General features: G+C 41.1%; 1 protein-coding gene and 2 long non-coding RNA genes across 6 annotated transcripts; 2 read left to right on the plus strand and 1 right to left on the minus strand.

Moving 5' to 3' along the window:
* The first annotated feature begins 16,676 nt into the window (after window positions 1–16,676).
* LOC109195448 (polymeric immunoglobulin receptor) lies at window positions 16,677–27,595 on the plus strand. Of its 3 annotated transcripts, XM_025908297.1 has the most exons (13): window positions 16,677–17,881; window positions 18,074–18,384; window positions 18,609–18,725; window positions 21,153–21,217; window positions 21,436–21,762; window positions 22,169–22,489; window positions 22,575–22,895; window positions 23,018–23,317; window positions 23,710–23,827; window positions 23,861–23,928; window positions 24,241–24,342; window positions 24,435–24,511; window positions 26,363–27,595. In XM_025908297.1, exons 4-13 carry the CDS (start codon window positions 21,181–21,183, stop codon window positions 26,528–26,530), a joined length of 1,839 nt encoding a protein of 612 aa, XP_025764082.1. In that variant the 5' UTR covers window positions 16,677–17,881; window positions 18,074–18,384; window positions 18,609–18,725; window positions 21,153–21,180; the 3' UTR covers window positions 26,531–27,595. The 3 variants fall into 3 exon arrangements, with proteins under 3 accessions (XP_025764082.1, XP_025764081.1, XP_019203047.1); XM_025908296.1 differs by having other exon boundaries at window positions 16,679–17,881; window positions 23,710–23,928; XM_019347502.2 differs by lacking the exons at window positions 16,677–17,881; window positions 18,074–18,384; window positions 18,609–18,725 and adding an exon at window positions 19,971–20,106 and having other exon boundaries at window positions 23,710–23,928.
* A 1,666-nt stretch (window positions 27,596–29,261) lies between these two features.
* On the plus strand, window positions 29,262–46,605 carry LOC102078205 (uncharacterized). 2 transcript variants are annotated; one of them, XR_003220637.1, is made up of 3 exons: window positions 29,262–29,412; window positions 44,537–44,648; window positions 46,155–46,605. It is a non-coding gene; the product is annotated as an uncharacterized LOC102078205 (long non-coding RNA). The 2 variants fall into 2 exon arrangements; XR_268714.3 differs by lacking the exon at window positions 29,262–29,412 and adding an exon at window positions 40,518–40,541.
* Window positions 33,927–38,918, minus strand: LOC100695671 (uncharacterized). Its single transcript, XR_003220636.1, has 13 exons — window positions 38,577–38,918; window positions 38,267–38,385; window positions 37,879–38,185; window positions 37,721–37,812; window positions 37,413–37,465; window positions 36,431–36,470; window positions 36,255–36,322; window positions 36,035–36,121; window positions 35,642–35,954; window positions 35,227–35,405; window positions 34,901–35,073; window positions 34,517–34,731; window positions 33,927–34,388 (listed from the first exon to the last, which is right to left on the minus strand). It is a non-coding gene; the product is annotated as an uncharacterized LOC100695671 (long non-coding RNA).
* Window positions 46,606–70,949: the final 24,344 nt, after the last annotated feature.

A 70,949-nucleotide genomic window follows, 5' to 3' on the forward strand; every position in this document is an offset into this window, starting at 1 on the left:
AGGCGACTTTTGTTGTGATTTGGCGCTATATAAATAAAATTGAATTGAATTGAATTGAATATCTATATATATAGATATATATATATATGTATACACTACACTTCTCCAGTCCGAACGACATTCCAGTGTCATTGCTGCATAGCCTGGTAGTGTGGATCCACCGCCGATGCTTTTGCCTTGCCCCGGAGATCCTGCTTTGCTCTTCAACATGTGAATGCCTATGTTCAACAATTATTTGCTTGTGATCAATGCAACAGGGAATGCTTGGCCTGAAGCACGAAGAAGAGCTACTTTACTGCTTAGGAACAGAGGGACAAAGGATTTTCTACTCACTGCCAAATAAGGGCGATACTTTCGCCTCTGCTGTTACTGCCCTGGAACAACACTTTTCACCCAAAGTAAATGTTGTTGTGGAAAGACATGCTTTCAGAAAGCGAACACAAGCTTCACATGAGACTGTTATCCAGTATGTCGCCAGCTTGCGTGACCTTGCTTCTAAATGTGAGTTTGATGAAAGGACAGAAGAAATGATCCGTGATCAGCTAGTTGAACATGTGTCTAGCCCAAGCATAAGAGAAAGCCTCTTGCTTGAACCTGATTTGATACTAGATAAAGCTGTTACACTGGCAACACAAATGGATTCTGCAGTTCAACAAGCTAAATCCATAGCTGCAGACAGCAGTACACCAGTCCAAGCTGTGCAGTCTCACTCACACTCCATGCAGAGGAAACACAAATACAATGCTCACCCTGCAAAGCCATCTTATGCAACGAAACCATCTAAGAACTGTTTTAGATGTGGTTAAAACAGTCATTTAGCCAACTTTCACCAGTGTCCGGCTGCCAAAGCTACTTGTAAACTGTGTCATAAAATTCGATATTTTGCTCGTGTCTGCTGCTCATCCATGACAAGATGTCCGGGAAGTCCATTTACCAAAACTCACAGTCCTTTACTTAGCTGTGTTCTTTGTTGTAAAAAAAAAAAAAAGGAACTCCTCTTCTTGGAAGAGATCTGATGGAAGCACTACCTCCATGTACTGATTCTACTGCTTCTGTGATGTCTACAAACTCATCACCTTCTTGCATTCCTGCTGCCCCAGATATTGGCTGTGTGCGTGCTTTTGTGCATAAAGTGAAAGTTGACCCAACAGTCAAACCTGTCCGTCAGAAGCTGCGACGTCTCCAATTTGCTGTGAGGGCTTCAGTTTCAGTAGAATTGAATCGCTTACTCAAAGCTTGTGTCATTGAATGGATTACATCACCATGGGTATCCCCAATTGTTGTGACAGGATGGAAAACTGGTGGAATACGGCTGTGTGCAGACCTCCGTGAACCAAACAAAGCTGTGATCACTGATTGCAGACATTTGACAGCATTCATTACACATAATGGACTCTTCAGATTCTGCAGAGTGCCTTATGGACTAGCCTCTGCCCCCTCAGCTTTTCAGAAAATGATGGCTGAAATCCTTAAAGACCTCCCAGGTGTCCAAAACTACCTGGATGACCTTATTGTCTACAGTAAAAGTGCAGCTGAGCATGACCAAAACCTTAGCACTGTCCTGCAGAAGCTGGACAAAGATGCTGGACTTGTGCTTAACGAAAACAAATGCCATTTTAGGAAGACATCACTACGCTTCCTAGGTCATGTTGTCACTGCTGATGGCATTCTTCCTGATGAGGAGCATATAGGGCTTTGGAGTTGACGTCACGCCGCAGTGCATTGTGGGATCGCGGCGCCATGACAGAATCAGAATCGTGTTTATTGGCCAAGTATATGTGCAGACAAATACAAGGAATTTGGTTCCAGTAGATGGTGGCTCTCAAGCACAGCAATGTAAAACACACACACACACACACACACACACACACACCTGTCTATATATACATTACACATGCATACACATACATACACAAAGCTGTGTAAACCAACTATAAATAACTAATCTAAACTTATATACATAAAAATAGAAGACGGCCACAAATCAAAACAAACACACTGTGTCGGAAGCAGGACTGTCAGAACCATGCTTAAAATCAGCGCAAAAGACAAAGGGCTGTATCGCGACCGATTGCGCCCAGACGCCAAGAGATGGTACTTGGAAAAAATAGCGTGCATTGGTAATGTGGACCCGTATGAAATAAGGCAGTGGAGCGGAAACCCAGACAGCCTACCGCCGTTGTCCTATCCCGATATTTTCGCGTACCTTGTCTGTGGAGTCAGTGCATACACGGCGAATCATTTTCGGAATTATAAATTCCTGGAGGCGCACATCTAATTCACAAACGGTTGGGTACAAGATTTGGCCGTTTTTAAGCCTCCACGTTGTGAGTACGTTGACCATATGACCAAGATATAGCCAGAGGTTGCACATAACATTGACTTCTCCTCAGCAGCTGCCCCCAAAGTTGCTCTAGATGAACGATTCACGATTGATGCCAGCTGTGCGTTGCCATGTAAATAGTTTGCATTTCATGTGTACCTGCACATGTACTTGCTAAGTACATGTGAACAGATCTTGAATAAAAAAAAATAAACATACTTTTGATTTCTGTTTTATTGAAACCACTTTACAGAAAGTACAATTATTTACAATGAACTGTACATGCAACACAGCAGTTTTATGAATATTCAACAAGAGCAAGTTTCATTTGGCCCTGGTTTGACAACCACACTGGGGCACATATTCACCAAAACACAGCACACCTTAACATTCTTATCAAGCAGTGTTGTGCCTTCACCCTCACATGATATGAGTAACTCCTGTCCACAGTCTTCATGACATGGTGATTTTGTTGTTGGTCTTCTGTCAGATCTTCATCTATTACTTCTGCACGGGGCACACCTTCATACTCTGCAGCTGCATAATGAAAGCATGTAAGATAAAATTAGTGCATACATATAACGTAAATGTACACCAGTATTCCAGGTGCGTGATTCATCTGAAAGTTATGTGCAGATTAGCGTACAATGAGCACAATTTTGTATGTTTTTGGGGCGGGGGTTACCTCCGATGGGTGCTCTTTTTCGCTTTCGTTGCACTCGCCTTGCGTGCCAGTCCGAGTCTGACCGCTGCAATCCAAGTCTGACGTCTTCGTTTAATAATATCGGATACATGAGATCCCTCCCGTTGCCTCCAGGAGGGGAAACGATGAAAAGAGAACCCATTTTCCAGCTTCTTTCCTTCCCTATCGTGTGATCTAACGTTGCAACCAACAACACAGTACGTACAAACCATAGCTGACGCTTCCGTGTGCTTTGTTTGGCCTACTGTCATGGCGGGAAGAGGCGTGGTCCCCCTCCCGTGACATCACGTTCCCAAGCCCTATTGGGGCAGTTTTGAGAGCCCCTCCCCCATCTGAGGCTGTTGCTTTGAGATCCTTCCTGGGCTTGGTGTCATGGTACTCCAAGTTCTTGCCAAACTTTGCAACTGTTGCAACCCCTATGCGGGCCTGTGCTAACGACAAGAACACCTTCACATGGACTTCAGATCCACAAGAGAGCTTTGAAGAAGTAAAAAAACTCCTGGTGAATAGTCCTGCACTGGCACTGTTTGACCCTGCCTTGCGTGTTGTGATCTCTACTGATGCAAGTGACTATGGGCTTGGTGCTGTATTTGCTCAAGTGCAACCTGATGGCAGTGAAAAACCTGTGACGTTTGCTTCCCGCACACTGTCTGCAACAGAACAAAAGTACTCAACTGTTGAAAAAGAAGCTTATGCTTGTGTGTGGCCTGCAGAGAAATGGAGAACGTATTTGTGGGGCCGACGTTTTACTTTCCAGACAGACCACCAAATTCTGACAACACTACTGAGCACCAAAGGGATTAATAGGGCTGGCATGCGCATCGGCCGCTGGTCTGCCCGCCTCCTCTGTTTTGACTAGAGATGGCACGATACCACTTTTTTATGTCTGATACCGATATCATAAATTTGGATATCTGCCGATACCAATATGAATCCGATATAGTGTGTTTTTTAATCAATAAAACTGTTTTTTAATATCTTGCTGCTTTTTGTATAAGTTCATACTCAAGTTAAAAAAAAACAAAACACTAAAGCTATTCTGTTACACCTGTATGCAAAAAATACACTGCACCCAAAATATTTCATAGTTCAGCAATACTGATCAATCTAATAAACTTAAACCTACTCTATCCTCCCTATTCTGGTATTTTAAAGAGTAAGCAACCTAACTAATAGGGTTCTAAAACTCCCAGCAAAATAAAAAAAAAAAGGGACCACCCCCCACCCTCCACCTCATGATGCTTAATCGACGCAATCAACTTTAATTTGATGCAGTGTGAAAAAAAATGCACAGAAATCAATTATTTTTCAAGAATAATTAAATAGATTCAACATCTTTCTTCAACAGAATTGCAGACTGCACAGATCGTACCTTCCCAAAGGAAAAAGTACTATAGCTTACTAGGGTATATTAGACTTAATAGTTACTATATACAGAAATGGACTTCTATACATTTTACATCAGATTAAAACTTTGGGTGTAAGATTCGGATAATTATTTATTAAAAGCTAGACATTTTAAATGAGAATAAGAAAGAAAAGTATGTCTTTGTGCCCCCCTTTTCCCTGTTAATGCCCTACCTGCCCCCCTGGCTAAACTTTGCTAGATCCGCCCCTGCACAGTTACCAGCCGTCAGCTACGTAGAAAAGGATCCTGGTGTAGAAAGTAATATTAAATAAATTCCAACAACAGCTTATCAAGCTTAAACGTGCTGCTGTTGTTCAGCCGCTGGTTTCCTCTTTCTGGCGCGAAGTGGGCAACAAAAAAGAGAGACGGACTCGCGACAGAAAAGCCGATCAGCTGATCATTAAGCAGTTTCATGATTGAAGTAGCGGCAGGAGAGGGAGAGAGAGAGAGAGAGAGAAGAGGCAGTCGCTCCATATATCGGTTGTTAAGCTTAACGCGGGAATGCTTTACAAACATTCAGAGATGAACTTACACACTTGCTTTACTTCTCTCTGGGATAACTTCCTCAGAGATGAAATGCCGGTTTGGTAGCGAGGCTACAAATACACACAGCGGCTCTATCACGTGAGGCACACTGCTCCGACGTGCTACGGTTATGAGCCGAGTTACGCCATGTCGCAAGTTTTGTGAGGTGCTTTTTTGATATTTAATGGATCGGATTACATTTTTTATTTCTCTCCGATATCCGATCCAGTAATTTACGTCAGTATCGGACCGATACGGATACGTAATATCGGATCAGTCCATCTCTAGTTTTGACTATGATGTTATTTACCGCCCAGGTTCTCAGAACTATACAGCTGACTGTCTCTCTCGCCTGCCCCTGCCTGTTTCTTCCCATCCCACATCGGATGCAGATCATGAAATGGTAGCCCAAGTTTCTGCTGCCATGTCCTCACTTCCAGTTGCTGACTTTGACTCTGACTGTTCAACTTGCCCTGAACTGGTTACTTTGCGTTCACAAATACAAAGTGGCTGGCCTGCCTCAATCAAAGCACTTGATGTCACACTTGCACCTTACTACACAATCCGTGATGAACTCTCAACCCTAAGTGATTATGTTCTCAGAGGCTCAAGGCTCATTGCACCACTTTCAATGAGACCTAAACTGATTGCACTAGCACATGAAAGTCACCAAGAGATTGTGCGCACAAAACAAAGATTAAGAGATCTCTACTGATGGCCAAGAATGGACTCACAAGTTCAGTCTGCCATAACCTCGTGCCTCCTTTGCCATTCCAATGACAAAATTGCATATACTACTCCTGCTCCTCTCCAACCCATCCCACTGCCTGATGGTTCATGGAAAAAACTTGGTCTCGACATTGTTGGGCCTTTTGATACTGCAATACCTCCTTGTAGATACGTCATAACATTGACTGACTACTACTCCAAATGGCCTGAGCTTGCCTTTTCACTTTTTGCTACTACTGAAGATGTCATTCAGTTCATCTCATCGATCTTTAGTTGTCATGGCAACCAGGAGAGAGAGTGAGGATAAGGAAACCACACCACGTTGCCAAGGGAGATCCCAGATTTACTCCTCCTGTAACAGTAACAAAAGCCAAAGGCTGAAATGCCTTCTTGCTGAGTGATGGAAAGATTTGGAATGCCACTCATCTAGCACGCTGTCACCCAGTGACTGAAAAGAACGCTGACACTGCTAGGTTGCACCACACTCAGACTGGTTCACCTACTGCCAGAAGACTGCCACGTGTCAAGTACAAGCCTCGCTGGCACAAAGACTATATTGTACCATAATAGGTTGCTTGATAAAAGGACATTAGAGAAATGTTATTACTTGTTCTATTTTGGGTTTAAAAGAACTGATTCACTGCCACCAATGCACTAAGAAAAAAACTGTAATGGAAATAACTGGTATAATAATTTCTTTCCATTTTACATAGGAGTGCAATATAATTTCAGGCTTATTTAGCCTTTTTAGTTGTAGTATTCTGATGTTATAACTATTACGGCATTTAAGTTCACAAGTGTATGCTTGATTTGCTAAACAGTGAATTACTTCATTTCGGTACTGTGCTATTTGTTTCCTAGGGTGAACTCTTTTCATAAAGTGAGGAGATGTTGTGTTCTGTAATGACTATATCATATTGCACCACTAGAGGGTGGTGTCATGAAATAAGAGAAAAGTGCAGTCGGGGAAATGTAGAGCTAGAGTGTAGTTAAGATGGCTTATTGTAAGCTTGATGTTTCATCCTATTACACCTACGATGTGAAGTTTTGTGCTGCATTCATTAAAGAGCACTGTTCCTTGATGAGGACTGGTTTATTACTGGCTGCTGCTACAGCCTCCGTGCTGTCTTTCAGTCTGGCTTTGTCCAGCCACTGGTAGGATTTTTGGATGTCACACCTCTGCTACCTGCTGGTGGTACATACCGTGCAGGGGCCTGTCCTTCCATGATGGTGCCTTTATATATATTTAGCTAAGATACTGCGCAGGACCCTCAAGCTCCCAGGTCTCTGGTAGAGGACCCGAGCTTGAATATATATATATATATACACACACACACACACACACACACACACATATATATATATATATATATGTATATATGAGGAAACAGCGACCAAGACTGAAGAAGCTGAAGAGACTTTTAATGGAAAATCCTTACGAAGGACCTGCGTTAGGAGGGCAGCAGGAGAATACAGAGAACAGGTACACAATGCAGGATCTCCTGGAGAGAATTCAGGCCAGTGAAGAGGAGATAAGGACACACTTAGAGAGTGTATATATATATATATATATATATATATATATATATATATACGTGTATATATATATTTATATATATATATACACGTATATATACATGTATTCCAATGTCATTGCTGTATATCCTGGTAGTGTGGATCAGTGAATCGAGGTCTCGTTCACTCTTGGCATACAGCTTGATGTCATCCATGTACAGGAGGTGGCTGACAACTGCTTCTTTCCGTAGTCGGTATCCGTAGCCAGTCTTGTTAATGATCTCACTGAGGGGGTTCAGGCCTATGTAGAACAGCAGTGGGGACAGAGCATCTCCTTGGTAGATCCCGCACTTGATGGTGACTTGTGCTATGGGCTTGGAGTTGGGCTGTAGTGTTGTACGCCACATCCCCATTGAGTTCCTGATGAAGGCTCTTAGGGTCCTGTTGATCTTGTACAGTTCTAGGCATTCCAGTAGCCAGCTGTGGGGCATTGAGTCATAGGCCTTCTTGTAATCAATCCAGGCAGTGCACAGGTTGGTCAGTCTGGTCTTGCAGTCTCAGCTGACTGTTCTGTCTACCAGTAGCTGGTGTTTTGCGCCTCTGGTATTCTTGCCAATCCCTTTCTGTGCCCCACTCATGTATTGACCCATGTGCCTGTTCATCTTAGCCGATATGATGCCTGACAGGAGCTTCCATGTAGTACTAAGGCAGGCAATTGGTCGGTAGTTGGATGGGACCGGTCCCTTCTTGGGGTCCTTGGGGATCAGGACCATCTGACCTTCAGTTAGCCATTCCGGATGTCTCTCATCAACTAGCAGCTGGTTCATTTGTGCTGCCAGACACTCGTGTAGTGCAGTCAGCTTCTTCAGCCAGTAGGCGTGAACCATGTCGGGCCCTGGTGCTGTCCAACTCTTCATACTGGAGACCCTTTCTTGGATATCTGCCACTGTGATGGTTACTGGACCCTGTTCAGGGAGGTCGCTATGGTCTGCCCTCAGATCCACTAGCCACTGAGCATTGCCGTTATGGGTTGCGTCCTTCTCCCATATGCTCTTCCAGTATTGCTCCGTCTCCAGCCTTGGTGGTGCTGTTCTCTTATTGTTCCCTTGCCACTGAGAGTACACCTTTGCTGGTTCTGTGGAGAACAGCTGGTTTATTCTCCTGCCTTCTATCTCTCTGGTGTACCTCCTCAAGCGGCTGGCCAAGGCTGGGAGTCTTTGCTTGGCAGTTTCCAAGGCCTCAGGTATGGACAGCTTGCTGTATTTCTTATGCACCTTCTTTGTCGCACCTTTCTGCAACTCCGTTAGTTGGCTAACCTCCCTCCGTGCTACTTTGATCTTGCCCTCTAGCCTCCTTCTCCATGGAGGGTACTGCCCCTTGTGGCTGTTCAACTTGTAGCCAAGCATCTCACTGATCACTGCTGCCGTATTGTAGATCAGCTTGTTAGTGTCGGTAATCGTGGTTGTAGGTATCATCCGTAGTGCTGCGTTAACATCATGTAGCAGACCTTCTGAGGGTACTTCACGTAATCTTGGTAACCGGCTATGGGGGATCCAGGTTTCAAGCTTGGCCATGATCCTATTTTTCAGGTCAGTTCCTCTCGCACTCAACGATCCTTCTCCTATCGCACTTGGGGCTGTGTACCCAATCTCGGGTGGGGGTGATGATATCTCCCCCCTGACCTGGCGTCCTGACTCCTCCTTGCCGTAGCATTTATGTTATATATATATATATATATACATATACATATACATAAAGAGAGAGAGAGAGAAGGTTGCCCCAATCGACCACATGCTCAGCAAATACCTCAGGCAAAAAAGGAGGAAGAGGAGGAACCATCATGGAAAGACAGGCCCTTGCATGGTATGTACCACCAGCAGATAGAGGACGTGGTTGCCATCCAGAAATCCCACCAGTGGCTGGACAAAGCTGTACTGAAAGACAGCACAGAGGCACGAATCATGGCAGCAGAGGAACAAGCTCTGAGCACAAGATCCATAGAGTTTCAATTCAATTCAATTTTATTTATATAGCGGCAAATCACAACAAAAGTCGCCTCAAAGCGCTTCCCTGTCATGAGGTGGCTGTGTGCAGGCAGGAGAAGGACCCAAACGCAAAACTCACCACGCAGGAATTAAACTCAAAAAGCTGCTTTATTGCAGAATGGCACAAAAGGTCATACACAACTATACTGGGAGAAACTAAAGCCGAGGCACTGGGAAGACACGAGGGAATGCACACAACCTAGAGGGACGACGCAACATGGAACAAAGGGATACTCTGACATAAATACACAGAAGGTAATGAGGGAAGTGGAAACACACGGGGAACACAGCTGAGGACAATTACTTATGACAGAGCGGGGAGGACACGAAACTGAAAATACTGACACTAAGATGTGGACCTTAAACACAACACAGAGTACACAGAGATGAGCACAGAGAGAGGCAGAGAGAGAGGCAGAGAACAAGAATGAATACGCGAGAGGATGAGGAGAACACAGAACACAAGGGATGGGAACACGGTACCAGAACAAACACCACAATATAAGCATGGACACAGGGGGAATCCAAATACCAAACCAAACAATCCTACGAACATAAAGAACAAAATACAAAACCACAGGAAAACTAAGAACACTGGGTTAAAATGACCCAGGACCATGACATTCCCAGTTGGGGTGAGAGAAGGAAAACAGGATGAAAGACATGCTCTGGAAGAGAGACAGAGGTTAATAACAGATATGATTCGATGCAGAGAGGTCTATTAACACATACTGAGTGAGAAAGGTGACTGGAAAGGAAGAACTCAATGCATCATGGGAATCCCCGGCAGCCTACGTCTATTGCAGCATAACTAAGGGAGGATTCAGGGTCACCTGGTCCAGCCCTAACTATATGCTTTAGCAAAAAGGAAAGTTTTAAGCCTAATCTTGAAAGTAGAGATAGTGTCTGTCTCCCGAATCCAAGCTGGAAGCTGGTTCCACAGAAGAGGGGCCTGAAAACTGAAATAGGGGGACATGAATGTCAGTGATGTGATGCAAACGACTATAGACAACTTGTAAATGCCTTTGCAGTTTCTCACCTTTCACAGCATTAAAATATGATTAAAGCAGCAACACATTTAAAACTATACTAGCACCATATCTGTATTCTGTGATCTGACATTTGATAAATGATAACGAAACTGCCTAGGATTCACATTTACCACATAAGACATACCCAAAATAAGAGTGATGAGAGAAAAATGTGTTGCTGCTAAAAGCAACACATTTTGCTGCTAAATGCAACACATTTGCTGCCAACTGCAACACATTATGCATTTATGCTTGACCTAAATAGCTTCCTCTAGAAACCTGCCATATCATAATCACTCTTTTTAATGACACATTTTGTAGCTTTTTTATATTGTATTTTGTCTATTTGTTAAGTTCATCTTGTAATCGGAAGGTTGCTGGTTCGAGCCCCGGCTCCGACAGCCTCGGTCGTTGTGTCCTTGGGCAAGACACTTCAACCATTGCCTACTGGTGATGGTGAGAGGGCCCGGTGGTGGGGGCTTTTTTTTTTTCAGTTGCAGTTGCCCACAACCAAGATTGCAGACCTTGCTGACCGTACATACAATACACAAACATCACATCTGGAAGACAGGTAAGGCTAGGTAGCAAAAGGAAAAACAGTGAAATGTGTAACACAAAAGGCTAATTCAGGAGAAAAAGAATGCACAGATATCAACACATCATAACACATTAAACCACAGACAAGCAACATGGGAGAATATTCCAGTGTGTACAGCTGGATCTGGGACCGCTGCAGTCTTCGATCACGCCTCCAGCTGATCCGTTGTCCACATCGGATGGGAGGTAAGCATGAGAGGAGGCGTTTGATTCAGGGAAGGAAGGGTGATGGTGAGGGAGTATCAGTATCAGTGTACATGTGTGCGTACATGCATGCATGTGTGTGTCCAGTGTTCAGCTGAGAGAAAGTTTCACCAGGCTCGGTTAAGTGAAGGTCAACAGTCTCCAGGAGGCTGTGAAGGAGGGACAAAGAGTTCTGACAACAGGTAAAGGCATCCAGCTCATTTGGAGTAAGACAGAGTCATTTCCAGCCAGCCAAGATATAATGTCTCCAGTGAATCTTGAGCGTGCTCTGGGGCCTCCATCCTGTAGGACAAGCCCAAAGCACTTTGCCTAGAAGGTGTCCTGGAGGCATCCTAACCAGATGCCCCAACTACCTCATCTAATAAGACATGGAGGAGCAGTGGCTCTTCTCCAAATCCCTCTCAAATGATCAAACTCCTCACCCTATCTCTAAAGGAAAGACCAACCACCCTTTAGACTTAGAGACTTAGAGCGTTTTATTGTCATTGTGCAGTTTCTTGCACAGCGAAATTGGGTAGCTGGACCACAAAGGTGCAAAAGTAAGAAGAAGAGAAACCCATATACAACGAAGGGGGGGAAAAAAGAAATAAATAAAATAAAAAGCAGTGTATATGTATACATATATGTGAGTGAAACTATATATATGGTGATGGTGTATGTGTAAGAAACACTGAAACAGACTGGGACCAAAATATTGCACAGGACTGAAAAATATTGCACATACCAAGGATATTGCACATGAGCCAAAAATATTGCACAGAACATGGAAAGACTGAGATATTGCACATAGATAATCAACAGCAGTGTCAGTGGATGTGTTGGGGAAGTCTTTACACACTCTTAGTTTGCATTAAGAGTTCTGACAGCCCACGGGAAGAAGCTGTTCTTTAGTCTGTTGGTTTTGCACCTGATGGATCTGAGCCTTTTTCCAGAGGGCAGGATGTTGAAGAGGTGGTGGTTAGGATGGAGGTGGTCCTTTATAATTGCCCTGGCTCTGGAGAGACATCTTGAGCTGGCAATTAAGTCCAGGGAGGGGAGTGGACAGCCGATCACCTTCTCTGCAGTTCTGATGACCCTCTGTAGTCTCTTCTTGTCAGCTGTTGTGCAACCAGCGTACCACACAGGGATGGCGTGCACCAGCACACTCTCGATAGTGGCACGGTAGAAGGACACTAGGAGTTCAGTCTGCAGCCTGTTCCATCTCAAAACCCTCAAGAAATGGAGGCGCTGCTGGGCTTTCTTTACTAGGGCTGATGTGTTTGTGGACCAAGATAGGTCCTCAGATATGTGGGTGCTGAGGAAGTGTTTTGCAGAAGTCCATGACCACTTCCTTTGTTTTCTTGGTGTTTAGGGTGAGGTTATTGTAGTTACACCATTCTGACAGTCGCTGGACCTCATCCCTGTAGGCAGTGTCATCAATGTTGGTGATGAGCCCCATCAGAGTGGTGTCGTCTGCAAATTTGATGATGATGTTGCAGGGGTGCGTAGGGGTGCAGTCACTGGTGTAGATGGTGTATAATAGTGGACTCAGAACACATCCCTGTGGTGAGCCAGGGCTGAGTGACAGGGTGGATGATCTCTGGTTGCCAACCTTGACTGATTGTGAACGGTCTGTGAGGAAGTTTTTGATCCATGCACATGTGGAGGGGGGGGGGAAGTCCAAGTTTACCAGCTTGTCTATAAGAATGTCTGGGATGATGGTATTGAAGGCCGAGCTGAAATCAATGAAGAGCATCATTACTGATGTCCCAGAATTCTCCAGGTGATGCAGAGCGGAGTGGAGAGCGGTGGAAATTGCATCCTCTGTGGACCTATTTGCCTTATAGGCAAACTGGTGGGGGTCGAAGCTGGGTGGGAGGCAGTCCTTTATGTGTTTTAGGACCAGCTTCTCAAAGCACTTTGCAACCACTGGAGTCAGTGCGATGGGTCTGTAGTCACTGAGGCTACTGATGGTGGTGGACTTGGGGACTGGGACTATTGTTGATGATTTCAGGCAGTGAGGGACAGTGGCATGTGTCAGGGAGAGGTTGAATAGTCTGGTGAACACAGGAGCCAGCTGGTCGGCACAGGCTTTGAGCACTCTACCAGATATTCCATTGGGGCAAGCAGCTTTCCACTGATTTACTGCTCTGAACACATTGCGGACCTGATGTTGTTGGAGGCTAAATGTGTGGGGGCTGTGCTCAGAGGACACTCTGGGCAGGGTGGTGTGCATGGTGGGGGTGACTGCAGTTTTCTCAAAGTGGGCAAAAAAGTGGTTAAGTTCCTCTGCTAACGAGATGTCCATATTATCTATATTTGTCCCATTGGCTTTGTAATTGGTGATGTGTTTCAGGCCCTCCCATACCTTCCTGGAGTTGTTATCAGAGAGGTGATCTGATAGCTTGTTTGAATAGTCCAGTTTTGCTGCTCTGATGCCTTTTTTAAGATGTCCTGGTCCCCAGATTTGTATGCACAGTTGCATGCCTTTAACAGTGCCTGAACCTTGCTTGTCATCCAGGGTTTACGGTTGGGGTAGACCCGGACCCGCTTTTCCATGGTGACAGTGTCCATGCAGTGTTTGATGTAACCCAGCACTGCGGTTCTGTGAGTCTCTAGGTCATCCTGTTCAAAGACACTCCACTCTGTGAGAGCAAAACAGTCCTGCAATTGAGCGAGAGCTTCCTCAGAAATGGTGTTTGTCGTGCAGGTATGCAAGGGCTGAGCTAGCATTAGCGTCTGGTGGTATGTAGACTGCTGTTATTAGCACTGCAGGCAGTTCTCTGGGTAAGTAGAAAGGTCTGCACATGACAGACATTGCCTCTATGTCGGGGGAGCAGACTGTGGTGATGATCTTAGTGTTTGTGCACCAGTTGTTATGTGTGTAAATACACAAACCTCCTCCTCTGCTTTTCCCCGCTGTAGACTTTCTGTCGCTGCGGTGCATTGTGCGGCCTGCTAGCCACACGGATGCGTCGGGAATTCCCTCTTGTAGCCATGTCTCCGTGACGACCAGGACACAGCAGTCACGGACGATTGGCTGTGCGGCGAGAAGTAGGTTCAGTTCATCTATTTTTTTGACGACCGACCGTGCGTTGGTCAGGAAGATGCTCGGGAGCGGTGGTTTGAGTTTGATTTAAAGAAATCTAATCTCGATTGCCTGTGTCCAAAACATAATTCTTTTGGTTGCTACCCAGAACTCATGACCATAGGCAAGGATACAAAAGTAGATTGAACATAAATTGAACATAAATTGGCAACTTTGCTTTTACATTCAACTTAATGTTCACCACAACAGATCTGTACAATGTCCGCCTTCCTCTTTCAAACTCACGCTCCAACTCCACTTGGGGCAGTAACTCATCCCTGACTCGAAATGAGCACTCCACCTTTTTCCAGCAAAAATCCATAATGTCTGTCTTAGAGGTGCTGATTCTCATTCCTGCATTACGCTGCTCAAGGAGGTCATAACCTGATGAATCCAACAGAACCACATCATCTACAGAAAGCAAAGATGAAACCCTGAGGCCACCTCTGTGAATCACCACCTTATAACACCGTAGGAGATTGTGTTTTCTAGTGATTACAAGAAATGTGTTTTCTGGAGCAATTTGGCCAAGTTAGGCTCTCCCAAGGCAAACTGGACAAAAAAATAAATAAAAGAAATCAAAGGTCCAGATCATCCTGCCTGGAATAGGGTCACCAGGATCCCACCCTGATGCCAGGCTGGGTCCACAAGGTCAAGGGCAAGTGTCTGGTGGCTGAGCTTTAGCCCATCGAGCCTGGCCAAGCTTAGCCCAAGGAAGCTCCATGGATCTATCCTCTGCCCATAGGATGGGCCTTAGGAGTTCAGTGCAGTGTAGATTGGGTGGTAGTCCAGGGCAGAGCACTCTCAAACCAGGCGAACACTCTTGAACAAGGCATCCCTAAAGAGTAGCAACCCTTGATTTCCACATTCTGGTTGGTAGCTACACAGGTACACAGGCCAGATTCAGCCACTCTAAGAACATGTTTTTCTTTCATTACTGCTTTCTAATCAGAGGTTCCTTATAAGCAGTGATGGGAATAATGGTGTTACAAGTAACGGCGTTACTAACGGCGTTACTTTTTGAACGAGTAACCTAACTAATTACTATTTCTATCGTTACAACGCCGTTACAGTTACTAACTGTAAAGAAAATGCGGTGCATCCAAAAAAAAAAAAAGGCACAGGATATAAAAAAATACATGAATGATTGCGGGTAAGGGTCTCTATATGTTAGTATTTACGAAGGGTATGTTGTGACTTATCTTCACAATTACAGTGGTCCCTCGCTCCTCCATGCCATGCCGGAGGAGATCGACACAGCAGAATCGCTACATCAATCACTAGCAGTGTGACACTGAAGTGCTGCTCTGTGTTTTTGTAAGTTTTCTCCCCAACAAACACAACAATGTCGATGAAACGTTTTGCACCGTCAAAGGTACCCAAAAGGCAGAGGAAGATGCTATTGCACAAAAAGATGGACTTCTGGACATGCTAAAGGAAGGTAGAAGTTACCGTATTTTTTTTTTTTTTAATCTATACCGCGCACCGGATTATTAGGTGCATTAAGCTTAAATTAAGCAATTAAGCTTAAAGTTAAATTCATTAGTTCTAAAATCTGTCATTATTATTTATAGAAAAACAAATATACTGTGTGTTTATTTGTCAAATAAATGTTTGGGACTGAAAACAGGTTTTGATCTTTGGTTTCATTCTATAATGGAAGGTTTGAACTTTGAGAGTGTTTAAACAAGAGAGAAAAGTGCGAAACTGTTCATGCCTGTCTGAGAAAAGTGTATAAAGTGTGTAGTGCAGCCTTAAAACATCTAAAATAATTGTAAATAATAAAGCTAGTTACTTCGCAAATTTCACCTATCGCTGGTTATTTTTATAACATAACACCCGCGATAAACGAGGGAACTCTATATCGAAATAACAAAGGTGGAAAGTAACGAATTACATTTACTTGCGTTACTGTAATTGAGTAGTTTTTTAGTACTTTCTTACTTAACCCACATATGTTCACACTGCATGCAAAAGAATAACAGAGCGCTCACTTGCCTTAGATTAGTCAAAGACTGCTGACTTCTGTTACTTGTTAATTAGCACTTGCAACCTCCCGTTAACTACACAGCAAAATCTCCAGTGTTAAATTAACACTACAGAATGTCTATATGTGTCCACACTGTTGAGTGTTAAATATAACACTGTTGAGTGTTAAATGAACACTTTTGACAGTGTTGTATTTTTAAAAGTAACCTAGTCAGTTTTCAAGATTTACAATGACTAACACAGAGCAGTGCTGATTTTCTGAACACTGGAAAATAACTCAAAATGTTAGAAATATTCCAGTGTTAGAAAATCAGCACTGCTCTGTGTTAGTCATTGTAAATCTTGAAAACTGACTAGGTTACTTTTAAAAATACAACACTGTCAAAAGTGTTCATTTAACACTCAACAGTGTTACATTTAACACTCAACAGTGTGGACACATATAGACATTCTGTAGTGTTAATTTAACACTGGAGATTTTGCTGTGTAGCCTGTTACTGTCCAATAAAAACAAAACAAAACACAAGGCTATCACAGGCATCACCAGACCAGAGGTCTGTGCCCTGGTAAAATGGTATAATTTACCAGCAGTAGCTATGTAATGCATTGATGCCTTATTAGGGACGTATGGGGGAAAATATTTTATGTAAAATTTGGTGTGTTTAATGAAAACAAAATTGATTTACATGCTGATTTAAAAACTTTTGTTAACAGAGAAAACATCCATCCAAGCTGAACGCCTTCAGTGACTTTATAGCAACGCGAAAGCGAGCCCTGGAGCAACCAGAACCTCCAAGAAAGCAAGCAAAAATCAGTGATGTGATGGCAGTGGGTGCAAACAGACGAGTATCAAAGGCAAAGGTTGACAAGCTCATGATTAATTTCATTTGTGAAGGTCTTTATCCATTTTCTGTGGTTGAACAACCGTCTTTTAAAGAACTTTTGTTGACACTGAATCCTCAGTGCAAAGTGATTTCCAGACCCACTCTCAGGAGCTGAATAGAGGGAGCTGCTAATCAGATGAAAAAAACTTTGATGTTGCACCTCAGTAAAGTCAGCCATGTTGCCACCACTACAGATTGTTGGACAGCACACCAGCAAAGTTTCATAGGAGTCACAGCTCATTGGATAGATGAGGAAACCTTGGAGAGGAGATGTGCTGCCCTTGCTTGCCAGAGGTTGAAAGGGTCCCACACCTTTGCTGTCCTAGCTGGTGCCCTTGATGACATTCATTGTCAATACAGAATAAGAGGGAAAGTAGTAAGAACGACAACAGACTTTATTAAAGCATTCAGTGTGTTTGGTGAACAAAGTCAGCCTGAGGAAGCGGAGTTGGAGTCAGATCAAGACTTTTCTGGAGAGACCAAAGCAGACTACCTGGACACATTCACCATCCTGGAGCAAGATAGCAGTCTTGAGTACCAGCTACCACCACATGAAAGGTGTGCATGCCACCTATTAAATTTAGTCGCCATAACAGATGCTGCCAAGGCAGAAGAGATGAATGGTGCATACAAACGGCTATCACGAGCAGCCTTTGGGAAATGCCAAGCAATCTGGAATAAGTCAGGTCAGTCCTACATGGCAGCAGAAATTGTGGAAAGTGAATGCAAGTTCCCGCTCATCCGGCCAACTCAAACTCGGTGGAACTCAAGATACACAGCTCTGGAGAGAATCATACGGATCATACAAGAGAAGGGGGAGGATGCTACCAGGAATGTATGTGAAAAACTCAAAGTGAAAATGTGAGTTTTATTTCTTATTTCTAAAGTATGACATAAATGACACAGGTGGAAAACAATGCTGGAGCTACCTCACGTATTTGTTTTTCAAACCTTTTTTTGAATTTTTAAAATACATGTCCATACTTGGCTCTACATTCCACATCTATGCCTGAAGGTAATTTACTAAAAAGTGCTTTGCTTTATGTCATACAGGCTGAGTCCAGCTGAAATTGCTTTCCTGACTGATTACTGCACTATGATGAAGCCTGTGGTGAAGGCTTTAAACATCCTTCAGTCTGAGACCAATACACACATGGGGTGGCTTCTTCCAGTGATCTTCCAGCTAAAAGCTAAACTCAGCAGACTGGAGACCTCCACCAAAATGTGTCTCCCACTCATCAGAGCCATTCAGGATGGTGTCCAAAAGCGCTTTGGTGGGATGATGGAAGACCCTGAACTGATTGCTGCTGCAATCCTTCTTCCGAAGTCCACCTGGACTGAGAGGCCTGATATCATAGAAGCAGGTCTGATATCATGATTTAATATCATGCCGTAATCAGTTGTTTCTTATGAATTTCAATAATTAATTAACTAAATTAACGATTAATTAAATAGTACAATAACATGCACCTTTCTACACAAACTGTAGTTTTTGTAATTCATACACTATAATAAACTCTTGTTGCCTCATTTATCCAAAATTAAATGTCAGAAATATTTAATGTGTTGTGTATTTGTCATTCAACAGGTCTGATCTATGTGAGACAAGACCTTGACCAGATGGCAGAGGCTGGGGTGGAGCAAGTCAAGCAACATTCATCAGATGAAGAAGACTTCTTTTCAATAAAGTCCAAAAGGCCACAAGGTATAGGGGAGCTGGATGGGTACCTTGCCTGTGTCTCGGACAAGATGGATCTGCTGAATTCATTTCCACACATCAAAAAACTTTCTCTCAAACTTAACACTGGCCTGCCTGCCTCAGCTGCCTGCGAGCGTCTCTTTAGCTGTGCTGGACTACTGTTCACTGCAAAGCGAACAATGATGAACTCTACTAACTTTGAAAATCAACTGCTCCTCAAAATTAACAGAGCAGGGCCAAGTTTAAAAAATTAAAACACATTTTTATAGCAGCTGCCGTACAGCTCAATTCAGTACTTGTTCTTTTATTTGACAGTTTAGAACACATTCTCATTTAAAAGAATTATATGGTTTTGACAGTTTGGTTGGTTGGTTTGGTGACCATTATCCATTTTTTTTGACACTTTTTATTTAGGAACATTTTTATGCAACAAGATAAAATTTAAAAAAAAAAGGAAAAATAAAAATAAAAAACAGAAACATTATGAGGTCATGGGAAGATAACATATACCCGTACATACATCTGCACATCCACACATACATATGTCAACAAGTCTGCATTACTCTATACATTAAAGGGTGCTGCCACAAGCTGTAAAGTGACCATTATCCATTTAATTATTAGTCCTTTATTTATTCAGGTAAAAATCTCATTGAGATTTAAAATCTCATTTCCAAGAGAGACCTGGCATCATTTTGATGTATAGACTTGCAGTTTAACTGCCACTGCACTTTAATTTGTAAAGTTTTTCTTTTAATTAAAAAACAACTACTTTGAGATTTATCCCGTTGTCTTTTTTGCACTACTCAGAAGAGGCTGTCCTCCTGCTGACAAAAAAGTAACTATGTAACTTTTACTCTGAGTACATTTTAAATTAGCTACTTTTTACTTTTACTTGAGTAAATTTTTAGACAGATAATTTTACTTGTACTTGAGTAAAATTTCAGCAAAGTAATACTACTTGAGTAAAATATTTTAGTACTCTTTCCACCTCTGCCAAATACTGAGAAATTACAATCCTTTCTCTCTTTTGCTCTGAGGCGAGGGGAAAATATGAACAAGTCGATGAACATCATCTACAGATATATTCGGTAAATGCCCAAGACATCGCCGCTTGAGTCATCCATTTGGTTGACTTTTTTGGGGGGGGGGGAAGCCGACCGTAAACAAGACGCGAATATCACACCGGAAACGAAGCGCCCTACGGGCGTTTCCCCATCGGAAGTAGCATATGCTAAGTCTATCTGGGCGCTACAGCTTTAAGCAGCTCCGCGCGCTCCCGTGGGCGGCAATCACGGTCACTTCTTTGGCACAACACCTGGAGCTAAGGGGGCAAAACAATCGCATGAGTGCTGCTGTTTGACTGAGGAAGAATAAAGTAGTCGTGGTAAGCCAATCACACGACCACTTAAAGACAAAGCAACAAGGTGATATATACCAGTTTTTAAATTGTGTTGATAGGCCACGTAAAACCAGAGTCATGATAAACAATATATACGGCGTGTTTTTTTCCTGAATAGTTTCGTCACGTTTACTGTCTAAGGACAAAGCTAGCAAGATCTCTCTGCTTATGACCCCCCCCCCCCCCAAAAAAACCAGGGGAAGTTTTAGGAGAGAGAGAAAGAAAGCAGAAAAAGAGAGAGTTTTGAGATGTGAGAGATCTGTGACGTTTAACGTGTTTAGAGTGTGTAGTTAAAGTTATGAAATATGATTCATTAAACATGTTTGTGGTTTTTACAGTAAAAAATATAACTTTTTCTACTCGTATTTTATGTTTTTTGTCTGATTTTAGATCAGTTGTGTTAATACAGTATGTCAAAATGAAAACATAACTGTAAATTCAGACACCTTAGGTTGTGCTGAAAAGGATGATACCAAACAAAGCAAAGTAAAACGTTTTTAAAGGTAAAATGTAGACGGAAAATCAAAAGTAGCTAAAAATGGCCAAATATACCCTGGACCCCAGAGGGTTTTTCTTAAAGTAACGCAATAGTTACTTTTCAAGTAACTAGCAAAAAAAGTTTGGAAACCACTGCTTTATAGCATGTTGGACCCCAGAAAACAGTTTTTCTGGCCTTTCTTACAGGCCTACCCTTCTGCTGTCTTGTTGCTTGTGTTGCTTGGTTATTCTTTGTGGTTTATGGTGTCTTGTGCCGCCTTGTGTGTGTGTGTGTGTGTGTGTGTGTGTGTGTGTTTCTTACAGGCCTACCCTTCTGCTGTCTTGTTGCTTGTGTTGCTTGGTTATTGTTTGTGGTGTGGTTTATGGTGTCTTGTGCCGCCTTGTGTGTGTGTGTGTGTGTGTGTGTGTGTGTGTGTGTGTGTGTGATCTTAATGCAGAAGTAGAAGGCTTTAACATTGCCTAGATGTTTTCATCTAAATGTTTTAGGTGTATTCAAACTACAGGCGTCACATTTTAACTTTATTTCCTGTCAGGGTTCTTCTTCTAAGAAGCAAAGCAAAGATGTGGAGCCTTCAGAATCTCCTGTTTACCATCTGCAGTAAGTTATTTAAATAAGTACATTAGTAAAAAGATGACGATTAAAGGTAAATCTAGAGTAAATGTGTAAATATTTTTTGCAGTGCAGAGCAGAATGCCACGCCTTCTGTTGATTTTGGTATTTTAATTATATAGCAATAGCATTGCTAATATGAATGCTGAGATGACAAAATAAATAAATATTAAATAAATATTTGTTATCCTGTCTTTTCTTTACAGTTGCTCTGATATGTGTGACCAGTGCAGTGGGGGTGATCCATGTGACTGGATATCTGGGGAGTAAGGTTGAAATTTCCTGCTCTTACGGTCCAGGTTATCAATCTTATGAAAAGTATCTGTGTAGGAACGACTGTGATGACAGTGATGTTCTTATTACAACATCGGAATTAACAAAAAACAAATACAAGACCCATGATGACAAAACGGCACGAATCTTCACAGCAATCATCTCTGATCTTCATTCTACGGATGCTGGGAAATACTGGTGTGGAGTGAGCAAAAATTGGAACGATATCTACACTGAAGTTAAGCTGGAATTGGTACCAGGTAAATAAACACATGGACAATTTGAATTGAAAAAGAAAGTTAAATCTACTGCTTTTACCTGCTATTTCTGCTATAGAATCAACATACTATTAAAGGCAAATGAAAACTTACCAAAAATTAATTATATGTTGAATTCAAGGGAAATTTGTGTATATAAATCATTTGTTACTGTAGAGGTTACAAGGTAACAACAGATAAAAACATGACTGATAAAACATTACTTGCGTTTACTGCTAAAAATATGACCTATTGATGCACCTCAGTTTTAGTCATTATAAATGTTTCAGTTGGTTCAGATTTTCTTAAGATCATTACAATCTTGTTGCAGCAAGCTAAATAAATAAAATATAATATCTCTATTCTATTGCTGTAGCATGTCTTGTGATGCTATTTATCTTTTTGACAGACAGCTGCTGTGACAGTGTGACAAAAGTTGAAAGTTATGCAGGATATTCAGTGTCCTTCAGTTGTCCGTATGAGTCAAGTTACCAGAACAACCTGAAGTACATCTGCAAAGGAACACGGCCCTCCATATGTCTGCAGCAGGCACTAATCACCTCTGACAACAGAGAAAATCCACGATTCAGTCTTGATGATGAAAAGATGTCAACAAAATTCACAACAAAGATTAGCAGTTTGACCCAAAGTGATTCAGGGCGTTACCTTTGTGGCATCCAAAGAAACTCTGACCTGCATCTTTTTTGTGCTTTTGAGCTGAAAGTTAAAGGTGAGCGTTCATAGTAACATCTCATTATATCAGCTGACAGAAAACACTGTGTTCTGTAAAACTAATAAAATTATCTTTTTGACAGACCACTGCTGTGATACTGTGACCAATATTGAAAGTTATGAGGGATATTCTAAGTCCATCAATTGCCCTTATGAGAATCAGTACCGGAACAGCCTGAAGTACATCTGCAGAGGAAACCGGCCCTCCACATGTCTGCAGCGGGCACTGATCACCTCTAACAACAGAGAAAATGGACGATTCAGTCTTGATGATGAAAAGACATCAAGAATATTCACACTGACAATTAGCAGTTTGACCCAAAGTGATTCAGGGTATTACCTTTGTGGTGTTCAAACAAACTCTGACCATGATGTTTTCTCTGCTGTTGACCTGAAAGTCAAAGGTGAGAGGTCATAGTAATATCTCATTACACCAATCAAAAGAAAACAGTTTCTTCTAAAGGACTCTTTAAAAAAGTTGAATATTTTATGAGTCTTTAATAGTTTTTCTCTTTCCATCTTACAGAGTGGTGCTGTGTCAGGTCAACTGAAATAACAGGTACTGTGGGACATCCACTAACTCTGCAGTGCCCTTATCCTCGACAACATCGGGATAACAGGAAGTTCCTCTGTAAGGGAGACCACCGCAACAGCTGCAGAGACATGGTGATGAGTGAAAGCAGATTCGCACTACGAGATGATATTTATTCCAGCTCTTTCTCAGTGATGATCACAAAGCTAGAAGAAGCAGATGCTGGGACCTACTGGTGTGGGTCAGACTCACGGTGGAGAGTTGGAAACTACACCAAGATTCAGCTGTCAGTCGGTGAGATGAACACATTTAAATGAAGGAAAAATAGACAGAGCTATGAGTTACATCTTTTTTTTTTTAACTGCTTTTAAAGCATACACTGCGGCTGGTGATTCAGTTGTTTGTAGTGTGATAGAATTATGACAATTCCATAGTGTTTCACACAAAGCACAGAATACATGCCAAACAGAACTAGAGGCCAGTTTTTTTAATCTTCTTTACTGGATGGTTTGCTACATAAATGAATAAATAAATAATTAATTAATAATCTAATTTCAGTTGTGTGAATAGTTTAAGATTTTTGGGGTATCAGTCAGGACCCTCTGCACTAGTCTTTCTACTAAAATGTGATTCTTGTGTTAAAATAAAGTTTCTAAGAGAACTAAGAGGGTTTTTTTCTCCAACAGAATTTCTGCAGCATACCAGCACTGTACCTTCTACAGTAAAAACTCCTGGAAAAACTGTACCTCCTACATCAGAAAATCTTGTAAAAACTCAAACTTCTACAATGAAAGCTCTTGGAAAAACTCAAACTTCTATAATGAAAGCTCTTGGAACAACTCAAACTTCTACAATGAAAGCTCTTGGAAAAACTCAAACACAAACTCCTGGTCAACCTGTTAAAGGTACAGTATATACAATATGTGTTTTTCAGTACCCCTGGCATGTTGTCAGATCAAGTATGTTGTCACTCCATGAGCTATGGTTACTTTTACCTTCTCATGGCTATAGTTTCAGTAAGTCCCTTGGGGGTGAATGCATATCACACCAAAATGATCCTAAGTGCAAAAACAGCTATGTGTGTGTGCACCAGTAGTCAACAGCTGTAACTATTAATAAAAATATAATCTAAACCCACAGTTCTGCTATGTGTCCTTAAATGCATAAAAAGGAAGTTTGTATTTTTAGTGCATTCTGATTTGGTTTCTGCTTTTCAGATGCAGCACTTTATGTTCCTTTCACCGTTCCCCCTGTGCTGCTGCTATTGATAGGCATCCTTGTGGTTGTAGTTTACAAGTGGAAATATCACAAAGTAAAAGGTATATTTTACATTCATAAACATGCAAAAAGCCATCCACTCAAATGTGCATGCAAAAAGAGCATAACCATGTTTTATGCTGTGTGTTTTCAGAAGATGAAGCCATCGTGGACAGAAATGCACCCAAGGCAAAAGGTTTAGAGGAAGTGATGGGTGCAATGGACAATGATGTAAGAAAACTAAAGTACAAAGTGTGCCATATCTATAACATGTCTCACCATAAACATATGGGATAACACAAAAATGAATTGATTCTTAGTTGCGTTTAATACAATATTTATAATTTTGTTTAAAAAGGCCCAGACTTGTATTTTTTTAAAATTGGATTCTGAAGGTCTTTCAGAGTTATTCATTGGGTGTGTTTTTTCTTCCATTCAGTTTCAGTCCGGTCCTTGTATCTGACCTACTTTAACTCAAGATGTCTTGTTCTGATGCAAAGTATTGAACAGAGGCATTGGTAACTGTCAGTCCATTTTGTTTATGGGTTTTCTCTCTAACCTCATTATTCTTGAGAGCATTATATCTCAGAGATCCCTGGAGGAAGTTACCTACAGAAATGTCAGAATCTTAGCTAAATGCTCACAAAACCATTCAACAACCACCAAACACAGTCAAGACAGCAAAAGATGTAAACACAAAGCACGGATTGTTCAACGTACACAGATATGCCGTTAAGTGCTGAAAGCAGACATCTCACAGATTCCGAAATTGTAACTGTCCAACAAAAATTCACTGAAGCAGCAGCAAAAGACCAAAACTACGCTTCACCTTTGGAAAAACATTGTAATGAATTACCTGTAACTTTTGATATGTTGCTTCAACCACGAGAGAATCGCACTTGCTGCAGAGCTCTCTGTGTACTTCGAGAACAGTTTCCCATCAAAAGTCTTTGTTTTCTGCCTTTTCGCTTGCTTATTACACACCAATTTACTGTTATGTACAATGTTGTCGGTTGCGGATTATTAATTATTTTTTTCCAAAAATGACCTCTGACAAAGCCTTATTTCTGCTATTCAATGCTGAAGAAATTTCAACTTTCACAGATTAGGCCAAATTCTGCCAAACTACAAAACCTTCAGCTATGTCTCTAATAAAACCTCTGTAACTCTGATATTGCTGAGGTGAAGTAGAGTAATCTTTGCCCAGCTAATGTCCATATATTGATTCGTGGGTTCCTTCAGTTTTTAATCTACTGCAGCATATTTTAGGAGGTTATATGCTATAAAAGACCAGGCCTGGAAAAACTTCTGTATATTTTTTGCTTTCTTTTGATACCAAGATTGTTTACAGAGTTTGTATTTGCAGAGAAATGGTCAATTCACTTTGTGATTATGATTTTTAAACAAGAACCTCAGAAACATTCCTGGGGCTTAACAGACTAACTCAAGAATAAAAACTCTAATTATGTGAGTAGTCAACCAATATACTGGAAAAACCTTTAAAGTTAAATACAAATTAAAATCAGTGAGCACTGACATATCATATGCCATAAAACTTTTCTAACCATTTCTCAATACCGTAAATCAAGAACAAGAGAAACCACTTTTAGTTAGTCATTTAAACTGATTTAAATAAGTGACTGCAACGCTGGGTAGTGACTGAAAGAATGAGATCACAAGTACATGTGGCGGAAATGAAGTGTTGCTGCCTTCTCCTGTAGAGGTAGGTGCAGAGTTCAGTAATTCGAGTTAGGCTCGGAGCAATCCTGCTACTCCTCAACAAAAACAAATGTCTGGGACCATGCAACTTATTTGCACTTATTTCAATTCAGTTTATTATAAAACAAAATCACAAAAGTAGTCACACCTCAAGGCACTTGAGTAAATGTAAGTTGAGATATATAAGCGTGCCTGTGTGTGTGTAATCATGAGCGCATAGCCATTGTTATACTCATTGGTGGAAACTTGCATTAAAAAGGCAACTTTAGTTTGAATGCAGGAAAAATACTTTTTAAAATCTTTGCTTCATAATAGATTCCAAAATACAAATAACATTATGTGTGTTAATTGGTGTCTGAATAGATTTATGGAAACCAAGAAGTTATGATGTACTCGAAGAAGCAGACCTCCAAACAACAGAGTGCCTGTGCCCAATATGAAGATGAAGATGAAGAACAAGACTATGAAAACTTCACAACATCTGAAGACATCTACTGTAATGAAAATTTCCATCTAGCCAATAGAAAATAATCAGTGTAAGGAGTTTGGAAAGAAACACGTCTGGACTTTAGAGAATTCCACCAATTGCTCTTAGAACTAAAGAAGCTTCTCGGATGAGAGATAAAACGTGTTCAAGAAACTTCCAGATGCTTTTCTTTCCAGCTCCTTAGACTGCGATGACCTGGATGAACCTTCACAGACATAAAATAAACAGAGTTTTAATTTGAAGTCAAACTGTGGGTCTTACCTGTATAGAGATTAATCTACCTGATTGATCATTAACAGTTACACAACAAATCTTAATATACAGTGATCCAGCCGTCTTATTTTCTCTGTGAAACTTTGTTGTGTTTACTGTTTTATCATCACTTCTTACTCTTTTTCTATTAGCTTTAACTTTTATTGCTTAGTGTTAACAGCAATCTGCAGTCTTTTCATGAAATTGAACTCAAATGCAAATGACTTAAACGAGTGCAAATTAAATAAATAAGCAAAGCAAAATGAATTCCAGTGTTGGACCATTTAGTAATAAGTTTTATAGCACAGTCGTTTTTAAGTCTTTTGTTTATTTTTGCCCTATTTTAATGTAAATTGCCACATTGTCAGAGTCCTTCAGTTCCAGATATTTGGACAGAAATCGAGCAGTGAAATGTTGAAAAGTTATGTTTACTAATTGCAATTTTCATGTAATTTTTTTTCTGTTTGATGCAACTGAAATTTACCAGGTGCAGTGCTTTTATTAACTGAATTATATTCATGGTAATGCTGTATTTAGCTTAAATTTATAATAACATATTTATATTTTTATTATTATTTTACATTTATAATTATTTCATATCATTAGTTGACATAAATTAGCCTTTTGCCTTAGTAAACAAGAGCATAGCACTATATTCCCGAGATATGTAAAGTAAAAATAAAATACACCAAAAAGAAAAGGAAAAGAAAAATCCACAAAACTCTTGACCTGATTAGTTACTCAAACTAATCCAACCTTTTCTGATTTGTAGAGAATTTGTTGCTGCTTGACTAAAATCATGAACTTTATTTTTTTCCAGCTTCTCTGAAGAAAATTAAACTTGTTTTCAAAAGTTACACTTTCAGTGTCACTTGTTAATGTGTCACAGTGAGCACTCTGCTGGTGCTGTTTTATCACTTCAAATACCCTCTCCTCTTGGATATTAGCATATATCACTGGGGAGACTGCTTAAATCTATTTGTGAGTGAAGAATAATCTCTGAATTTGTGGAAATGTTGACACAAGTTGTTGTAGCATTCAGTCCTTCACACTGACAAGTTATCAGCCAACATTAACAAGTTTGCTCTGCAGACCACATCCAAAAACTGCAAGGTTGCAGCTCACAGTCACAACTACCTGCTAATAACAGAGTAAAAAAATTTTAATTTTACTCACCAGACCTTGAGTACAGACGTCTTGTACTAGTTGTGCTACATAGCAAAATGTGCTGAAGAGGTCTGTTTTGGTATCCAAATGGAAGAAATAGCTGATGAATTGTCAAAAAAAGTCAGAAAAAATATGTAGAAAAGTTACTTTCTGTGTGGAGTTTGAATGCTGTTTCCAACCTTGTATGGGTTCTCTCTGGATTCTTCCCACAGTTCAAAGACACGCTACGGTTTACCCTGCCTTTTGGCCTATGACATCTAGGATACATTCCAGACCCTGAATTGGATAAGAAAATGGATGGATGGATTTTTTCCCCTAGTTATTTAAAGACTATGGCACTACATAGTCTGTTGTCAAATTGTGCTATATAAATAAACTTGCCTTGCCTTACATGGCGAGGAGCTAATGAGCTTTAAACTATGTAAACTGGCAAACTCTGATAACACTATTGGAAATTTTTATGACAAATAAATAAACAATAACAATAATGAATCTGATCCTGGCTAGATATAGTTCAGCTCACTTCAACACACAGCTTGAGCTCTTGAACCAGTCTCTAGGAGAGGGCCTGGATTCTGTTCCAATCTGGAGTTGCCCTTTGTGAGAGGCGGCAGGCAACAGCTGACAGTTCAGAATACCCAGACCTCTTGAATTTACTTTGTGTGGGGACTCTGTCATCTTACAAGGAGACTTTAACTCTCACATGAACAATTAAGGAAACCTGGAGGGGCATGAAAGAGACAGACTCCCTGATCTAAACCTGAGCAGTGTGCTGTTATTGGACTTCTGTGCAATAAATAAAAGTTAGCTGAAACCACACTTTTACTATAACTAATTTCATGCTCAAACATAAGAGTGTCCAAAGTGCATGTGGAACGAGTAAAACCTAGGCTGCAAGTCGACCTGAATTTACAAAACTTTGGAATACAAGGTATGTTTTTTGGTTTTTTACAGAGAGTTTTACAGATAAGAAGCTTGCCTTAAAAATTAAATGCACTGAAAAGGACACAAATGGAAGTGAGTAGAGGCAAGAGAGAGCATGTGTGAATGACAGGGAGACAGGTGCAATGGTCACTTTTAAGATTGTTTTCTGAATATTAACAAACCAGGAAATTAATGAACTGAGAACACAGCACAATAATCTTCAAGCACAAATGTTTCCCAGATATACATAATTATTTTCATGTAACTGTAGCTGTTTCACTTTTTTTTTAACAGTGATGTTTATGTAAAACTTTTGAATACTTCTTCTATCACAAGAGGACATATGTCAGCTGTTTCTAAAATGAGTACTAATTACTTTTTATGGAAAGCCCAAGTAAGAATGCTCTATCTCTTCTGTGTTAAAGGTCAAACTCCACCCCTCCTTTCAAACTCCTCTGGCAAGAAGGGACTCCTATTGTGTGCATAATATTTTTAAAGTTGAAAATATTTCCTGTCAAGATGCTTTTTGGACAAGCCAAAGCAAAGATGTGGAGCCTTCAAAACCTGCTTTTCATCCTCTGCAGTAAGTCCTTTAAATGAGTAGATAAGTAAACAGATAAAGATTAACAACAGATGTAGTTTGAATGGTACGTTTTACTTTTTTAGTATTGAGGAGCTGTATGACACTCCCGGTATTGTTCTTGGTAATGTCTTTATACAACAATAGCATTGCTAGCATGACAGCTGACATGACAACATTTAAATTATTTTGTTGTTTTCACATTATCTTTCTAGTTTCTCTGAGATGTGTGACCAGTGCAGTAGGGGTGATCCATGTGACTGGATATCTGAGAAGAGAGGTTAACATTTCCTGTTAACCTCTCTCTTGCTGATAACCGTGGTGTCATCAGCAAACTTGATGTTGAGATTGTTGTTGTGGGTCGAACTGCAGTCGTGGGTGTAGAGAGAATACAGGAGGGGGCTCAGCACGCAACCCTGTGGGAAGCCGTTGCTCAGTGTGCAAGTGGAGGAGAGATGAGGGCCGAGTCTTACAGTCTGGGGCCGGTTTGAGAGAACGTCCTTTATTATGCTTTCTCAAAGCATTTCATGATTACCGGCGTGAGGGCCACAGGGTGGTAATCATTCAGGTTGGTGATGGGAGACTTCTTCGGCACTTGGATGATTGTGATGATTTTAGACAGGATAGGATGGCTGCCTGATCCACTGAGAGGTTGAAGAGTCTGGTGAAGATGAGGGTGAGCTGGTGGGCACATGCTCTTAGTACCTTGCCAGGACCGGCCACCTTCCTGAGCTACCTTCACCTTTTTGCTTGGCCCCCCTTTGTTTTACAAGAAAAATGTTCGCCCCCCCCCCCCGCGCGCGCGCACACACACACGCACGCACGCACGCACGCACAAAGACAACCTCCAACCACACACACCCATATTTTGCTCCATTGCGGTTTATTTCACACCTCAAACATTTAGTAAACAATTAAACAAATACAAGTAATCTGCAATAAATTACAGGTAGTAAGGAAATAAACTACTAACTCCTTTACGCTAAGTCCGCACCTACACGGGTATTTTTGAAAACGCAGCTGTTTCGTCCACAGGTAAACAGCGTTTCGAATCACTGAAAACTGAGATTTTTTAAAACTCCTTTTTTGCGTTTATGTGTGGACGAGGAATACTACGGTGGCTGGGAAGTGCAAAGCGCAACAAATCAAAAAACCGCAACAAATTAACAACCCACAACAAATTAAACAAAATGCAACAAATTAAAAAACTGCAACAAATTAAAAAACTGCAACAAATTAAAAAAACGCAACAAATTAAAAATCCACAACAAATTAAAAAATGGCAACAAATTAAAAATCCGCAACAAATTAAAAAATGGCAACAAATTAAAAATCCGCAACAAATTAAAAATCCACAACAAATTAAAAAATGGCAACAAACTAAAAATCCGCAACAAATTAAAAAATGGCAACAAATTAAAAATCCGCAACAAATTAAAAATCCGCAACAAATTAAAAATCCACAACAAATTAAATTTCCGCAAGAAATGAAAAATCCACAACAAATTAAAAATCCGCAACAAATTAAAAAACCGCAACAAATTAAAAATCCGCAACAAATTAAAAATCTTTGACGGAAAGGGATTGTCTGAAATACCAGAAGTGGCACAACGATTAGGCTTACTCCATATTTGTAGCTCAGAAAAGTGATTCTGGATGTCAACAAACCTCGACAAACTCACTCCTCACACCGTTTCCTTATTACCCTGACATAGAGAAACGCAAAATGTTTTGCCCGTTTTGTGGCGTTGGCTTCAGCCTCTTCACCCCATTTTGTGCTTCCTGCGGACGGTCTCTGGAGCTTTTGCGGGACCAGGCTGAAGGGTCAGACATTCTACAGTACTGCATTAAATATTTCAACGAAGGTCACTCATATAGTGTTATCATGGACATGATGTTAAGTTTGCATGGTGTAAAGATGAGTTTAAGGAGTCTTAAAAGTAAACTCAATAATGCTGGACTTTACCAAAGAAAACATTTTCACTCCAGAACAACAATCATTAACGCAATCAGAGCGGAGCTTCAAGGACCTGGGCGATTGTTTGGGTATCGAACAATGTGGCAGGTACTTAAACAAAAGCATCATCTGAAAGTGAAGAGGGATGATGTGATGAAAATACTCCGGGAGCTTAATCCTCATGGATGCCAAATGAGAACACGCAGAAGATTCATTAGGAGAACCTATCATTCGCTGGGACCCAACTACATGTGGCATGCTGATGGTTATGACAAGCTCAAACCATTCGGTTTGGCCATTTCAGGGTGCATTGATGGATTTTCACGCAAGGTTTTGTGGCTAGAATGTGGACCAACCAATAATAATCCAGTGGTCATAGCTTACTATTACTTGTCATGTGTTGGGAGCCTTGGTGTTGTACCGATGAGACTGAGAACTGACTGTGGGACAGAAAACGGCATTATGGCTGCAGTTCAGTGCGCACTACGTCACCATCATGATGACCACTTCAGTGGAGAGTCCAGTCACGTTTGGTTCATCAACGAATAACCAGCGAATTGAGTCCTGGTGGTCCATATATCGAAAAGGAAGGTAAATATAACATTTAATTTTGCCTGATATTTAAAGGTGTAACAAATTTTGAATGTTGTGCAAAAGTTGGTTTATTGTCAGTCTGCCCCAGGGCAGCTGTGGCTACAACTGTAGCTGCCTCCATCAGTGTGTGAATGTGAGAGTGAATGAATAGTGGAATTGTAAAGCGCTTTGAGGGCCTCGAAAAGCGCTATATAAATGCAATCTATTATTATTATTATTATTTCAGTAATTCAACTTAAAAATTAAAACCGATATTAAATACTTATTATATGCCACACTAGACATTTTTAGCCCATTTAGTAATTATGATGGTTATGAATTGGAACTTAAGGAAAACCCAACTTCAAAACCAGAATACTGTAAAAAGGTTAAATATTTTAGACTTAAAGTGCTACTCTACTATGAGCTAATTAATTAAAATCATCCGCAAAGGTTTCCTGAGCCTCTAAATGGTCTTTCTAATTCAGGAGGACTCACAGGATGGGCATGACTGCTGTTCTGACAGCTGTGGGAAAAAAAAACCCACAATTGACCCCCTCCATAAAGAACACCTTAAAATAAGTTGGATGTTCCCTGAGACTCTCAAAGCACATTAATAGAAAGTTTTGTCTAATGTAAGTGTGGATGAAAGGGGTGTCACATAGTGTAGTGGCTAAGACCTCAAGGCTGCTACTGAAGCATCCTGGTCTTCCATAACACCTCAACAGATCCACAGACTGATAGCATCCATGCCACACTGCATGGAGGCAGTAATTTATGCAAAAAGGACCCAAACAAATAGAATATACAAATTGTTAGAGACTTTGAATTTGGCTTTTTTACAAGTTCTACGTCTTAATCATTAACATTATAACAAGTACTTGAAATACCTCACTTTGTATGTAATGAGTCAATATCGCTAATTTCACATGTAATTTACAGTTCTTTAATAAGTAATTCAAAGTGCCATGCGTGTTGTGAAACGATGCCATGTAAACAAACTAAACTATTTCTAAACAATTTTTTTTTTTAAAATTTCTGTAGGGCTCCGTTTTCGTTGGAGCTGTTTGCGGATCTTCGAGACGCTGGACACTTCAACGGAAGTCACGAGCATCAGTGCCTTTTGAGATTTTGCTTCACTGACATTGTTCAGAAGGATCTTGATGAATGTGTGAAGCTGTGGAACACTCATCGGATTCGTCCCTCAAGAACAGCTTCATGTCCAGGAGGTGTGCCAAATGAACTGTACTACCTACCCCACAGGTAATGGATAATAATGATCAAATAATTACTTTATGTGTAAACCTATATTAATGCAATTGTCTTCCATTGACCACAGATACAGCTCCAGGGACTGTGGATTCCTGATTCAACAATCTGAACTAGATGCTTTTCCCGAGTCTAGGCTGTCAGTAGTTGTATGTGGGGACTCAAACATACAGGAGTATCTGAATTTTGTAATGGAGCAAAATCATTTTCAAAAGCCAGTTTGCTGGGAGTCTGCCACTGAACTTTACATGAAGTTATTAGAAATTGCACATTTCTAAAAAAAAAACAAAAAACAAACTGGCTTTTTGTTGTGTTTACCAAAACCTATAGCATATGCTGTATTTTTGGACTAGGCTACATGAGTTGGCTGAAGATGCCAAAAATTTAAGTTTGTTTTTGTAAAAGCTCATTCCTACCACAACGTCTTGCTAATTCTGGTCCTTGTTTAGCTGATGGAAGTTAAGATACTGTCCTGAACATTTAGATAAATAATAAATCAAATCAAAATCAAATCTTGCACTGTATTGTGTATTTATTACAACTTTTAAGAGTAGAACACAGTACATCTTTAAACGCCTTTACTTTTAGTAGCACTGTCAAACCTTTGAACAAGTCAAGTCAAGCAATTGTATTTTAAATCTTGTTTGAACAGATGTACCTACATTTTATAATATAAAAACCATGCTCAAATACATAACTGATTTCTGGATAAGTCCTGTAGCAAAAAACCTACAGAATTTACAATGTAATGCCAAGAAGAAGCAGCTGTAAGTGACTGGGTTATCTAATAAAACTACAATAAACCTGGTAAACTATAATGGATTTGTGCTGTACCACTAGCATGTCCCATCTTATCCTATTCATAACATCTTTAAAAAAAAATCTTGACTTAAAAACTTGAGAAACAACTCAAACAGCAGGTTTGAACTGCAAGGCCAGACATCCTAGAAACATCCAAATCCTGGGGAGTTTTGAATTCCAAAATCCATGTTGGATTTAAACACGGAATATGAGGTTATCATTGGTAGTTTCAATAAGATTAAGCATGTATTTGCCATCGGGAATAAAGAGTCATCCAGGAACTGTAGGCTTGGTAGTGGATCTAATCCAGAAGGGGGCAATGATGTTAGCCCAGTTGCAAACATCAGAACATCGCCCACCGACACAGCAGTTTGTGATTCTGCAAAAAATAGAAGAAAAAAAAAATTATACATATATATATATATATATATATATATATATATATATACATAAAAAAATTCAACACATTGTCTTGTAATGAGTACTAAAAGAAATACTGGTATAAACCTTCACAGTCAAGCAGATAGTCTGACCAGTAGCCCACAGTTTGACTCTCCAGATGTCTCCTGTTACTTCCAGATTGGCTGAAGTCAGGTTTGAAAAGTCTCTCAAGTTCAAGAGCTGTGAGTTTCTTTTCCATGTGACACAGGACCGGAGAAAGCAAAGTAGGGTGTTGCTGGAGTGCACTCAGGAAATTAAGTGCTGAAAGACCCCCTTTAAATCTAAAGAATGAGGAGAACTTTGTGTCATTTCTCAGTTCACAGTACATGCACAAACTATGGACAAACTTTGAACTTTGGAAACCTAGGAGAATGTAAAACATTTCAGTCAGATATTATGCACAACACCGTCATAACAATAATTCTATAGTCTCCTCTATTATAGTCTCACCTGTCAATTACAGATGAGTTTCGAGCAATTATATACCACCGGAGATAGTCAGACACAATGTCTTTCTTTTCCTCAACTGTGGAAACGTGCCTTAGACAATCAGCCACCTGTAGCATAGTACTGTGTTTTATGACACAGTCACGCAGGACATCCACTGAACCAGCACTGTCGATCTGAAAAACCCATAAAAATGTACATAACAATGTAAGCTTACGTGTCTGCTTTTCATTCCTGTTTTTTCCCTACACAAAGAAAGAATATTTTAATCTCATACAGATGAAGAAGCTATAGTTCTATCCTGCATTCAAATCCTGCGCTGTCCTCGCCTCTTGTAAAGCTTTCCCTATGTCTCCATCTGTGACTGAGGCAACTGTTGCTTTTACTGAAGTCTGGCCTGCAAGATAATGTACCAGCTCTTCTGACAGGAAATGGGGCCCTGGATCACCATGCACAACTGACACAGCTATCATCTTTCCTGCTAGGTAGTATTCATCCTCCCTTACAGCTGTGAATGAATACAGTAAATGATAAAGTCTCTCACACACACACACCTCTCTATCGATTGATCAGATCCGATCAATGTCAGATCGATCAATCAGATAGACAGACAGGCTAATGCTGTGTTGAAATAATCCAAAAAATTATTATGAGTAGCTTCTGATAATAATTAAAAACAAATTGATTTACAAGTCCAAAAAAAGTCTTTAAATTAAGTTTATCAAACGTCTGACCATTGCATACCCTTTGCATTGTAGACGAGGAATCGATGTCCTTCTGGTGCATCAAAAATGGGACAATCTTTCATGTGTTTCATTAGCAGACTCAAAAACTCTCGTTTTGGGCCACCTGCATCAAGTCCTTCTTCTAGAATGCCAGCATCATCGGTAAATTAACCAGCATGTCATTGGTTTCAGAGTATGACAACCGCCTGAAACCCCTGACTGCTCCATCCCAGACATTTGCTCTTGAGATGTTGAATCTGCTGACACTTCCATGATGAATGGCACTGGATAAGTTTGCAATGATGTCAGGTAGAGTAATGTTAACGTCTTCCCTGTAATCACAAAAATGAAAGACAGAATGCAAGACTGTACAATTTAGCATTGTTATTTGAAGTAGTATTTGATATTTTACAGTGCTTTGTAATCAATCGGTGAAGCAACTTCAACCAGCTCTTCGTCCTCGTCCTCAATGCAGGGGGCACACAGGTCTGCATATTTACTGTTGAGAAATTATAATTCCAACATTAGAATAACTTCTATTCACCCTTTAACTACCTTTACCCATTTCACAAACCCAAACGTGTACTGTAGTTACAGGTTTAAAATTACGTATAAGACACAATTTTATTTACCTATAGGGACTCCTGACTGGATTTGTTTCGTTTTGGTGACCAAGATCCTCTGTATCAGATATTACAATCTGAAAAACAACAACAACAAAAATTGCATACTGTACATAAACATACATATCATTGTATTATTCCAACAATAGCAAAAACCCTCATGCTGACATAAATTGCACAAATACCGGAAATGGCTGTATGGTAGATGAAGGTCCTGGAGCATGTCTGAAACAGAATAAAGTATTGGAATTAAAATGTCCAGATAAGTAGCTCATACAGTTTAATATTATTTATGATACCAACATTATAAAAAGGCTATGAAACCAATAAATATTTATATTAGGGCGGGGCAATAAAATAACAACAATATGTATTGCAGTATACTTTTTTCTCAATGGAAATATGAGACTATTGCAATAGAGCTATCCATCCATCCATCCATTTTATATGCTGCTTATTCCTTTAATCCCTGTTTTTTTAAATTGACATAAGAATAGTCAATCCTTATCAAGTAGCGCAGCAACCAATTGCTCTGGGAACAGCGTCATGTCCAGTTAGGGTGACTTGTTACCTGCAGCACAGTGAAGTAGCAGCGCCACACGTGGAGATGTTTGGGCACCATTTACATCTAAACTAACCATTAAAATAAATATACAAGGAGAGATTAGGAGAATTTGCTTTTATTTCTTAGCTTATTCATTTGATATTGACAAATATTTTGTCAATTTTATGTCTGCTCTCCTGTAAAACTTACTGTAAACTAAGATTTATTTTTAGAATCATTCTTTTTTATTTTTAAATGTAATTGACCAAGCAATTGAGTGATCTGGTGTTTGTTGTCTTTTGAAACTGGAAATCTTTATCCCTGACTTTTTATCTAGTTTTTAACACGTACCTTTTTTTAGTTATCTGAAACGGATGTAATATGTTAATACATCTGTCTATCTGAACTTATGACAGGAAATAAATATTTAAATCAAAACAAGCTTCTGAGGATTTTACATCTTACTTATGAGCAACGGCACATTTAATATGTACAAATCTGGCGGTTTATATCATGATTTATATCAATATTCCCTGAAATAAAACAAAGAAATATTGTGACATGAGAAAATACTGTATTGCCCAACTCTAATATATAGCAGAACAAGCTCTGAAATAACTTACTCCGTCTCTGCATGTTTACCATTAGGGGTACTCTGGTCTTGTGGTTTGAAAACCTAAGATGAAAAATATGCACTTTTCAAAGCTTTCACCAACTTAGTATCGCATTTAGATAGTCCATTAATACTTAAAATTGTTTTTCTTAAAGAACATACAATCACACAATGAAAATAATCGACCCATGGATGTTACAGAATTATGATCATTATAGAGAAAAAAAAATAAGAGCACTCAGAGGACATGCACCTCTGCCAGGGCCAGTCACAGGCCTCTGGCATGGTGGAGGGGGGGGGGGGGGGGAGAGTACACACCAATGTGTCTGCCTGGTTGAACTCAGCTGTGCTTCTTGATGTAATCACAATCTCAGGGTCTGAGTCTGAGGTACCATCCTCTGCAATCAAAGCTGAGAAAATAAATACATTACTAGCTGTTGTATATGTAAACACATTAAAATATAAAATTAACAAACCTTGTTTGAAGTGGCTCTCTGGACAAATGAAAAGAGAAATCCTGTTGTAGTTCTTTCCTATTTCCACTTTGTAGTCTGCCAATCGGAATGGCCTTTCTGTCCCAGGCACATTTATCACCTCTGTGCAGTCGGGATACAAAAGGACATATGGTCCCTCCACCAAGTCCCTGTGGAATGTTCTCATTTTTTCTACAGCCTGCTTCAGGAGGTCAGGAGCTGTAATTTCGGGGCTAATAAATAAGGGCAGTGTTTTCCCTCTTAGCGGTTTTAAGTCCGTTTGTTGTGACACCATTATTCCTATATTGATCTAGAAACAAATAATAAAAGCAAGATCACTTTAAGAATAATTGCCAAATCCACATTTATAAATTTACCTGTGATGACTTACCTTGACAGGTTTACTCTGTTGCTTGAGTTTTAATTTTGCTCCACAGCTGAAGGCCTGGCGCTCTTTGGATTTTGATTTTCTGTACTCCATGAACTGCTTGTATGACGGACATGTTTGTTCTGGTTGAATGAAAAACGTTTAACGTCAAAACGGGATTATAAGCACTCTCCATTACTAAACGTAGACGAGAATACAGTATAAGCAAACATAAAAAGAAACCGGAGCCAAAATGGTAAATAAACGTGCTATTTAACTGAAATAGCATAGACTGTCTGAAGAGAACAAAAAGTGACCAATATATCAAAATTACTTTGTTCAGAATTTTCTGTTTGTTTTGATGTCCCTGGGGAGTCTGATCCTTCAGCCTGGTCTGTGTCCCGCAAAAGCTCCAGAGACCGTCCGCAGGAAGCACAAAATGGGGTGAAGAGGCTGAAGCCAACGCCGCAAAACGGGCAAAACATTTTGCGTTTCTCCATGTCAGGGTAATAAGGAAACGGTGTGAGGAGTGAGTTTGTCGAGGTTTGTTGACATCCAGAATCACTTTTCTGAGCTACAAATATGGAGTAAGCCTAATCGTTGTGCCACTTCCGGTATTTCAGACAATCCCTTTCCGTCAATGATTTTTAATTTGTTGCCATTTTTTAATTTGTTGCGGTTTTTTAATTTGTTGCCATTTTTTAATTTGTTGTGGATTTTTAATTTGTTGCGGTTTTTTAATTTGTTGCCATTTTTTAATTTGTTGTGGATTTTTAATTTGTTGCAGTTTTTTAATTTGTTGCGGTTTTTTAATTTGTTGCGGATTTTTAATTTGTTGTGGTTTTTTAATTTGTTGTGGGTTGTTAATTTGTTGTGGTTTTTTAATTTGTTGTGGGTTGTTAATTTGTTGTGGATTTTTAATTTGTTGCGGTTTTTTAATTTGTTGTGGATTTTTAATTTGTTGCGGTTTTTTAATTTGTTGCGGTTTTTTAATTTGTTGTGGGTTGTTAATTTGTTGCGGTTTTTTAATTTGTTGTGGGTTGTTAATTTGTTGTGGTTTTTTAATTTGTTGCGGGTTGTTAATTTGTTGCGGTTTTTTAATTTGTTGCGGTTTTTTAATTTGTTGTGGATTTTTAATTTGTTGCGGTTTTTTAATTTGTTGCGTTTTTTTAATTTGTTGTGGATTTTTAATTTGTTGCGGTTTTTTAATTTGTTGCAGTTTTTTGATTTGTTGCGCTTTGCACTTCCCAGCCACCGTAGTGATTTGAACCAGGGGAACAAATCGTGGCAGGATCAGCCTGATATTATTTGTATCCCACTGTAACTTTACTGTATAAAGAGCTAACATTTCCAAAATGTCAGGAGTAGTTAGTCATTAAAACAAGTGTTTGTGAACTAAAAATCAAGAATGTGGGATACTGTTTGTCCGTCATTTGAAGAGCCCAGCGCGTGCTCCAGATGAAGGGAAAAACAATTCTGCAGTGGAGACCTACCTCGGCACTTGTGCAGGTGAAGCCAAAGGGAAGATATGCTTCACCATATTTTCTAGTATTTGTCTTAGAATGAAGTTGATTTGGAAACATATTCAGCTATGCTTCATCTCCTGCTTTGCGTTTGTGTGGGCGCCCCGTGCTAGCAGTGTCCAAGCGTTGTTTTGTTGTTTTTTTCCCTTTTCATACCGCCCCCCCCCGCAATGGCTCTGCCCCACACTTTGGGAAGGTCTGCGTTACAGTGAGTGGAGCGGTGCAGGAACCAGGTGAGGATGAGGATGGGAGCAGGGCTGAAGCAGATGAATGCTGCTGTTGTGGTGGTACAAAGCGGGCGAAGAAGCTGTTTATTTCCTCTGCCAGCTGCACACTCAGGTTTTCTGTTTTCACAGTGCTGCCTCTGTGGTTTATGATGTCTTGCATTCCCTGCCACACCTCCCGTGTGGACAGATGTGACTCGATGTTTCTTTTGTGGTCTGGTCTGTAGGCTGGGGAGAGCAGGAGGGAGAGGTGGTCGGACTGAGGGGAGGGGTGTGGCTCTATATGCATGCTTGATGTTGGAGTAAACATGGTCTAGAGCAGGGGTGTCCAAACTAAGGTCCATTTTTAATTGGCCCGCAAGTAATTTTATAAATAGAATAGAATATGGCCCGCACTTCAACTTTTGCTTGAGTGTATTGCACTTCTTAGTTTTAACACCAGGGGGAGCTGCTGTTGATCAAGGCAGTTGCTCCACCAAAAAGGACAATCACACAAGAAATTTACCCCCAAGTTACTAAACATGGCAGAACCAAAGAAGCGAAAGGTAGAAAGTGAGTGCAGAAAATTTCAGACACGGTGGGAAAGTGAATATTTCTTCAAAGAATTCAAGGGGAAATGTATCTGTTTGATCTGCACTGAAACTGTGGCAATTATGAAAGAGTATAATGTACGATGTACAATGTACGGTTATATACCTAATTTCTAGTAAGTGGCCCAGCCCCTCCTATATTTTTATGTATGTGGCCCTCAGTGAAAAAAGTTTGGACACCCCTGGTCTAGAGTGTTTTCTCCTCTAGTGCAGTGTTGCCAACTTAGCGAGTTTGTCGCTATATTTAGCGAGTTTTCAGACTCCCTTAGTGACTTTTTTCCTAAAAAGCTACTTTTTCTGGTGTTATTGGAGACTTATTTATGATGATTTTTTGACGTGAAAATGCGTATCGCTCTTACTCTCAACAAGCGCTCACAGGCGGAGGATAGTCCTCCCCCAGCTGCTATCAGGGCAGAAGACGTTCACATCTATGCGTCCAAACTGCAAATGAATCGCGCATGAGCGAAGCCGCTGCTCCCGCACTGACTGTAACGCAGTCAGTTCTTATTTTACTGTTATGCTGTTTTGTGGATCACAAGGTTTAAAACTACTTATAAACACACACTCTCACACACAAAGTAACTCCACCAGAGCGCCAATTTCAGGTCACTTTTGCCGGTACAAGCCCGGATAAAGGAGCAGGGTTGGAATTAGTGATGGGTCCAGCAACACTGACGCACCGGCGCATGTATCAAGCTCACCTAGCGATGCCTGTATCGGTGCGTGCGTCGCTTTAAGAAAAAGTCACGTGATCGATACAGCTGCTGTATCGCTCATTACCGACGCGCCAAGCTGTGTTTAAAAGGTACCGCATCCGCATCTGTCAACGGAATGAGTCGCCACCAAAAACCCCCCACTAATTGACTCTCGCAAAGATAAATAAAAATACACATCTTTCCATAACAAAATGGAAATGTTTCTGCTGTGTGGGATCATTTTGATCTTTTAACTGCAAATAGTTTGTCTGTCTTTGTTTCAGTGTAATCTATCAGAATAGGAAAAACAGCAATGTGACTTGCAGTGTAAATTATTTATTTCATTTTATGCAGGATAAATGTCGCATCTGTTCTGCGAAGCTTTCTTACAAACAAAAGCACCTCCTCAGTGTTACAGAGGCATTACAGAGCCAAACATGAAAATGAGGAGACACTGAGAATGAACACAGGTAGGCCTATATTGACACTGAACTGCTTTATCAACACTTTTTTTTTATTAATATGTGTTTTATTATTTTGAAATCAAGCATCTAGGAAGACTGTTCTGGACCAGGCAGTCCTGAAGTTTATTATAAAGGACTGCCAACCCCTTAGTATTGTGGAGAGTGTTGGAGAGAAACATTCCAAGATTAGAGGATCCTTTAAGGTACTGGGGGATGAGGAAGACATCTTATCAGAACCTTTTCCACCTGACTTTACAGTTTTTGTGTACCCCATCTTCATCTGTGCCTGTGAGTTTTCCAAAGCTGGGGAAATGGTGTGAAAAAACCTCGCAATAGACTGAATGCAAAAACATTGGATAAACTTATTTTTCTGAACAGAAATTTATAATAAACTCTGAATCAATTACATTTAAATGGGTAATATTATATTCACAATACTTTCATTTAAATTTTTACTTTATGTCATTCACAATATATTTTAAAGATGTCTACAATATTTGCAATGTAAAACATATAAAATGATTCCATGGAAAGTACAATACCTTACAGTGTATACACGTATGACTATGTCATTGAATCAGTGTCTGTTGTGAGTCTCAAGTAAGTTCCCTGCAATGATATTTAAGGTCCAGCAGGTGTCAGTATGGAGCAAAACAGCAACACTGTGTCGACACAGTATTGATACAGTTTGGGGAATGTGCTGAAACGCTTCACGAGGCCTCATCTACCCATCACTAGTTGGAATTGTGACATTAAAAAACAATAATTGCTAAAAGAAATGTAATTTGTAGTTCTAAATAAATTCTAAATGCATTTAGAACGTTTTATACTGACTTTATGTCTCTTCCATGATATTATTTCTCTCTCCAACAACGTAGGTAGGTTACAATTACATTAGCCTGACCAATTATGCAAATTAGGCGATGACATCATTTAGCGACTTTTAGGACAACCAATAGCGATTTTCCTTACTGAGAAGTTGGCAACACTGCTCTGGTGGGACATTTGACATGCTGATCGTTGATGGTGTTCAGCAGGATAGAGAGCGCCGTGTTTACGTTGGCATCGGGTAGATGCCACAGCCGTGATGATCACTATTGTTAGCTCTCTCGGTAGAAAAAAAGGCTGGCATCTTACTGACATGTACCAGAGGTTCAGGGAGCAGTGACTGTTTGTAACTGTCCCATTGTTGCACCAGCTTTCATGCACGTAAATACAGAGCCCCGTAGTGAGGAGGTAAAATTATTAACAAGATGATCGACCTCTGTTGGAGTAGCGTTCAGGTAGCTGCTCTGCTCTGTGTTGAAGATGATAACAGTGGGCAGATTATATTCTCAATTTTAGTTACAGCGCTTTCAGAAAGACATCTACTGTGATAAAGTTTACTCTACACTGAAATGTAAATAGTTATTGTAAATGTAAATGTTATTAGGAAATGATCAGACAGCAGAGGGTTTTCAGGAAACACTGTTAAATGTTCAGTTTCTATGCCATATGTTAAAACAAGATCTAGAGTGTGATTAAAGTGGTGGGTGGGTTCTTTTTCATTTTGAGAGAAGCCAATTGAGTCTAATAACAGATTAAATGCTGTGTTGAGGCTGTCATTTTTAGCATCTACATGGATGTTAAAATCACCCACAATAATTATTTTTATCTGAGCTGAGAACTAAATCAGATAAAAAGTCTGAAAAATCAGACAGAAACTCTGTGTAAGGCCCAGGTAGACTGCTGATGCCAGCAATCAAGATTTAGGTGCCGTGTTAGCTCAGGTGCAGGATGGCAAGGAACGGGTGATTGCATATTCCAGCAGGAGCCTACATCCCACCAAGCAAAACGAGAAAAACTATAGTTCCTTCAAACTGGAACTTTTAGCCCTAAAATGGGCAATTACTGAGAAGTTCAAGGACTACTTGACAGGTGCCAAGTTTGTCATGTAAACTGACAACAGTCCCATTGCCCACTTACAGAACGCTAGACTGGGGGCAACAGAGCAGCGTTGGGTGGCACAGCTGGCATCCTTTGACTTCGAGGTTAAGTACACGACTGGAAAAGAGAATGCTAATGCTGATGCTGCCTCTAGGTTCTCAACAGACTGTCAAACAGCCAACATAAACACCACGAGTGCTCCACCAAGTGATCCACAGGAGCTGTTGCCTCAGATAAATGACTGGAAGGAGGCGCAAGGAAAGGACATAGATCTGCGAATCCTGAGGGAGTACATGCAACAGGGAACCCTCCCTGATGCACCAGTGAGGAAATCCCTGCCTAGCTCAGTACAGAAGTTATTACATCAATGGAAAAGGCTGCAGTTCTGGGAGGGTACGGTGTGCAGAGAGGGAAGGGACCTGTTGTGGAAGCTTTCCACTTAAATAAAGCCTGCAGATGAGCGGTGAGCGGTAGCTAACATTCTTTAATCAAAACACACAGAACAGAAAACCAAGTTTGTGGAGAGCCTGCATGACCACGGGGCAGGGTCAGCAGAGTCTCACTGAGCCTAGCATGGCTCTCAGTTAAATACCTTCTTCAGGAACAAAAGGCAGTACACAGCTGTTTCACACCTTAAGGTTCACACTCCCTTGCTACCTCCCAGAGTCCTCGAAGAGACAAAAGACTCTTCCTCTGGAGTGGTCTGCTTCCCCCCACCTTCCTTCTTACAGTATGGGTGTCAGACATGTTAAAATCCAGTGGCACCAAGGCATTATACAATAAAATAATGTGATTAGTACATAAGTAAAAGAAATTCCTATACAGACCCTAACACTAATGAAAATTCAACCTTCAAATCCTATGTCCTGCAGAAAGACACAGTGAGGTGTGGAAGAAGAATCATGAGGCAGCGGCCCATGCAGGGATAGAAAAGACACTGTCCAAGATACGTCACTTCTTTATTGGCCCAGCATGGAAGATGAGGTGGGTAAATTCCAGCTAGGTTGCGCTGCCTGTAGCCTGTGAGATAGAGATAGGCCCCTTTGCATCCCATTATGGTTTTGTATCCCCTTGAGGTTGTGGCCCTGGACTTTCTTACATTGGGGCAGTGTTGGGGAGTAACGGAATACATGTACCACCATTACATATTTAAAATGCAAAATATGAGTAACTGTAATGCGTTGCTGTTACCGTTAAAAAAGGTGGTATTCAGAATACAGTTACTTTGTTGAAATAAATGGATTACACGGCGGTATTTTCCTGTTTCATATGTTAGGCTGTCCCATCTCTATTTTTGGTAATTCCACGCCATTGAAAACCCAAACAAAATGTGCATTAAGAGGCCTGCGTCTCAATCTCGCATAATGACGTGAAGAAATATTTTAAAAAATTATTCACAAAAATTATTTAATATGAAGGCAATAGGCAGAGTGTTACAGGTATAGCCCTAAAGAATGTATCGTCATGGGCAGTGTAGTCTGTGCTGCAGGGAGAACGGACTGCCATACCCGTTATGTGTCTGTGAGCACGAGGGAGGGAGAAAAAGGAGAGTGGAAAAGTACAACCACCGACCAGAAATGGGAGATGGAAGCTGTTGAGTCTGTCTGGCACAGACCCACCGCTGGAATGAGACAATTCTACTACAACAGCAAAAAGCATTGGACACCAAGCAGAGCTCTTTGTTTGATCTCGTGCACGAGGGAGAGAACTGTGACGAGCGACGTTCCTTCCGCTCGAATCCCAGTTGCTCTCGTCTGCTCCCTCGTAACACTGTTCTTTATTGAGGTTATATGAATATGCATAAGTTTATTATCATATGACATCTTACACAGGAATACATGTGAACAAAGAGTACCTTGTCTGTGTGTGTGTGTGTGTGTTTTTATTTTGTACTCAAAGTAAAAAAAATAAAAAGTTGCTCTTTAGAGGACGTTTCTACCAGCTATTTTTGTACAAACCTTGATGAACTTTGTGCTGTATTAAAATAATAAAGACAGTAAAACCTTATTGCATGAATAAAATATGAGGTTTCAAGGGAATTTAAGGTAAAGGAAGTAAATGTTCCATTGGTGACCCTTCCAGTAAATCCGCCCAAAATTAAGGCAATGAACCTTTTTAATTGTGACATTAACTGCAAATTAATGGATTTTATAGTCGTGCTATGATGTGTGGGAGTCATACAGTTTTAGAACTTGTAGCTACTTTAACTCAGCTTCTGTTGTTCGGTCAATATCTGTTTTACTTTGATAGTCCCTGTCCTGTGTGTAGTGTGTCTGGCTTTGCTCCCCCTTGTCTCATCATACCTGATTTGACCCAGCTGTGTTTCCCTCCTGTCTCAGTCATATGCATTTAAAACATTTTTATTATATTTCTTGTAATAAAAGTAGTCACTGCATATATTATTTGAGCCTATGTATACTCATATACTGCATCCAGGGTCTGCAGCATATGTGGTTCTCTAGTCTCTAATTATCTTTGTTGATTCTTTAGATTTATGGAAATCAAGAATTTGTGGTGACCTTCAAACAGCAAAGCGCCTTGAACCACTTTGATGATCCAGGCGGAGATGAACCAGATTAAGAAAACATTACAACTGAAGAATTCTACTGCAATGAAAATTACCATAAAGCTCACAGAAGATAATTGTATGCAGATCCTGTTTGATTCATCCTTAACACGAAGTGCTCAACAATGTACTGCTGTTGCTCAACATTGTCACTGTGATCCATACTTCATTATTGTCATGAAAAACATCCTGTGAATATTTATAGATTAAATTCATACACTTTTACACTAGGTTGGCTTTCATTTTTATTTCTTAGGATCTTAGGATCTGCACTGTTTTGTCAACTTATGTAAACCTGCACTACATTTTTTTGACACATAGTTACTAGATGCTTTCTCGAGCAAGATTTTACAGATAAAAGCAAACGGACTGTGCCAGTCAGAGGGAACATGTTTTGCAGGTGGTTTTTACTGCTTATCCTTAAAGTATAATGTACTGATAAAACTTGTGTATTTTATCTAAAATAGTGAATAGAAATGTCAGGGGAAAATTTCCCAAATAGAAGGCTGCCAAAGTAAAACAGAGACACAGTGAGACAATATAATCAATTACATGTACATGGGTGAACGTGTCGAGAGACAGTCACACAGTACTCTTCTTTATTGCAGGTTATATAGGCATGTAGGTTACACAGCAGACGGAGGCAGTCTCCGCCTGTTCTCAGAATATAGATTGCTTAACTGACAAATGCATATCTTACTAAACATTCTGTCCGTACTATACTAAACGTCTGCTTAAGTGGCATTTTCCGTTGCTCTTTGCACAGGAACTTGTCTTCACAGGCATATGATAAGCATAGGCAAGGTTTCATGTTTTATCAGGGTGAATCATCATTCAGAGTTTACACAGTTACAAGCAAAGCATATTTGAATAATAAACAAAATCTTTTCACATTTCCCTCCTGTTGTTTAACTTTCACACTAGTTAAAACACCATTGGTTTATTATCTGTGCATGATTTCTTGCAGCGCATTTTTAATCAGCACGTCATACATTGGTGTATCACAGCATTTCAGTGTCAGGGGGATTTATCACCATCTTCGTCCATGGGCAGTGTCAGGTATGCCTGCACATGGACTGCAACAACTTTATTAATCATTGATTGTGCACATGGCAAAATACAAGAAGTAAAACAACATAGTAGGAGTAGAAGAACTCCTACAAAAACCAGTCCTTTTATTAAAAGAGATTTCCAGGAACCACTCAACAGCCAGGTAAGCCAATCTTCAGTGTTCGTGACATAGTCCTGTTGCTGAGCGTCCCTGAGTTGTTTCAGCGTGCGTAAGGCGTCGGTCATGTTGGAAGAGTGAACATTATCTGGAATGTACGTACAGCATGTGTTGTTAAAGAGTATACAGAGTCCTCCTTTTTCAGCTAGAATCATGTCCAGTGCGACTCGGTGTTGCATCACAGTTATGCGCAGGGCATCAATCTCTTCATTTTGTTGATTGTTGATTTTGCACAAGGCATTCAGGAACAGTCCAAAGCGGTAATCCAAAGTTTCAATTCTTAACATGTTCTTTCCGGTGCCCACCCATGGAAACAGTGAGTGGAGGACCTTTTGTCCGGCGGTCCAAAGCTTAAATTCCTCTGGCACATCACTGCCATAGATGGGGTCATGTGGTTGTACTGTGGAGACGTCTCGTCGTCATCTTGTAGTAGTAGATATTTACAGCTGACATCCTGAAGGTGTGGTCTGAAATGAAGATTGGGGCACAGGTGCCCGTCCATCCGGGTGGCAGTATGAAGTAGGCACGTTGTCCACACAGCCAGGCCATTCCCTGCACCCAGTAGGTGCCGTTGCTGGGCGCAGACGTGTTTACAGGTGCGCCCTCTCCGTTGGCTGTGGTTTGGTTACAGTTGGTGGTGTCGCCTAGGGGTCTGTTACCGTCGTCTTGTCGGTAGCACATGGAGTGGTTCTTCTCTGGGGTTTGGTCCAAGAACACTGGGAAGTGAACGGACGTGTTCCGATTCGTCACGTTGAAGTTGATCCAGAAGAGCTGGTCACACGTTCCGTTGTCAAGTCCAGCATTTTCGACGGTGATTACCTCGTATTGGGGTGGTCCCTGAAACATACTAAAGAAGGTTAAGCGCATAGATGACAGAGCTTGTCTCATCAATGATGATTTTCTTATGTTGATAGCCAATGCCCGTGAAGCTGGCAGCGCACTTGGCTTGTGTTTTATTCATGTAGTTTCCATAAAAAGTGGGATGTGTTGAAGTGCATGGCATGTGGGAGCAGACGTAACATGCAGTGTTATTAGGCTCTCCCTTAGTCCTGTCATGTACGTAGCGGTACCATGCGTTATTCATCCATGGGTGAATGTGGTCTTGTGTCATGTCACGGAGGTGTGAATTGTCATGCGTCCATCTCGTCCGTAGATGGTGCTGTTCGTTTTCTGTACCATCCTCTAGAAACATGAGGAGTCCTGCTGAGAGTAGGAGGACAGCCACGAGGACAACAGGAGTCTTCATGGCGACCAAACACACCTAGGTCCTCAGGTGAGTAGACTACTGGCAAGAAGCAGAGGGCGGGATATACCCGATCAGCCCTCCCTTCACCAGTCAGATCACCTGAGGGTAGGGGTGCCGGCGCCTAGGGGTCTGGGCTGTCACTCACTTTCTTGCAGTGGCTTTGGTGAATCCAAGATGGTCTTTCTGCTATCTTACAGGCGGTTGGCGTGGTGACGAGCACTTGGTAGGGTCCTTCCCAACGGGGCGAGCTCCAATTCTTTCTGTGGAGAACTCGGATCAGGACCCAGTCACCTGGCTTCAACCTGCAAGATACTGGAGAAGATTCAGAAGGCAGTTTATTGTTCAAAACAATATCTTTGTTTTCTAGTAGCTTCGACATCCATTCTGCTAGTGTAGTTTCTCTGATTGATTTATCTAAAGGTTCACTTGTGATTGGCAGTGGAAATGGTCTGCCATGAATGATTTCAAAAGGTGTAAGTTTTTGTGAACCTTGTGTTAATCTCATCCACATTTTTACTAGGCCTATGCACTCTGGCCACGGCCTTCCTGTTTCTTCCATACATTTTCTAAGCCTCTGTTTTATTGTGCCGTTTGTCCTTTCTACTAGGCCGGCACTTTGAGGATGATAAGCACAGTGATATTTGATGCTGAATCCTAGTGCTTCAGAGACTTTGCTGATTACCTCATTGACAAAGTGTGTCCCATTATCTGATCTTATCAGAGTGGGGATGCCATATGTTGGAATAAAATGGTTACATAAGCATTTTGCTACTGAAATGGCATCTGCTTTCTTTACTGGATAGATTTCTGGCCATTTTGAGAATACGTCTATGATCACTAGAGCGTATTTTGAGCCTTGGCATTCATTTAGTTCAATAAAATCCATGTGGATTGTGTGGAAAGGATGAGGTGGTGTGGGAAAATGACCTCTCTTTGGTCTAAGATTCCCTTATACATTGTGTTTTTGGCAAATCATGCATGTTCTGACAAATTCTTTTGCTGAAGTTTTGAAATTTAGAGTGTAAAAGTGTTTTGGAGATTATATCTCCTATCCCTCCTGTTGACGCATGGAGAGTAACTCCATGTGTCACTAAGGCTGCTGTTTTGTGTAGAGATTTTTGGAAGTATTGGTTTTCCTTCACAAGTCATCTCTTAGTTGCGCTCCGCATTTCAGCCATTTCTTTTGCTCAGCTGTGGGAGCTGCTTTTTGTTCATCCTTTGTCAGTAAAATTGTTTCCCTTTGTAATTTCATAGTCATTCTTCTGATGTGCTGCACACTTGCAAATTGCTAAATGTCGCATCACATGAGGAGTTTCCTCCCATGTAAATTACTTGTGTTGCATCAATCAAGCAGAAAGCATCTCACAATTTATTGTATTACCAACTAAATTTATTGTCTGGTCACTGCTTGGTCATACCAGACTCTCTCTGTGTCTTTATTTTTCCTTCTCTGTTTTCACAAACGTTTCACCTATTGTCCTGCAAGCTGGAGAGTTAAATGTCAGTAGTGGGTAAATTCAGCAGTTGATAACAAAACTATTAAGTTTTTCCTGTTTTAACACCAATGTGAGATATAGAGGCGCACATATAGTGTGTGCTCTAGTGTAAGCTGCTCTTCATTGCATGTATGTGTGTTAGTACGCTTGCATGCAGGGCCTCTGGGCCTGTCTCACCCAAAGGGCATTTTCTTAACAGTTGCCTTTCACTCGCGTGTGTTAAGAAAGGCAAATGTGCTTGTAGCAGTTGTGAGATTATTATGCTGTCATATATTACATTATACCTGTAATCAAAATGAGTGAATCATGATACTGCTGTAGGCCACATCATACTTCTTGTGTAATCAGTATGTAGTTTTAATTTGCATCATACTTCTGAGTTAAAAGAATGTGAAAATCATTAGATTTATTAGATAGGTTTGTATTATCCTATACTGCTGATTTACTGTGAGTGAGTTACACTGTTTCATGACATTTCATACTGCCGAGTTATGAAGAGAATATTGTATTCAGAGAGTAGGGGCCTCTCTCTTTTTTTTCTTTCTTTGTGATAGTAAAGAGAACAGAGCACATGCCACGGGAGTGTCACCCCCACCCTTGGTGGAAGCAGAAAAACAGGGAGCCAAGGTCATAACTCAGGCTCACAAAGAGTCAGAAAGAATGTGAATACTTAGTTTTGTGGCTGTGGCGCATTCTGTATAGCTTCTTTTCTTTGTTTTAGTAGCTTTCTGCCTTCACCTGAGGGTGTGCCCTAAGCATGTGACTTCAGGTCTCCATAATTGGAGTTTATTTAAAGATAAATAAGATGATTTCATATATTGCTCGCAGATCATGCACTAGACGATATGTTGCAGTATTAGCCTGCTTCAACACTTAAACAAAACATCACTCTTTGTTTTATTATTATTATCATTATTATTATTATTATTATCCTGTCTCAAACAGAAAATGAAATTGTAGTTGTTCTTGGCTGAGAAACACAAAACCTCTCTTTTTTTTTTTCTTTTTTTCAAAACAAGAAACTAAGTTTTAATTTCTCAGCCTTGTCACATAAAACAAAACAGATAACCCAGCTCTCAGCTGGCTCTGGACTTATCATCATTAAGGACACAAAAGAAAAAGAAAAAGCTGCTGCCAGAAACAGAGCAGAAGTGTGAGGAAAAAAAACTGAGCTCACAGACAGCTGCATGTGTGACCTTTAATATGCAGCTTCTGCTCTAAAAAACAAATAAAAATAAAAAAATGTGTAACTTGCTCATCAGCTTGGTAGTGTCCACATATTTAATTCATTTTATTCAGCTTCTCAAACCTGTAGCTTTAGCTGTTGTATACAGGGTTTGGCTCATTAGTTGTTAGTATAGGTTTGCTCTTCACCTTAACAAAGTCTCATCTAAGATGACAGGTTTACAAGCAGGTCAAGTGTCTCTATGCACCTGATTAGTGTAGTTATTTCCTTATTTTCTTCATCTCCTATATCATTGTACTGAGTTTGAGCAAACCCTAAGCTTGAATCAGACTACTTTTAACAATCTTCCACCTCGCATCATAACTGACTGAGGTGCCTCTTCCTATTAATAGTATGTCATTATTAATGTTATCGTTGTATTGTTTTTCCTTTTTTATAACAGCAATAGTATATCACAATACACTACTTTACTACTAATATACAATAGTATATTAGTTTATATTTTATTATGTATCCATCACGGGTCTGTGTGAACCTGCAGCTTCACACCTTCCCAAGCTGGAGACATTTCCCTTGGCTGAACAATGACACAGCCTTAATATGCCTTATGCATCTCTCTTTTTTATTTGATATATTTTGTGTGAATTATCTGGTTTCACGCATCCTATTCATTCAGCTTGGTTGTCTTCCCAATTTTGTTTCATTGCTTTAATTTAAGTTAACCTTAATTTAACCTTTTGTTTATTCCACTTCATTCCTCTTTCCATGCTTTAAAATATTACAACTCTTGTGTATGCTTTGATTTCTTTTTAGCTTCCTTTTCAGTATTTATTTCTGCTTGGAGGGTTTCTTTTAATTTAGTTAATGCATTTTCCCTCCCACGTGGGACATTTAGGTTTTCTTTGGATTTCTCCATCTAGATGCACTAATTTGTCCGGCGCCTGGACATTTCTTTTCTAGCCACTGAGTTTTGTTGCTTTATTTCCCATTTTCTTATTTGTTTTATATGTTTATTTCTACTTATTTTATTTACTTCTTTATGTATTTAGCGCTTAGTAATACACACACACCTGCGGCGCTTTCACTGGCACGAGAACAGAGAGAGGTGGCTGACACGCCCTTCTACTTTCAAGCTATTCTTGAAAGCGGTGTCACCTTTATGTGATAAAACACGACCTTCCTCTCAGTTCACCAGTACTTCAGCGACCAACAGTAAACAAATCAGTGGAATAGTTCAGCCTCCTTATTGTGCTGTAAAAATCAACTTATTCCACCAAAAAATAGACAATAAAGACAGACAGTTTTAACGCGCGTTCACGCTACCAGCCTCTTAAGGCGAGCGTAGTGCTTCCAGCCACTGTGGGCGAGCTAGGCCTATTTTACCCTTTCGGGGAGCTACCAATCACTTATGACGAGCTCAATCTTTATTTTACTGCTTCCAACCCTCTGCGGGCGAGCTGACTACCAGTCCTCAAGACGAGCTTAATGCTTCCAGTCTCTCTTGGACGAGTCTATTTCTTTTAAGTTTCGTTTTCGTTTTTGCGCAAACCTTTATTATCTCAAAGTAGTCTGTCTTACCTTGGCGCTGGTTTCTTCAGATGCACCTGATCAGCCCCCGACGGTGCGGACCGCTTGTAAAACGTTGACCAAGACCCGAATTCACGCTCTTGGGTTTTATCACACACCTAGTATGTGAGCTGCCGGCAGACTTCAACGTGGGCTTCTCGCACCGACGGGACCTGGTGAGGCGCCTTCTGTGAGAGCTGCTTTAAAAAGGCTGTCTCATCCGGCTTCGAAGGACCAAGAAATGTCAGGGGAAAATTTCCCAAATAGAAGGCTGCCAAAGTAAAACAGAGACACAGTGAGACAATATAATCAACTAGAAAGGGAAAATTTCAGAAGAAATTTTATGTGTGCCTATGCCGCTGGTAATCAGTGTAGTTTGCCATTCATACAGCTACAGAGAGCAAAACTCAGCAGAGCAGCCATTCTCCACCATGAATTATGATAAAAACAAACACCGCTCGCGCCTCACAGATGACAGCTTACAGTTTTGGGTAAAGATGAAGTGACTTTGTACAGCCCCGATTTGCAGACGCTGTGCACACAGGTTCATGAGCAGAAGTCCCATTGTACCACGGCAGACCCAACAATGTTTGCATGAACACGCTTTGAAGCATTATGTTATGGACCACTTTTCACACATGGTTGGTGTACCCACACAGGCAGCTGTAGCTTTTCAACTCATAGCCCAACACACACCCAAAAAACAGCCAAGAGAGCACAGACTTTACACCCGTGGGTCCACCTCCCCTGCAGCGGCACTGCAGACCACGCCCCGACACACACATCAAACACATAAAATAAATATATATATGCACTTTTGCATTCACTTTTTGTTTTTTGTTATTTTTACACAGTGTTCTGAATGATGAACAATGGTCTACAGCCAACCTTGTGTATTATTATACAAACTTTGGTTGTAAGATTCGGATAAGCATTTAATAAAAGCTAAATATTTTATATGAGAGTAAGAAAGAAAAGTATATCTTTATGTCCACCTTTCTCTGTTAATGCCCTACCTGGCCCCCTGGCAAAAGCTTTGCTAGATCCGCCCCTGCACAGTTACCAGCTGTCAGCTACACAAAAAAAGGAGCTTGGTGTTTACAGGGAGTGCAGAATTATTAGGCAAATGAGTATTTTGTCCACATCATCCTCTTCATGCATGTTGTCTTACTCCAAGCTGTATAGGCTCGAAAGCCTACTACCAATTAAGCATATTAGGTGATGTGCATCTCTGTAATGAGAAGGGGTGTGGTCTAATGACATCAACACCCTATATCAGGTGTGCATAATTATTAGGCAACTTCCTTTCCTTTGGCAAAATGGGTCAAAAGAAGGACTTGACAGGCTCAGAAAAGTCAAAAATAGTGAGATATCTTGCAGAGGGATGCAGCAGTCTTAAAATTGCAAAGCTTCTGAAGCGTGATCATCGAACAATCAAGCGTTTCATTCAAAATAGTCAACAGGGTCGCAAGAAGCGTGTGGAAAAACCAAGGCGCAAAATAACTGCCCATGAACTGAGAAAAGTCAAGCGTGCAGCTGCCAAGATGCCACTTGCCACCAGTTTGGCCATATTTCAGAGCTGCAACATCACTGGAGTGCCCAAAAGCACAAGGTGTGCAATACTCAGAGACATGGCCAAGGTAAGAAAGGCTGAAAGACGACCACCACTGAACAAGACACACAAGCTGAAACGTCAAGACTGGGCCAAGAAATATCTCAAGACTGAGTTTTCTAAGGTTTTATGGACTGATGAAATGAGAGTGAGTCTTGATGGGCCAGATGGATGGGCCCGTGGCTGGATTGGTAAAGGGCAGAGAGCTCCAGTCCCACTCAGATGCCAGCAAGGTGGAGGTGGAGTACTGGTTTGGGCTGGTATCATCAAAGATGAGCTTGTGGGGCCTTTTCGGGTTGAGGATGGAGTCAAGCTCAACTCACAGTGCTACTGCCAGTTTCTGGAAGACACCTTCTTCAAGCAGTGGTACAGGAAGAAGTCTGCATCCTTCAAGAAAAACATGATTTTCATGCAGGACAATGCTCCATCACACGCGTCCAAGTACTCCACAGCGTGGCTGGCAAGAAAGGGTATAAAAGAAGAAAAACTAATGACATGGCCTCCTTGTTCACCTGATCTGAACCCATTGAGAACCTGTGGTCCATCATCAAATGTGAGATTTACAAGGAGGGAAAACAATACACCTCTCTGAACAGTGTCTGGGAGGCTGTGGTTGCTGCTGCATGCAATGTTGATGGTGAACAGATCAAAACACTGACAGAATCCATGGATGGCAGGCTTTTGAGTGTCCTTGCAAAGAAAGGTGGCTATATTGGTCGCTGATTTGCTTTGGTTTTGTTTTTGAATGTCAGAAATGTATATTTGTGAATGTGGAGATGTTATATTGGTTTCACTGGTAAAAATAAATAATTGAAATGGGTATATATTTGTTTTTTGTTAAGTTGCCTAATAATTATGCACAGTAATAGTCACCTGCACACACAGATATCCCCCTAAATAGCTAAACTAAAAACTACTTCCAAAAACTTTCAGCTTTGATATTAATGAGTTTTTTGGGTTCATTTAGAACATGGTTGTTGTTCAATAATAAAATTATTCCTCAAAAATACAACTTGCCTAATAATTCTGCACTCCCTGTATTTGTCTGTCAAAAATAGTTCATAACTTCCCTTCAACGTATTCATGTCACCTAAAGAGTAAACCTGTTTCTCCATCACCAGTTCAGCTCTGATGATTCAGTAAGGACATCTGCCGTTTTTACAGCTGTAGCTCCAGCAAACATCAGCTGATACCAGAATTAAAAGCAAATGAATTCTAACAACAGCTGATCAAGCTTAAACGTGCTGCTGTTGTTTTGCGCGATAAACAACAAGAGAGAAACGCCGATCATTGATCAGTTTCATGACTGAAGTTTCGACAGGGGAGGCTGTCATAAAGTTCAACATGCGCACACAGCTGTATAGAACTCCGTCGTGCTAGCTAGAACGCAGTACGAGTTATTGTACGTGATTGAAAAAGTCAGCACAACGAAATAAACTACACCTAAACTCGGTTTATATCTGACCGAAATAGAGTGCAGTTCAAACTTCTTACCTGAAATTCAGTTCACCTCACGCTCCTGCCTTCGCTTTCCCTGATCCATGATTGACCACCGCGTTAGCAATCGCCTGCCCGGCCTCGTATGTCTCGTTGGCGGCATGTCCTTTCTGTCACACACCGGTGGATAGCTGCCCTCTGTTGTAGCTCCACACCAAACAACTCAGTTATTTTTTCCACATCGACCAGCATCATCGGCCCATATAAACGAAAATAAGTCCAGCTAAGACACAGACCCTTGCCGAGCGATCGGGCGATTAACACATTTTAGCCACCTCACTATCAGCCAAGCCTGGGTGGTTTTCACGAAGGGTCGCTAGCCGCGCTAGCTAGCTAAGCTAGCGGCGCTAGCTAGCTAGCCAGCCGGCTGGCTATCAGCAACACGTAAGAGAACTGTTGCTAAATAAACTACACCTAAACTCGGTTTATATCTGACCCAAATAGAGTGCAGGTCATAACTTCTTACCTGAAATTCAGTTCACCTCACGCTCCTGCCTTCGCTTTCCCTGATCCACGATTGACCTCCGCGTTAGCAAAGGTTCATGAGCACCAGTCGCCTGCCTCGTATGTCTCATTCGCGGCATATCCTTTCTGTCATACACCGGTGGATAGCTGCCCACTGTTGTAGCTCCGCGTTATAGCACCACCAAACAATCAGTTATTTTTTCCACATCCAGCTGTAACTCCGATTCTATGCGAGCATTTGCGAGAGACCGGGGAGGTGAAACTACAGAGAGAGTCCCCTCGCTATCCATTTGCAGCCAAGTGCGGCAGCTAGCTAGGTAGCCGGCTAGCTGTCAGGCAGGACCGACGTAGTCAGAGCACTGTCGCTAAATATGGGATGTCTGATAAAACAAGCAGATATTTGAAGTTTACACACCTAGATTCTCGCCTGAAAATATCTTAAAAGCTTATTTGTGACCTAGAAACACGAATAAAAGACATATAAAACGAAGTGGTGGCCGCCATTGTTCACTCTGTAGAGGCGTGCTATGAATTGTGGGATATGGAGTTTTCAACACAAGGATAAATCTTTTCGGCTGTACTACTCCCGGTATACACTAGAGAGAGCCAAGACACCACAATGAAGTCTGTTTATTTGGCGCCAAAGATGAATTGGCCTAAATTTGCACTAAAATCTAAATATTTCAAAAACTATAAAAGTTATAAACACCAAAAGTCACACCATACTAGCCCAGCTCCAGCCGCACAAAATGATCTAACATATGTAATCCTAATGTCAAAACTGTTTGGCAGAGGAGCGCGGGAAAATTTCACTAAAATATTAATATTTAAAAACTATAAATTCATAAACACCAAAAGTCATAGCACACCATTCCAGATCCGGCCGCACTAAATGAGGTAACATATATGAAGCTTGTCTCAAAACTGCGAGGCGAGATTCGCTGCAAAATTTCAGGCGGAAACTGGAGAATAATAATAATAACTAGAAAGGGAAAATTCAGAAGAAATTTTATGTGTGCCTATGCCGCTGGTAATCAGTGTAGTTTGCCATTCATACAGCTACAGAGAGCAAAACTCAGCAGAGCAGCCATTCTCCACCATGAATTATGATAAAACAACACCGCTCGCGCCTCACAGATGACAGCTTACAGTTTTGGGTAAAGATGAAGTGACTTTGTACAGCCCCGATTTGCAGACGCTGTGCACACAGGTTCATGAGCAGAAGTCCCATTGTACCACGGCAGACCCAACAATGTTTGCATGAACACGCTTTGAAGCATTATGTTATGGACCACTTTTCACACATGGTTGGTGTACCCACACAGGCAGCTGTAGCTTTTCAACTCATAGCCCAACACACACCCAAAAAACAGCCAAGAGAGCACAGACTTTACACCCGTGGGTCCACCTCCCCTGCAGCGGCACTGCAGACCACGCCCCGACACACACATCAAACACATAAATAAATATATGCACTTTTGCATTCACTTTTGTTTTTGTTATTTTACACAGTGTTCTGAATGATGAACAATGGTCTACAGCCAACCTTGTGTATATTATACAAACTTGGTTGTAAGATTCGGATAAGCATTAATAAAAGCTAAATATTTTATATGAGAGTAAGAAAGAAAGTATATCTTTATGTCCACCTTCTCTGTTAATGCCCTAGCTCCCCCCCCCCTAAAAGCTTTGCTAGATCCGCCCTGCACAGTTACCAGCTGTCAGCTACACAAAAAGGAGCTTGGTCTTTGTCTCTCAGAAACAACTCATAACTTCCCTTCAACTCATTCATGTCACCTAAAGTGTAAACCTGTTTCTCCATCACCAGTTCAGCTCTGATGATTCAGTAAGGACATCTCCTGATTTCATCTTCATGCTCCAGCAAACATCAGCTGATACTAGAAATTAAAATCAAAAGATGGTTGTTATTCTAACAACAGCTGATCAAGCTTAACGTGCTGCTGTTGTTAGCGCGATAAATAAGAGCGAACAGCCGATCATTGATCAGTTCATGATTGACGTTTCAACACGCGAGAGAATGACAGGGGAGGCTTCGTAACGACAGAATAATCATAATGTTTTCTCTGAATGTGGGACGATTCCGTTGTACGGCACGGCAACTCTATGAACTAACCCTAATGAATAAAATAAAGTCCAACGTCAGTAACTTAGTACGCACACAGCTGTATATAAACTCCCGTGGCATACGATGTAAAAGGTCAACGAAATAAATTACACCTAAACTCGGTTTATATCTGACCAAATAAAGAGCGACCGGGTGCTGACACGAGTTTCACCCGCCTCAATATAGCCAAGCCTGGGTGCTTTTCACGAAGGGTTGCTAGCGGCGCGAGCTAACTATGCTAGCGGCGCTAGCTAGCTAGCCGGCTATCAGCAACACATAAGAGAACTGCTGCTAAATAAACTACACCTAAACTCGTTTATATCTGACCCAAATAGAGAGCGACCGGGTGCTGACACGAGTTTCACCCGCCTCAATATAAGCCAAGCCTGGGTGCTTTTTCACGAAGGGTGCTAGCGGCGCGAGCTAACTATGCTAGCGGCGCTAGCTAGCTAGCCGGCTATCAGCAACACATAAGAGAACTGCTGCTAAATAAACTACACCTAAACTCGGTTTATATCTGACCCAAATAGAGTGCAGTTCATAACTTCTTACCTGAAATTCAGTTCACCTCACGCTCCTGCCTTCGCTTCCCTGATCCATGATTGACCACCGCGTTAGCAATCGCCTGCCCGGCCTCATATGTCTCGTTGGCGGCATGTCCTTTCTGTCACACACCGGTGGGTAGCTGCCCTCTGTTGTAGCTCCACCACCATACAACTCAGTTATTTTTTCCACATCCAGCTGTAACTCCGATTCTATGCGAGCATTTGCGAGAGACCAGGGAGGTGAAACGACAGAGAGAGTCCCTCGCTATCCATTTGCAGCCAAGTGCGGCAGCTAGCTAGGTAGCCAGCTAGGTAGCCGGCTAGCTGTCAGGCAGGACCGACGTAGTCAGAGCACTGTCGCTAAATATGGGATGTCTTGATAAAACAAGCAGATATTGAAGTTTACACACCTACATTCTCGCCTGAAAATATCTTAAAAGCTTATTTTGTGACCTAGAAACACGAATAAAAGACATATAAACGAAGTGGTGGCCGCCATTGTTCACTCTGTAGAGGCGTGCTATGAATTGTGGGATATTGAGTTTCCACCAAGCATTACCGTAACTTTGAATGATTTGCGCAACCTTAAAAATTCCAAGGCTCCTGAAAGCAGCGACGCTGTGCGCACCGTTGAAATTGTCATCATTACGGTAATCCAAATAAGGGTACACAGGCTGTACCACTCCGGCATACCACTAGAGAGAGCCAACACACCACAAATGAAGTCTGTTTATTTGGCGCCAAAAGATGAATTGGCCTAAATTTGCACTAAAATATTAATATTAAAAAACTATAAAAGTTATAAACACCAAAAGTCATAAAATAATAGTCCAGCTCCAGCCGCACAAAATGATCTAACATATGTAACCCTAATGTCAAAACTGTTTGGCAGAGGAGCGCGGGAAAATTTCACTAAAATATTAATATTTAAAAAACTATAAAATCATAAACACCAAAAGTCATAGCACACCATTCCAGATCCGGCCGCACAAAATGAGGTAACATATATGAAGCTTGTCTCAAAACTGCGAGGCGAGATTCGCTGCAAAATTTCAGGCGGAAACTGGAGAATAATAATAATAATAATAATAATAACTAGAAAGCGAAAATTTCAGAAGAAATTTTATGTGTGCCTATGCCGCTGCTAATCAGTGTAAGCTACAGAGAGCAAAACTCAGCAGAGCAGCCATTCTCCACCATGAATTATGATAAAAACAAACACCGCTCGCGCCTCACAGATGACAGCTTACAGTTTTGGGTAAAGATGCGGTGACTTTGTACAGCCCCGATTTGCAGACGCTGTGCACAGAGGTTCATGAGCAGAAGTCCCATTGTATCACGGCAGACCCCGACAATGTTTGCATGAACATGCTTGAAGCATTACGTTATGGACCACTTTTCACACATGGTTGGTGTACCCACACAGGCAGCTGTAGCTTTCAACTCATAGCCCCACACACACCCAAAAAACAGCCAAGAGAGCACAGACTTTACACCCGTGGGTCCACCTCCCCTGCAGCGGCACTGCAGACCACGCCCCGACACACACATCAAACACATAAAATAAATATTTATGCACTTTCGCATTCACTTTTTGTTTTTTGTTATTTTTACACAATGTTCTAAATGATGAACAATGGTCTACAGCCAATCTTGTGTATTATTATACAAACTTTGGTTGTAAGATTCAGATAAGTGTTTAATAAAAGCTAAATATTTTATATGAGAGTAAGAAAGAAAAGTATATCTTTATGTCCACCTTTCTCTGTTAATGCCCTACCTGGCCCCCTGGCAAAAGCTTTGCTAGATCCGCCCCTGCACAGTTACCAGCTGTCAGCTACACAAAAAAAGGAGCTTGGTGTTTACAGGGAGTGCAGAATTATTAGGCAAATGAGTATTTTGTCCACATCATCCTCTTCATGCATGTTGTCTTACTCCAAGCTGTATAGGCTCGAAAGCCTACTACCAATTAAGCATATTAGGTCATGTGCATCTCTGTAATGAGAAGGGGTGTGGTCTAATGACATCAACACCCTATATCAGGTGTGCATAATTATTAGGCAACTTCCTTTCCTTTGGCAAAATGGGTCAAAAGAAGGACTTGACAGGCTCAGAAAAGTCAAAAATAGTGAGATATCTTGCAGAGGGATGCAGCAGTCTTAAAATTGCAAAGCTTCTGAAGCGTGATCATCGAACAATCAAGCGTTTCATTCAAAATAGTCAACAGGGTCGCAAGAAGCATGTGGAAAAACCAAGGCGCAAAATAACTGCCCATGAACTGAGAAAAGTCAAGCGTGCAGCTGCCAAGATGCCACTTGCCACCAGTTTGGCCATATTTCAGAGCTGCAACATCACTGGAGTGCCCAAAAGCACAAGGTGTGCAATACTCAGAGACATGGCCAAGGTAAGAAAGGCTGAAAGACCACCACCACTGAACAAGACACACAAGCTGAAACGTCAAGACTGGGCCAAGAAATCTCTCAAGACTGATTTTTCTAAGGTTTATGGACTGATGAAATGAGAGTGAGTCTTGATGGGCCAGATGGATGGGCCCGTGGCTGGATTGGTAAAGGGCAGAGAGCTCCAGTCCGACTCAGACGCCAGCAAGTTGGAGGTGGAGTACTGGTTTGGGCTGGTATCATCAAAGATGAGCTTGTGGGGCCTTTTCGGGTTGAGGATGGAGTCAAGCTCAACTCCCAGTCCTACTGCCAGTTTCTGGAAGACACCTTCTTCAAGCAGTGGTACAGGAAGAAGTCTGCATCCTTCAAGAAAAACATGATTTTCATGGAGGACAATGCTCCATCACACACGTCCAAGTACTCCACAGCGTGGCTGGCAAGAAAGGGTATAAAAGAAGAAAAACTAATGACATGGCCTCCTTGTTCACCTGATCTGAACCCCATTGAGAACCTGTGGTCCATCATCAAATGTGAGATTTACAAGGAGGGAAAACAGTACACCTCTCTGAACAGTGTCTGGGAGGCTGTGGTTGCTGCTGCATGCAATGTTGATGGTGAACAGATCAAAACACTGACAGGATCCATGGATGGCAGGCTTTTGAGTGTCCTTGCAAAGAAAGGTGGCTATATTGGTCGCTGATTTGTTTTGTTTTGTTTTTGAATGTCAGAAATGTATATTTGTGAATGTGGAGATGTTATATTGGTTTCACTGGTAAAAATAAATAATTGAAATGGGTATATATTTGTTTTTTGTTAAGTTGCCTAATAATTATGCACAGTAATAGTCACCTGCACACACAGATATCCCCCTAAAATAGCTAAAACTAAAAACTACTTCCAAAAACTTTCAGCTTTGATATTAATGAGTTTTTTGGGTTCATTGAGAACATGGTTGTTGTTCAATAATAAAATTATTCCTCAAAAATACAACTTGCCTAATAATTCTGCACTCTACACCTGTATTTGTCTCTCAAAAATAGTTCATAACTTCCCTTCAACTTATTCATGTCACCTAAAGAGTAAACCTGTTTCTCCATCACCAGTTCAGCTCTGATGATTCAGTAAGGACATCTGCCGTTTTTACAGCTGTGGCTCCAGCAAACATCAGCTGATACCAGAAATTAAAAGCAAATGAATTCTAACAACAGCTGATCAAGCTTAAACGTGCTGCTGTTGTTTTGCGCGATAAACAAACAAGAGAGAAACGCCGATCATTGATCAGTTTCATGACTGAAGTTTCAACAGGCGATGGATGAAACTTCATCCATCGCGTGAGGTGAACTTCAGTTCACCTCACGCTCCTGCCTTCGCTTTCCCTGATCCACGATTGACCTCCGCGTTAGCAAACACCGGACGATCGGCGGTAGCCTCACCGCCTTGTATGTCTCGTTCGCGGCATGTCCTTTCTGTCACACACCGGTGGATAGCTGCCCTCTGTTGTAGCTCCACCACCAAACAACTCAGTTATTTTTTCCACATCGACCAGCATCATCGGCCCATATAAACGAAAAATAAGTCCAGCTAAGACACAGACCCTTGCCGAACGATCGGGCGATTAAACAAATTTTAGCCACCTCACTATCAGCCAAGCCTGGGTGGTTTTTCACGAAGGGTCGCTAGCCGCGCTAGCTAGCTAAGCTAGCGGCGCTAGCTAGCTAGCCAGCCGGCTATCAGCAACACGTAAGAGAACTGTTGCTAAATAAACTACACCTAAACTCGGTTTATATCTGACCCAAATAGAGTGCAGGTCATAACTTCTTACCTGAAATTCAGTTCACCTCACGCTCCTGCCTTCGCTTTCCCTGATCCACGATTGACCTCCGCGTTAGCAAACACCGGACGATCGGCGGTAGCCTCACCGCCTGTATGTCTCGTTCGCGGCATGTCCTTTCTGTCACACACCGGTGGATAGCTGCCCTCTGTTGTAGCTCCACCACCAAACAACTCAGTTATTTTTCCACATCGACCAGCATCATCGGCCCATATAAACGAAAAATAAGTCCAGCTAAGACACAGACCCTTGCCGAGCGATCGGGCGATTAAACAAATTTTAGCCACCTCACTATCAGCCAAGCCTGGGTGGTTTTCACGAAGGGGCGCTAGCTAGCTAAGCTAGCGGCTTAGCTAGCTAGCCGGCTATCAGCAACACTTAAGAGAATTGTCGCTAATATGGGATGTCTTGATAAAACGAGCAGATATTTGAAGTTTACACACCTACATTCTCGCCTGAAAATATCTTAAAAGTGTATTTTGTGACCTAGAAACACGAATAAAAGACATATAAAACGAAGTGGTGTCCGCCATTGTTTAACTCGGCAGAGGGGTGCTATGAATTATGGGATATGGAGTTTGTAACAAGCATACAGATTTTCAGCCGTACTACTCCCGGTATACCACTAGAGAGAGCCAACCCACCACAAATAAAGTCTGTTTCTATGGAAATTGGCCTAAATTTGCACTAAAATCTAAATATTTCAAAAACTATAAAAGTCATAAACACCAAAAGTGTATACCATACTGGTCCAGCTCCAGCCGCACAAAATGATGTAACATATGTAACCCTATTTCAAAACTGTTTCGCAGAGAAGCGCGGGAAAATTTCACTAAAATATTAATATTTAAAAAACTATAATAGTTATAAACACCAAAAGTCATAGCACACCATTCCTGATCCAGCCGCACAAAATGAGGTAACATATATGAAGCTTGTCTCAAAACTGCGGGGCGAGTTTCGCTGCAAAATTTCAGGCGGAAACTGAAGAATAATAATAACTAGAAAGCGAAAATTTCAGAAGAAATTTTATGTGTGCCTATGCCGCTGCTAATCACTGTAGTTTGCCATTCATACGGCTACAGAGAGCAAAACTCAGAAGAGCAGCCATTCTCCACCATGAACTATGGTAAAAACAAACACCGCTCACGCTTCACAGATGACAGCTTACAGTTTTGTGTAAAGATGAAGTTACTTTGTACAGCGCCGATTTGCAGACGCTGTGCACACAGGTTCATGAGCAGAAGTCCCATTGTACCACGGCAGACCCGACAATGTTTGCATGAACACGCTTTGAAGCATTACATTATAGACCACTTTTCACACATGCATTCACTTTTGTTTTTGTTATTTTACACAGTGTTCTGAATTATGAACAATGGTCTACAGGCAATCCTGTGTATTATTATACAAACTTTGGTTGTGAGATTCAGATAACTATTTAATAAAAGCTAAATATTTTATATGAGAGTAAGAAAGAAAAGTATATCTTTGTGTCCACCTTTCTCTGTTAATGCCCTAGCTCCCCCCCCCCCCTAAAAGCTTTGCTAGATCCGCCCCTGCACAGTTACAGCTGTCAGCTACACAAAAAAGGAGCTTGGTCTTTGTCTCTCAGAAACAACTCATAACTTCCCTTCAACTCATTCATGTCACCTAAAGTGTAAACCTGTTTCTCCATCACCAGTTCAGCTCTGATGATTCAGTAAGGACATCTCCTGATTCATCTTCATGCTCCAGCAAACATCAGCTGATACTAGAAATTAAAATCAAAAGAATTCTAACAACAGCTGATCAAGCTTAAACGTGCTGCTGTTGTTTAGCGCGATAAATAAGAGCGAACAGCCGATCATTGATCAGTTTCATGGTTGACGTTTCAACACGCGAGAGAATGACAGGGGAGGCTTCGTAACGACAGAATAAATCATAATGTTTTCTCTGAATGTGGGACGATTCCGTTTGTACGGCACGGCAACTCTATGAACTAACCCTAATGAATAAAATAAGTCCAACGTCAGTAACTTAGTGCGCACACAGCTGTATATAAACTCCCGTGGCATTACGATTGTAAAAGGTCAACGAAAATAAATTACACCTAAACTCGGTTTATATCTGACCCAAATAGAGAGCGACCGGGTGCTGACACGAGTTTCACCCGCCTCAATATAAGCCAAGCCTGGGTGCTTTTTCACGAAGGGTTGCTAGCGGCGCGAGCTAACTATGCTAGCGGCGCTAGCTAGCTAGCCGGCTATCAGCAACACATAAGAGAACTGCTGCTAAATAAACTACACCTAAACTCGGTTTATATCTGACCCAAATAGAGAGCGACCGGGTGCTGACACGAGTTTCACCCGCCTCAATATAAGCCAAGCCTGGGTGCTTTTCACGAAGGGTTGCTAGCGGCGCGAGCTAACTATGCTAGCGGCGCTAGCTAGCTAGCCGGCTATCAGCAACACATAAGAAAACTGCTGCTAAAGAAACTACACCTAAACTCGGTTTATATCTGACCCAAATAGAGAGCGACCGGGTGCTGACACGAGTTTCACCCGCCTCAATATAAGCCAAGCCTGGGTGCTTTTTCACGAAGGGTTGCTAGCGGCGCGAGCTAACTATGCTAGCGGCGCTAGCTAGCTAGCCGGCTATCAGCAACACATAAGAGAACTGCTGCTAAATAAACTACACCTAAACTCGGTTTATATCTGACCCAAATAGAGTGCAGTTCATAACTTCTTACCTGAAATTCAGTTCACCTCACGCTCCTGCCTTCGCTTCCCTGATCCATGATTGACCACCGCGTTAGCAATCGCCTGCCCGGCCTCATATGTCTCGTTGGCGGCATATCCTTTCTGTCACACACCGGTGGGTAGCTGCCCTCTGTTGTAGCTCCACCACCAAACAACTCAGTTATTTTTCCACATCCAGCTGTAACTCTGATTCTATGCGAGCATTTGCGAGAGACCGGGGAGGTGAAACTACAGAGAGTCCCCTCGCTATCCATTTGCAGCCAAGTGCGGCAGCTAGCTAGGTAGCCAGCTAGCTGTCAGGCAGGACCGACGTAGTCAGAGCACTGTCGCTAAATATGGGATGTCTTGATAAAACAAGCAGATATTTGAAGTTTACACACCTACATTCTCGCCTGAAAATATCTTAAAAGCTTATTTTGTGACCTAGAAACACGAATAAAAGACATATAAAACGAAGTGGTGGCTGCCATTGTTCACTCTGTAGAGGCGTGCTATGAATTGTGGGATATTGAGTTTTCCACCAAGCATTACCGTAACTTTTGAATGATTTGCGCAACCTTAAAAATTCCAATGGCTCCTGAAAGCAGCGACGCTGTGCGCACCGTTGAAATTGTCATCATTACGGTAATCCAAATAAGGGTAGACAGGCTGTACCACTCCCGGCATACCACTAGAGAGAGCCAACACACCACAAATGAAGTCTGTTTATTTGGCGCCAAAAGATGAATTGGCCTAAATTTGCACTAAAATATTAATATTTAAAAACTATAAAAGTCATGAACACCAAAAGTCATGACATAATAGTCCAGCTCCAGCCGCACAAAATGATCTAACATATGTAACCCTAATGTCAAAACTGTTCGGCAGAGGAGCGCGGGAAAATTTTCACTAAAATATTAATATTTAAAAACTATAAAATTCATAAAGACCAAAAGTCATAGCACACCATTCCAGATCCGGCCGCACAAATGAGGTAACATATATGAAGCTTGTCTCAAAACTGCGGGGCGAGATTCGCTGCAAAATTTCAGGCGGAAACTGGAGAATAATAATAATAATAATAATAATAATAATAATAAATCCGAGGAATAGTAATATGTGTGCCTCTTGGCATAGGCACACATAATAAATCCGACGAATAGTAATATGTGTGCCTCTTGTCATAGGCACACATAATAATAATAATAATAAATCCGAGGAATAGTAATATGTGTGCCTCTTGTCATAGGCACACATAATAATAATAATAATAATAAATCCGAGGAATAGTAATATGTGTGCCTCTTGTCATAGGCACACATAACTAGAAAGCGAAAATTTCAGAAGAAATTTTATGTGTGCCTATGCCGCTGCGAATCAGTGTAGTTTGACATTCATACGGCTACAGAGAGCAAAACTCAGAAGAGCAGCCATTCTCCACCGTGAACTATGGTAAAAACAAACACCGCTCGCGCCTCACAGATGACAGCTTACAGTTTTGGGTAAAGATGAAGTGACTTTGCACAGCCCCGATTTGCAGATGCTGTGCACACAGGTTCATGAGCAGAAGTCCCATTGTACCACGGCAGACCCGACAATGTTTGCATGAACACTCTTTGAAGCATTACGTTATGGACCACTTTTCACACATGCTTGGTGTACCCACACAGCCGGCTGTAGCTTTTCAACTGACAGCCCGACACACACCCAAAAACAGCCGAAAGAGCACAGACTTTACGCCCGTGGGTCCACCTCCCCTGCAGCGGCACTGCAGACCACGCCCCGCCACACACATCAAACACGTAAAATAAATATTTATGCACTTTTGCATTTACTTTTGTTTTTGTTATTTTTACACAGTAAATGATTAACAATGGTCTACAGCCAATCTTGTGTATTATTATACAAACTTGGTTGTGAGATGCAGATAACTATTTAATAAAAGCTAAATATTTATACGAGAGTAAGAAAGAAAAGTATATCTTTGTGTCCCCTTTCCCTGTTAATGCCCTACCTGGCCCCTGGCAAAAGCTTTGCTAGATCCGCCCCTGCACAGTTACCAGCTGTCAGCTACACAAAAACAGGAGCTGGGTGTTTATTTGTCTCTGAGAAACAGTTCATAACTTCCCTTCAACTCATTCATGTCACCTAAAGCAGGGCTCGCAAAATTTCAAAATCCCTGGTAGCCCTTCGGGAGGCACTCTTCAGTTTTGGTAATAAATTTAAGTAGCCCGAATAAAAAAAAAAAGAGGACAATTTTTGATTGATGTTTTGTTTCCTTTACAATATTATACATTAAAGTATAATATTGTAAAGGAAACAAAACATCAATCTAAAAATATTTAAAACACAAATTACAACAACAATTTCAATCATCAACTCAAATATTTGGTTCTAATTGAACAAATTTCTATGAACTTGTAAGAACTGTACAACAGGAATCAGTCTGTGTCAGATCCTTATTTTTGACATTTCCACTGAAATCACAGGTAAGAGGCAAGTGCAACCAAGATCTAGGCCATTTGCTTTTTGAAGTTTGCAAAGACTGCTAAATTTTGCCAGTGGTAGTTCACTCTTTGCAACATAGTAGGCTGTTCTAAACAGATTTTCAGGACTTCTTGTTATGCTTGGTTATTTTTAGTATGCTTTTGCAATTGGTGTTGTTCTGGGAAAGATATTGCAGACTGGGCAATAATGCATTTCTTGCATTTGTCATGGGTTCTGATGGGTCTTTCTTAAAATGACTGGTCCCAGTAACAAAGGCGCTTGTCGACTCAGAAATCGAGGGAAACTCACAACACACCCGGCAGAACATGAGGTTATTTAGCTCGTCGTATTCCAGCCACATAAATTCTTTAGTCCATGAAACCATAAAGCTGCGCTTTCTTTTTCCCTCATAGTCTGATTTGTCATAACTTTTCCGTTTTGTGGTTGGCTTTTCTTTGGCTGCCCCTTCTTCACCCTGACCTCTCTTGTTTGGCTCTGCAGAACTAAAATACCTGCTTAAATCCATCTGCTCTTACATGCATACTTACATAACGATCAGCAATTCTCTGCGTAATCAGCCTCTATCACGTTTAAGCTTGCTGCAGGAGATTTCACTTGTCATGTTTGATAGTAAGCTAACGATTGATAAGACGATGTCAGAGGAATGGTGTGCAATTAATCTGTGACTTACCAATTAGTGCTGTCGCTCTCTACACACAGTTAGCGCAAAGTGAAAGTGAAAGCAAAAAACAAGCGCAAATTCAAACGCGATTTCAATGTGTCACATATTGACAGTGGCTCATCGATGCCGATGACATAATTACTCAGCTACATTTGCGAAAGAATGCAAAAGCATTGACATATCTTTCCCTCCCATGATAGCCCGACGGGCAGGGCTGAGATGGATTTTGGTAGCCCGATTGGAAAAATCGCTAGCCCCGGACGTCGGCTAGCGATTTTGCGAGCCCTGTAAAGGGTAAACCTGTTTCTCCATCACCAGTTCAGCTCTGATGATTCAGTAAGGACATCTCCTGGTTTGGACCAGCCGCAAAATTAAAATCAAATGAATTCTAACAACAGCTGATCAAGCTTAAACGTGCTGCTGTTGTTTAGCGCGATAAACAAGAGCGAAAAGCCGATCGTTGATCAGTTTCACGATTGAAGTTGCAACAGGCGAGAGAATGACAGGGGAGGCTTCATAACGACAGAATAAATCGTAATATTTTCTCTGAATGTGGGACGATTCCGTTTGTACGGCAACTCTACGGACTAACCGTTATGAATAAAATAAAGTTCAACGTCAGTAACTTAGCGCGCACACAGCTCTATAGAAACTCCTGTGCAATTCATAACTTCTTACCTGAAATTCAGTTCACCTCACGCTCCTGCCTTAGGTTTGCCTGATCCACGATCTACACCGGTCGATCGGCGGTCCCTCGCCGCCTCCTATGTTTCGTTCCCGCATGTTTTTCTGACACACACCGGTAGATAGCTGCTCTCTGTTGTAGCTGCGCGTTAGCCAAGACCAAACACTCAGTTATTATTTCCACATCGAGCGGCGCTAGCTAGCGGCGCTAGCCACGCTAGCTAGTTAGCCGGCAACATCGTCAGATATAATATGGGATGTTTTGACAAAACGAGCAGATATTTGAAGTTTACACACCTACATTCTCGCCTGAAAATATCTTAAAGTTCATTTTGTGACCTAGAAACACGAATAAAAGACGTTTACAACGAAGAGGTGTCCGCCATTGTTGAACTCGGCAGAGGCGTGCTATGCATTATGGGATATTGAGTTTAAAAACAAGCATACAGATTTCGGCCGTACTACTCCCGGTATACCACTAGAGAGAGCCAAGCCACCACAAATAAAGTCTGTTTCTATGGAAATTGGCCTAAATTTGCACTAAAATCTAAAATTTCAAAAACTATAAAGTCATGAACACCAAAGTGTATACCATACTAGTCCAGCTCCAGCCGCACAAATGATCTAACATATGTAACCCTATTGTCAAAACTGTTAGGCAGAGAGGCGCGGGAAAATTTCACTAAAATATAATATTTAAAAACTATAATAGTTATAAAACCAAAATCATAGCACACCATTCCTGATCCAGCCGCACAAAATGAGGTAACATATATGAAGCTTGTCTCAAAACTGCGGGGCGAGATTCGCTGCAAATTTCAGGCGGAAACTGGAGAATAATAATAATAATAATAATAATAATAATAATAATAATAAATCCGACGAATAGTAATATGTGTGCCTCTTGTCATAGGCACACATAACTAGAAAAATTTGCATTTCCTGCGAAA

The sequence above is a fragment of the Oreochromis niloticus genome, linkage group LG6 (genome assembly GCF_001858045.2).
Source record: "Oreochromis niloticus isolate F11D_XX linkage group LG6, O_niloticus_UMD_NMBU, whole genome shotgun sequence".
Lineage (NCBI taxonomy): Eukaryota > Metazoa > Chordata > Actinopteri > Cichliformes > Cichlidae > Oreochromis > Oreochromis niloticus.

Bases quoted from the DNA above. Each gene is read 5' to 3' on its own strand.
- LOC109195448 (XM_025908296.1), top strand. From the start codon at position 21,181: ATGTGGAGCCTTCAGAATCTCCTGTTTACCATCTGCA. The intron at 24,343-24,434 runs GTATATTTTACA...GTGTGTTTTCAG, and splicing joins GAAATATCACAAAGTAAAAG to AAGATGAAGCCATCGTGGAC. The intron at 24,512-26,362 runs GTAAGAAAACTA...GTGTCTGAATAG, and splicing joins TGGGTGCAATGGACAATGAT to ATTTATGGAAACCAAGAAGT.